This window comes from Apteryx rowi, unplaced genomic scaffold (assembly GCF_003343035.1).
Source record: "Apteryx rowi isolate R43461 unplaced genomic scaffold, aptRow1 scaffold_310, whole genome shotgun sequence".
NCBI lineage: Eukaryota > Metazoa > Chordata > Aves > Apterygiformes > Apterygidae > Apteryx > Apteryx rowi.
In genome coordinates this window covers 369,224-441,312 of record NW_020449531.1, presented here as the reverse complement: position 1 = coordinate 441,312, position 72,089 = coordinate 369,224, and positions in this window count along the sequence as shown.

Below are 72,089 nucleotides of genomic sequence, written 5' to 3'. Positions count from 1 at the left end.
TTAATTCATGCACTTTCTTTTCAACACAGTAATTTCTAGATTCTGCCTTTCTTGTGGCCTCAGATTTGAGGCAATTTGTTCTGTAAGTCTGTCAATGGTTTATTCTCTATACCCATGTTTGATTGTATTGTTATATAGTTACTGAGTAAGGGTTGCATTCAGCTACCTTGGCTTTAGCTTGAAAAACCTCTTGAAAGAGAAGTCTAGCCACATTATTCTATAATGCTGATCTGCAGCTGACCTGGCTTGCTGAAGATTTTGTAGGCTGCAAAGATCAATTAGTAACATATTGAATTTCCCAGCAGTGTTGCTCATTCATGGTTTTGTATGACAATGAGTGATGAGTCCTTTCTACTATGAAACTTTCTCTTATGTTGCAAGTACTTTAAAACCTACTAGAAAGAAAGCTCCAATATGGTGTGTATTTTTTTTCCCCAAAATATTAAAGATAGATGTCCCTGTGCCTGAGCCATAGGGGCAAAAGACTTGCCTAATGCTCTTTACATAGTGTAATAGCCCTGGTTCCTATTCCAATTAGCAGCATGTGTATACTTCAAAGTCTACCTTTAGATGATGTGGCAACTGCTTACCAGTAGTGGACCCCATTTACTCTTTGTTAATTACTTGAGCATTTACAACCCATTTAGTAGTACAGCTGAAAGACAGGGGAACCATACACAGACTTCTGCCTCTTTGCACCTCCGAGTGATTCTAAACTAATAAAAGGTTTCCACTTGCTTGAATTTCATAAAAGCCTTTGCACAGGAATCATTAGATTCCTCTTAGAAGATCCCAAAGAACAGCTCAAAAAATTTTTAATCTTGGTCAAGATATTTTCCTGGCTGACTTCTATGTTACTGTTAACCTTAGAGACATCACTATCTCAGTCAAAGAGCAGGAGTGAGTTTTCTTTTGTGGAAAAATTCTGAATAATTTGTTGTCTTTTTACTGCTTTCCTCAGCAGGGTATAGAACATCTTATTCCATCATCTTTGTTCACTTGGTGTGTATTCATGAGGAACCCCCTCAACTGGACTGTTGGCTTTCCAGATCCTTGTGTATTTTCATCTAATTCTCTTCTGTATCTTATGGAGTAATTGGAGTCATTGGTAAATGAGGTGTCATTTCCCTCTTATAAAGCAAACGTACGTGTCTCACCCAACCTAAAATCAGCAATGAGAATATATCTGGGAGTGACTCCGTATACAGTGTCAGAAATAATTCTGAGTGTCTGTTCTGTGGGAAATTCTGAAATACAGTTGTAAATATGTTAGAACAAACCTTCAAAACTTTTCTTGGACCGAACACTTTGTTCCATGTTTTCTCAAAACAAGATTGATGCTGGACCTCCAGTCAACTCAAGGATCCTAAGCCTTGATCCCAGGCAGTTAGCTGTTTTTTTTGCTATACAAACAGGAGACTGGATTGCAAGACTCCTGAGCCCCAGCATCTTGGTGAGCTGAGTGAAGAAGTCCTGAAAGCTTTGGCTCATGCTCCTTGGCTCCTGGCTCTGTAGTTGCTTGCAAGGTGGGCTGCTGGGCAAGCAGGCAAAGTGGCAGGGAACCAGGCAGTTGGCTTCCTTCTAAAGACTGACAAAGTTGAAAGGTACTGTGGGAACATGCTGATTTCATGGAATTGGCTTTTTTTTTTTTTTTTTAACAGAAAAGTTTAGGTTGGAAAATTTCTGTCAGTCTCTAATTGTAATGTTTCTCTCTAGACCACAGCTTTTGACTTTTCCTATGGGAAATGATGGAAGCTCCATCGTTGACAAAGGGGGTATTATTAAAATAGAAAGGGATAAAATCTTTGCATACATGTTGTATGCTACTTATCCACCCCCCACATTCCTAGTATATGATGAATAATTCTTACCCATTTAAATTGCTCAGAATTTATTGACATTAACAGTATTGAAGATTCTATGAGCATAAAATGCATTTCTCTCTCCATTTGCTATAGTGGCATTTTTTTGTTCAAGAGCCATTCTAATCCTAATAACCGCTTCCCACTCATCTCCCTCAGTACAATTGCTTAGCATCTCGGCTCCAGAAAGGACAATATAAACAGAGAACAAAGTATCTTGTAGATCTGCCAGGCTATTTTGAAATTTGGGTTGTGTGTGATGTAAGTAAAGAAAGGAAAATACAAATTCTCTTGACAGCTGTGTTCACTCGTCTTGCTTTCTCTTCATACAGATGGTTCACAAATGCTGCAAAAGGATTAGGAAGGGGTACAGCCTGACCTGTTCATTAGTCTGTGTTGATGAGTAGGGTGGAGTGTCATCTACTCCTACAATAAAGCAGACTTAGGACAATAGACTTAAGAAACTTTAGTGACATATGGAAACCAATATTTTCTCTTGGGGGAAGTTCAACTTAGATGAATCCCACTGCATGAAATGTTTTGGGGAAAAGAAAACTTAAATTGAGACATTCTGTTTTGAGACTTAAACCTAGTTTGCTAGGTCAATGTTTTTTGTTTAAAAATGTAATCCTACTGCAGAATGACATCGAAGGGAAAATATGGTTAAAAGGGTGGTGAACAATATGTATGTTTCTACTTACGTGAAAAATGTTTTCAGCTTTTTTTTTTCACTGTGAAATTCTGCCTTTCCTCCCTGAATAGAGAGGATAAAAACATCCAAAATTCTAATTCTATTAGTTGAGAAATTGTTTGTTTCTTTCCTTTGTCTGGTCTGGCTATACATTATTATTATCAGGAAAAGCTGTGCAACTCAGAAATAAATCTTCCTAATAAAACATTTTTGGGAGCAGGGTAACTTAAGCATACATCCTGAACAAGCAGTACTTAAAGATGCATTCTAGAGCAACTTCTTATCCAAATAGATGTTCCCTTCTTGTGTGCTTGCTTATGATATGAAAATGCAAAAATTTATGATAAACTATATAAGCAGAAATAATAAGTAAAAAGCAATCAGTGACTTTCTTTTTTTAACCTACTACCAAACAGTAACTGTTTTCTGTCCACTGCTTTCCTCTGTTTTTGTTTAGGAGATGTGTAGTCTACCTCTGGGAGAATGCTAATGTGCTTCAGAAATCAGAAGGTGCTCAAATTTGAAGGGAGGGAAAGATTTCTGTTTCTTCTTGGCTGACTGTCCTTCATCTGGCTTGAAAGTAAGCTGCAGATGCTGTTCTTCTCTGCACCTGAGCTCCAAACACAGCTGTGGGGAAGGCCAGAATCTGGAGAGACTGGCAAATTTCAGTCTCTGGTGGCTGTCCTCCATTGTTTGGAGTTGTTGTGTTGCAAAGAAAGTGATTGACTGTGAGGTGGCTGGGAAAGAAATCACTGGGGATGGGTGGAAGAGCTTGCAATCCAAAAAAGAATTAGGATGAGAATGAGTACTGTATAGTATACATGTTCAGAAGTTTAGAAAAATAGTGTAAAAAAGTGATTTAGACCAAAAAAAAAAAAAAAATCCATGGGCCATCTAGACTCACTTTACCCTAAGAAGTAAACAGTACCACATAAGACCAAAGAAGTGCAAAATTCATGCATGGATGATGTTAGAATGTAACAATATTGAATGGAGTGTATTCCTTGTTTTTTCTTAGCAGTATTGCCTATATGATCAGTCCCTGAATGTAAGAAGTAAACATAAACATGTGATCCTTGTTCTTCTCTTAGTACAAGAAGGCTATGTAAAACCACCTTGTAAAATGGAAGTGCTATATTATTGTAAGAGCTTAAAGAGATCCCATCTCTCTGTTCAAAGCATACATCAAAATAAACAACGTAAGCTGGAAGTCCTTTGTAGCCCTATGCCTGTAAGAGTGCGTTGGTACGCCCAGGAATTTTGCCAGGCTCTGAGGATAATTGTCATGGAAAAGTCCTTGAGCAAACTATTCCTCTTGGCTCTGGGGCAGGGTGGCTGCATGGGAATGGCCTATGGATATGGCCCCTGGGATGATCCCCCTCCTGAACTCTGCCTGGGAGACCTGTTTGAGAGCGGCATGGTTTTGACTGTATCTGTGCCAGATACTTTTCTAATGGTTTAACAGTACAGATAATGGAGTTCCAGTATCAGAGAATATTCTTTAACACTGTTTTATTTACTAGTCAGCTCTAAAATTTTCCAGTCTATCAACCCCCCCACCCCCACCAAGTGGAGGTAGGATCATTATGACACTAATGATCATAATTCTAAACCTTTACTGATTTTCATTGCTACCTGCTTTTCCTGAACAAGTGTATAACAAAAATGCATTTTTCTGCCCTGGAAAGCCTAATTAAGTGTTGAGGACAATTTTGATAAATATGATTAATGTAACATGATTATCTTTCCCTTTCTGTACAAGAAAAAAATGATCAAGCTGTTATTGATAGTAGTATCTAAACCTTGACTTGGCTAGACAGGATGTTCTCCTGATGTTTGATGTCCTTCCCTTTAATGAAGTTGCAGTAAGGATCTGGAACTTGTACTGTTCACCTTATAAATACAAAGTCACTAAAGTTTTGATGCTTTCTGCTCTTGCTTTAAATCTTGGTTTTTATACAGCAAATTAACTTCATATAGAAGTATTTTACACACTTAATTTTTATTGTTTTATACATAGTGTCGAGTTTTTCCTCACTGGTGCAAGAAGACTTGCACTGAGAATACATGTAAGTTTTCATCAAAGCCAGGGTGCGTGCATCACTGAGTCAAAGTGGGACATGAGCCCTGCCGTGTGATTTGATGCATGTTAGATAGACCTGTAGGATTGTGGGAACAACATGCAGCACTGGGAGCTTTGTGAATTTTCTGATTCTGCATTTGAGGTGAAAGAACCAGAGTACTGTGCTGACTTCCCAGAGCAGGAGCAGGAACTGGAAATTAAGGTGGAGACAAACTCCCTGGGTCCTTTTGGAAAATACTGCAGCAGTAACAGGACTACGTTTTCTGTCTGTGCTTACATAACCTCTAGTGTCCCTGTCTCGATTTTATCTGAACATTATTTTTTTTTCTTTTCCCCTGGCTACCTTCCTATTTAAAAACTGGAGAAAGGAGGCATCTTAAATACTTCCATTCTTCTATTACCAAGAACAGGAACAACTATAATATTCCCTATGACAGTTTCTGGGAACACTCTACTAATGCTTACAACTTTGAAGGTTGAAATTTCTTTCCCAGAAGCCAGTCTATGACTCAAATTTTTTTCTGGTAGCAGTTGCAAGCTACCTAGGTATACCCAGGAGATCTAAAAAAACTCCTAGTTTGCAAAGGGAGACTAGCAGAACAAGTTTTGTTTAAAAAATTTTCCAAAACGGTAATAAAACTTCAGTAAAGAAGCTCTGTTCGAATAATACTTGCTTTTTTTTTCTCTTGGAGGCAGCTAGCTTTAGAACAAATAAATATTTTTCCATGTGGTAACTCGCAGTTTTCATAAATATTGAAAGGTGTTGTCCTGAAAAAAAACACCAGGTATAAAGAGCTTTGCAATAATATGTAGACCCTGATGTGTGTTCACTCAGAGCTTTTGTTCATATTTTTATATATTGAAAGAAAACAAAGGCAGCTCTGTAATGTTGAATATCAGGTTGCCTATTTAACATGAGTCCTCTTTAAAGCACCTACACTCGTCTTTTTGTCGTCTTTCTGTATAGCAGCAATTCTTATTCCTTAAGAGGTTTAATTTCCTTTGACCCTCACATTATTGAGGGCAAGGGGAAGCTGGTCTACATCTGTTGGCTTATGTATATTAAATAAGTCTGGTGATGCAGTCCACTTCTAGCAGCCAGAATCCCCGATTTGAAGTACTGAAAGTGATATTTGAGCCTGAAGGGTGACTGTGGGGTTCCAACATGAGCTTAAGAAATGAAAACATTAAAAAGCATTATTAGACATTTCAGTCTTGGAAATCTGGGAAGATGTATCTGTTCCGTAACTGCTATATGTTCTAGGGACAGAGGAGGCCTATCAGTATAAATCTGTAGGAGTGTTTTTTTTTTTTTTTTTTAAAAACCCACCTCATAGCCTTTTAGCAGCAACTAAAAGGAGACAATGCTGGAGATGGGGTGGATTCCTTAAAGACCCTCTTTGTGGAATGATTCATTTAGTCCTTTCTGTTTCAGAAGGTCTGGCACTAACTGGGACTTCTGACATTATTTAAAATGTTTAAAAAGTCACTTTGTCTCTTTTGTGTCTATTTCTTGTGGCTACAGAATGACAAATACTTCATACCTGTTAATTCCCATTGGGAAAGTGTCTTTATGATTCTTCAGGGTGCTGAGTATGGGTATCTGTGCCAAGATGGAGATCAGCAACACCAGCAGCTTGCTAAAATGCAGAATAAAGAGTGATTTTCATATAGCAGGTCATATAGATTGAGCTCTCAACAGCTGCAGGTTTCCTGTCACTTCCCTTCCCAGTCCCCACCTGGTTGTCAACAGTGGCTGAAGCCTATTCGGAGGTTTGAATTTAAATTCTTGAACTTGACTGTGCAATCTATCTTCATGAGCAGATATTGCCTGTTCCATCTGTACAGCATGATCCCTGCAGATTCAAGCAATGATCTGCAAAGCTGGCAGTTGATCTAGTATGCTTTATATTAAAATTGAAAGATGCAAACTGTTCAGAGATGAAGTGCTCAGAGCAGCCCTGAAGAAACATTACGAGACTATGCAATGGCCCATATTGCTTAATGGAAGGGAAATGCTTTAGCTGTAGTGGGGTTTACTTCTTCTCAGAAAGAGTAGCAAGAAGTAAGAAAGTCATACAGAGGCTGTGTCCTTTTGGACCAAGCCTGATTCTTAAAGGATGTTGTGTGGATTACAATTTTGTGTTTAGTCTATTGTGCAGCCAATGCAAGCTCTATTAATCATGTGCTTTTCATGGTAAGTTGCTGAGCCAGAATATTGAAAGGTCTGAAATGTCCATCAGTGAATATATTCTGTAAAACAGTACTGCAAATATTTTCTTCAATTTGCTAGTATGAGGTGTCAGGTGTTGGGGCTGTGACTGGGACAGGGCTCAAGACTGTAGATGAGGAAGTGATCTTTGCTCTCCTGTCACCCCAGAGGTGCTGCTTTGTGAGGAAAGCCTCCTGGCAGTGTTTAGACCATCCTCCCTGCAATCTGTTGGAAATATCTGCAGTTTAGGGCAATGGAAGTTACAGCAGCCAGATGTGTGCAAAAGTGTTCCTTCCTTGCTGGGACTCTTCTGCTGGCTGTGTGGAAGGAGTGACACAGGTGAAATGACTGATCTCTTATCTGTAATATATTCCACAGTTCACCTGCTTCGATGATTTTGGCTGTGTAGGCAATGCATCTGCTGTCCTCTCATATAGCAACACCAAGGCAGTACTCTGTCTTTTTTATCACTTATTAAGTGATGAGGAATAAAATTTACTCTGTAAATGACTTTATCTAGTTAAAGTGCTAGGATAACTGCCCAGTTACCAGTTCTGTGTAAATCAAATAAGCCTCAAGTGACTCAGTTGTTTGCAGATGAAAATGTTTTTAATGGATTTCTGCAAAGTTATATTCAGGACTAATCATACTTGCCTTGGCTTTACTTTTGTGCGTATAAAACAGGGAACGGTAATATTTGTTCACCTTCCTCCCAACAGTAGTTTGTTGATTTCCTGTGGGGTAATCTTAAAAATAGAAGCATACTTTTAACAAAAAAATAGAAATTTTTTTTGAAGTCACTTCTAGGAGTGTCTAAGTCTGTTGCAAAAGATGTGCACAACCTGGGCCTCTGGTGTGCAAATGAGATCTTGAGTATCAGTTCTCCTTTATACTTTGCTCATTTTGCATCACTCGAGATGTAAATCCACCATAAGGTGTGCATAAATGTGATTACAAATGTTTTAAGGCTGCTTTATATTATAAAAGCGGTACTGATGCTTTCACTCGAAATGAGAATCTGGCCCAATATCTTAGCTTTTGTGATTTCATTTATTTCTAAGTTTGGGAGAGCTATTTTTCTTTCCAGTTGATGTAAGTAGCAAAGGATGGTCTGTAATAAAAACAGAGTGCAGCCTCAGGTTGATCAGATGAACCTCTTACGTAGATTGCTCTGGTGCCCACGTCTATCCTTCCTTCTTCTCTCTACTCGACTCTTCCTGTCCTATCTCCCTATTTCTCTCTCTCTTTTTTTTTTCCCTTCCCCCACCACATGCTCAGTTACAGTATGCCTGCATGCCATTTCCTGGTTATATAGATGTACCAAAGCTAGTTTTAAGCCAGCCACTTTGAGTAGGGTGAGCAGCTTAACCACAGTAGCATGGAGTTCAGTGTGACCTGTATAACTTGTCTGAGAAACTGGTTATCCCAGACAAATAAGCAGCAGTGCTCTGCTTTGGACCGCACTGTCAGTACTGCCCAGCAACCAGACTGAAGGCCATTTGGATATGTCTGTCTAAGCTGCAGAGCAGGTTTTCCTTGCACTGATATTGCTGCATACTTCTCTGCAGGGATGCTGGGTGGGATATAGATGGCGTGAGGCTCCTGAGTCAGCCTGGACTGGGTGTGAAGAGCCTTGGCTCTTGTGCTCATTAAATCTTTCTAATGGCAGAAGCTTTCTCCTGTTATGCTTGTCTTTTGTACTTCAGCAATTTCATGATTTTGGTACTGGACCTCAAACTGTGTTCTAGCTGGATTCTCCCAAAGCAGCTTAACTGTTCCAGTACAGTCTTAATTGCTTGGAATTAACAATGCTTCTAGCTGTCTACTGTAATTGTGATTAGAAAATTCCATACAAAGCATGTGCCAAACATATTTTTCCTGTTTTTACACAGCATACTTATTCTAAGTTGTCTTCATTGTTTTATTCTTTATTAATCTTTGTTTCAGTTCTCATAGATGAGAGGAAGACGAGGTTACTAGATTTGCTCTAAGCTATCTTAAAAAAGACTTTGCATGAATGTGTCCCATAGGGTGTGATAAATAAAATTCAGTACATCTATGCCAATATAAACTCTGTAACATTGAAACCTTTCATACTGTTGGAATCATCACTGGAGATGCCTTTCAAAAGTGCCAGGAAATAGTTTTATGTTTGTCTGATTAACCCTATCTGAGCAGCAAAAGCATTAGAAGCTGATCAGTTGCAATGATGCTCTACACTCTTTGACTTGAATTTGTTTTTGATCAGTTTTATAGCTGTATTATAATGCATTGAAGTTCCTTCCTGTAAGCATCAATGTTTCTGATTCAAGTGCAGAACCCAAATTTTTTAGATCCATCTTCTCTGTGAATAAGAAATGTCTTGCTATGTTTGCATTTACTCCACATTTGCAGCTATAGCTTTTGATTGCCTCCAGAATATCTTTGTGCCTGAACTAGTGAGAGGGGTATGTAGGAATGGAATATTGGCTTCTTTTAGGGAAGTGAGCTGTTGTGAAGTTTCAGTCCGGGTCCAGATTGGTGCTTTTCCAATATGTGGTGTGACAATGCGGGGATATTGACTCGAGCTTCTGTTCTAGTTTCTGTGTTCATTACTAAGTATCTCTTCAAAACAGAAAATATTGCATTCACCTTTAGTGGAAAATTATATATATTATAATGAAATTCAGGAATGCTAAATTTTTTTGTCTAATATCTGAAGTGCTGTGGAATCAGCTGTACATCTCAATGAGACCATGTTATACTAAACTTATTTTACTCCTTATGTTTAAAATAGTGATTCAGATTCTTTCCTGTGGTTATGCTAGTGAAGTAAATGATTGTTAACCAGGGATGAATTTAACCTATTCTTCACGTATCTGCCAAAGCTGTCATTTATTTGGCCTCTCCTTTTATCAGAGCTCTTAGTTTTTCTTTTTTTGAAGAATTAACCTTTTGGCATACCTGGCAATTCTTTACAGCCAGTCATTGTTACAGCTTAAATTACTCAGGAGGGGGAAAAAATGAAAAAGACTGTATAAACTAAGTTCATAACTGAATTCTATTGATGACTTCTCCCCCAAAAGGACAGATTCTATCATATTCTCTAGACTGTATGTTTTCATGTTCTAGGAACAGCGTTGCTTCTCCCATATTAATTTCAACACCAGCACAAGCCTTTTGTGTGTGTGTGTGTGTTTTTTTCAATAGTCTCAGAAGATTATTTCTTGCTGGATGAGCTGTAATTTTAGATGGATTGTGAATTTTTTAAATGCTAGAAAAATGTTATTCTGTTGTTGAAGGACAGATTAATTAAAATCCTTGTTCCAAATCCTTCATAGAGGAAAAAAGATCATTAGTGCCTTCTTTGAGTGGAGATGGGAATAGATATCAGAAGTTCTCACGCTTAGCTAATGTTACTGTATTTTTTTTTCTTTTTTTCTTTTTGAGTACTTCTCATTTGGAAGCATTTTGGCTAGTGAGCTAAAGCATTCTGCTTTCTTTGTGGCTGAGAATGGGAATGGAGGTTTTAATTTGGCAATCCCTTTCCTAAGGGCTTCTTACTGGTTTTTGAAGTTTTCTCTCACTTGGTAGTTTAGTGCCTGCACTGACATCACTGCTGGTTTATAGGCCTAAAGCACAAGACATCAATGAGAAAAATGAGCTATTTTAGCTTGAAAATTGCAATTTTCTCTCCTCCCTTGTAAATGGTGTTACAGTACTTGGTTATGATTAAAATACAGCCTGAGGTTTGACATCTGCATATAATAATATTCTGTAATATTCTGTATCTGACACTATATAAGGTACTGAGCATACAGACTGATAGCTTTAGTACTGCAAACTTTGAAACCAGGTTGAAACTCAAATGTGTAACTTCACTCCTAGAGAGTATCTCCAATTGTTACAGCAGTGGCCACCTGGAAACACTGCACATTTGCTATCAAATTGTTATTATGTGAATGGCTATCATGACAACACATTTAATTAAAAAAAAAAAAAAAAAAAAAGTGCAGCTCTATAACAAAACTCAAACCGCATCCTTCCAGTCCTGCGAATAACAATCAAACTGATTCTCCAGGACATTACAACTCTAACTGCATTTTTCCCCTTTTTGGCTTGGCAATTGAAGAATATATTGACAGTGTTTACTGAAAAGGTTCCTTCTTTTTCTATCAGTTGGTTGCCAATCCTTGTTTTTACTATTTTTGCTAACTGGTTGCTTTGCTTCTACAGAATTTCACTTTTTTGACTACAGAATAGACTTTTTTGAGGTAAATAGGAGAGTAATGCTAAGGAATCTAGAAAGGCAATTTTTGAGCTGTTAAGGGTGACAAAAGACTGGCCTACTGCAAACAAATGGCTTGTAAAATTTACAGATAAATATGAAAATAATCTGCTGATATTACTGAAGGATTGTGTTAAGATCATATTTGAAACAAAAAGACTGGGAGATTAGGTGCCAGCAAAGCACTGTTAGTGCATTTCTAACTTAAGAAAAAGAAAATGGCTGTGCCTTTACTAGTAAATAAGCTTGTCCGAGGCCTGTTGTCTGGCTCTGAGGCCAAGTTGCATGGCTTGGCATGTGTCCAACTTCAGTCCTCTCCAAAGCAGCGTGGCCTTGTGCTTATACCCACTGGGTGTACTTCTCTGGCCTTTGGTATCATCCTAACTGTGCTTGTATGTTGTCTGGGAGAGTGCTCATTTTCACAGTCATGTCAGTGTGCTAACGAGTGAATGGCATGGACACTGGGATGCCAGTGTTCAAGCCACTGCCCTGATCCTCTCAGTTCATGGACATTCATAACGATAAGATGATCATCTGTGCTGCCCTTTGCAGCAGCAGCCAAAGAAGAACAGTTTGCTGGACAAAAGTAAATTTTACCACTATTGCTGCCATTTCTATAAAATCTTGGGTTTCTGATGTCCCATAAGATACTGCTGGGACTTCATCGTCCTCAGCCCAGAAGAGATAGCCAAGTAACACTGCTATTTGCATCATCTCTGGCTAAATCAAAAAAACCCCATGTGGATAGTGAGCATGTAGTCCCTATGGCCTGCCATGTTTGTTCTTTCTTCCAAGCCTATACTTATCTCCTTTCTTCTCTCTGCTTTTTGCCTTCTACTGAAAAGGTTTCATTAATCCACCCAGAATGGTGCCACCAATGAAATTACACGAGCAGAAACTTGTAAGAGCAGTACTTTGAAGAGTGAAATGTCCCTACAAGTTTACCATGTCTTAAGATGGCTGATGAATGTATTATGGGATATGTTGTTTTCAAGATGTGTGCTTTGAAAACCAGTGCTAGCATCAGGTACTGCCTCTTATTTTTACTGCTCTTTTCCAACAAGAACAGCACTGACAACCACTTTAGCCTGCTGCAAAGAACCTTTTTACTCTTTCTCAGAATGGCTAGTCAATAAGAGGAAGTTGAACTTACTAGTTTGTTTCTGTGATGAAAAGGAGCAAGAATTGGGTGTGTCATTAAAATGAAAGCCATAAGTGCTTTACATCTCACCTGCTATAGCTGACTTGTTTCATGTGAATAAGATAGTAAAGACTTTATTTTTAAAGGCGGTTTTTGTAAAGGTAAAGAATCTAAGTCTTCATGTCTTGAATGACATTTAGTTTGGAGAGTCAAAGAGCTATTTAAGACCTTTCTGAGGACATTAATTTCCATCAGAATTCATGCCAGAGTTCCCAGCATGAAGAAGATAGTGCCATATGCAGGGGTTTTATAAGTACACTGTGAAGTGCTGATATAGGCAAGCAGTATTCCTGAGGGCCTGATACTGAATACACTTTTTGCAAAATATTTTCATTAAGTCTTTTAGTTCAGGATCCTCCTTCCACTCCAAACCAAATAACTCTCTCTCAGCTTTTCTTTCAGCAGTGACCCCTATTCACAGTTCTAATGTACCAAATCCAAGCTGCTGCATACTGTAAACTGCTAAATTTTCTGGCAAAGCCTAGCATTATCCTTACTCTTCACCCCTCCCCCCCCTTTTTTTTCCTCCCATGTTAACAGCAGCAACACTGTCTCCAGAAAGTAGAAAAGAACATCACAAATTCTGAGGGTCAAATTTTGCTTTGGATGGGAACATGTTGTTTCCATTGATGTCAAAGATAAGTCTGAGAAAAGAATTTGCTCCCTAAGCAGCAAGAGGTCACATAACCAAATTAATACCATCCTGTGGCAGAAATTTGATGTGGAATAGACTATTGCTAGAGAGCACAAAAATTTACCTCGTCTGGTGTATGGAGTAGGACATTTTCTTGTGTTTCCATTAGTAAGTTTCTGATATTAAAAGGAGCTAACATACCAAAATCTAAATCAGTAGAAGTTGTATACAGAGATCTGAATTTCTATCAGCACAGCTAGGATCCCTCAATTTAGCATATCTTACTTTAATGGTGACAATTTTGTAATTTTCAGCATTTATGTATTACTGAATTTGCTAGACCAACTGTACTTCTCACTTTAAAGTATTTTAAATTTGGAGTAATTGCACTGAGTTTGGAAGGCTGCCAGAGGCATTTACAAGTTAAATAGGGGGCCTGGCCTTGATTAGCTGTTCGCTGCTGTGTAATCTTCATTATGCACAAGATGTCGAAGTCAGTGTCTTGTCAGTTTTGAAGCATACTGAAAAAGGAAATAATTTTCCTGGAGACAAAAGAAGCAGCCCAGGCCATAATATTAATGTTCTCAAAGTTTTAAAAACTCTGTAGTTGAAAACTTAAGCAGCCCGTGTTGGAGTCACCAGAGCTGGGCACCAGCAACAGCTGTAGAAAGGGCTTTAGTGAAGGTGTGGAACCTTCCAGCAACATCCTGGAGACAATGAAAAGTATATTTATAGATGAAGATGATATTGGGAAAAACTAGAGGTAAAGAACATGTCAGGGACAAAGAAGAATAAAAATTTCTTGACTTGGAATCAATTTTCATCATCTTGCTTAAGGGAAGAATAATGATCTCTTAAAAAGACATAAGGTGTCTACTATCAAAGCAGGAGTATTGATTTCTAAAAGCACATGATTTAAGAGTCATGGAATGATCAGGAGCTAGAGAGCATCAGGAATAGTGGTAGAATTAGACAATCTGCGTACAAGTTTGGGCAAAATGAGTGAAGAGAAATAGGCTGGTGCTCTCTGTGCTGGAATGTAGTAGCTTGCCAGCTACTGAGCTAATTTCACTGTAGAAATGGATTATTTTGTTTATTCTTTTAAATGCTTAATTATGTTTTATGTATACTATCAATTTGAGGAGGTTATGGTGGCTTTTTTTGGGGGGGGGGAGGGGGCTGCCAATCAGTACTCTTGCTCTGTAGGGAAATCACTTTCCTTATGGAAAGTGAATTGTGGAGAGACCTTTCTTAATAAATCTCTCCATCTATAGGAATACTTAAAACCAAAATAATATTCTCAAGGCTACTTGAGATAGGCCTGGATACTTTTAAAAACAAGCAAAAACCAACAAAAAATCCACTGAGTTGCTACATTAATCTGACAAATACAGCTATGGGCACTGCACTCCTTCATGAACTGTTCTCAGTATCTCTGAAACTACCAGAACATGATTGATACTTACCCTCATAATCCTCCTCATGTCTAAAAGTTTCAGACTGAATCATTCACAGGTTTTTTTCTTCCTCCACCTGTATCCACAGCATCCTGTTTATAATAAGCTAAGATCCAAAATAGCTGACTGGCAACAGTCTCTTCCTTTCCTTTCAGCATTGTAAAAGTCTTTATAAGTTACTTGCACTTAACTTTTTCCCTATACTATAACATAAATTTTGACTATTTCAAATGGTGTAGCTGTATGTATTTTTATACTTAGCCTTTTTTCACTTTGCAATCATCTGTCTCTATTTTCAAACTTGCAAGAATATTTTTGGAAAATGCATGGACCACAGGGAAAAAATGCATTTACATTTATGTTGATGAACAGTCTTTTCATATTTGCAATAAATCTTCTGCCCTTGTACTGGCATGTCTCATTACCTGGTAACCCAAGTCATCCACAACACTCTGCGTTTCCTAAATCTGCATTATGTTTACAGTTTACTTAGTATGTCAAATATTGTTTCTCTGCAGAAAAGCTAAAGCTTTTTACTTTTTCTGTAGTACTTTCTTGCTAGGATGTGTGTTTACTTAAGACTAAACTACAGAATTTGGAAAGAAAAGGTTAGCGAAGAGCACTGGATTTGCTTTACTAAGCTTACATTCAGAGGTTCTTGTGACTGAGTTTCTTGTCTCTGGCCCCAGTTTAGACAAGCAGTTCTAATACAAAAAAACTCATGCACTTAATGCCACAGGTGAAGCTGAGCAAGTGTTGTGCAAAATTCTTTCTTAAAGAGGAATCTCTGAAAATGATGAATAGCAGATGCTTCAAAGGTTAATTTCTATCCCTGAAAAAAAGACAAAACCCAAACAAACAAGACCCCCCTGCCTTCCCCCCCAAAAACAAGCTCCTCCCATATCCTCCAACTAACAAGTAATTTTGTAATTTGTGCAGAAGAAATTCCCTCTCCACTGTAGACAGTTAATGAGTAATATATGCATAGTGCTTGAGGCTTTATACCACTTTATTAATATAGTAAAAGTCCTGTCTTGGGTAAGTGTAGATGACTCTTCTTATTACCCATCCTTTTTGAATATCTTTAATTGCAGGAATATCTTGTAATGATGAATTTCATGATGCATTGTTTAAAGTATTTCTTACGATCAGTTTGAAACAACAGTGTTTTATTACAGTGGGTAATGCCTTGCTGTGCTCTGTATAATAAGTTTCACATAGGTTGTTACTGTTTGGATGCTTAAACTCCTGGCTTTTTGGAATAGGATTTGTAGTATCCAAAACATAAAACCTTGATTAATATTTGTCACCTGCATTTCGGAATATAAATCCTTTCACTTGTCAGAACACTCTGGCACCTTCTAGTCCAAAATCAACAGGCTGCTTGGCCCTTCATGCATAATTTGAAAGCCAATGCTATAAGTTTGTTAAAATCTGGTGAGCTGTAGTGAGTCACAAGAATAAACAGTACTTGGAATTTGTTAAAYATTCATTAAAAGTTAATTCATATGAACATTAATATTTTCTTTCAGTTATTCAATATTTAGACTTGAATTCATGACAACGTCAACTGAGAAATAAATGCAGCACTGAGTACTATTTTTCTTCCAATAATGAAAAATCTTCTTGTAAGGCATGCATAGGAACCAGAGGTTTTGAGTTGAGATACTGTAAAAAGAAAAGTTAAATGATTTACTTTTGTTGGTCTTCCTTCTGAGCCACCCTATCTCTCCACTGAACGCGGTGTCAGTAGGCCAGGTGTATTCTCTTCTAAACCAACCTAACAAATTGCTGAAGTGTCAGATGGCTGGGTTTTTTTCCCTTTGAAAAGAAAATTCTTCAAAGTAGAATTTGCAGTAAAAAAAAATGGTAGATACCTTGACTGAAAAGAATGTGGGAAAACATTTTCAAATGTTAAACCACTTAGTGCGATGTTTTCAAAATAACCTGCTGTTTTTTCAGAGGTACCACAAGGCATTCTTTTCTATCTCTCTCTCTCTCTCTTTTTTTTTTTGTGAGAGAAAACCTTCCCCTTTTTATTTTTTAAAGGGGCGTCTTTAATGTAATGATTGACTAGCATTGTATCCAAAGGGGGAAATAAAGAAAACGCAGAAATGGTTGAACACCCTGGGAAATAAAACCTTTCATATTTGGTCAAATTAAATATATCAAATTGACTTTAAAATGAAACTTTGATCTCCCAWACCAAAAAAATCAGTCATTTGCCCACTTCCACATGTAAGCTGAGGTTTTTAGTTGCTTGCACTTCTCTTTGGAAGAGGGTCTGATGGTGACAAAACTCAATGAACTTGGGAAGTTACAAATGGACTTTTAGTGGATACAATTGAGTTGAACCACCACAATGATGGTTGATGCTGCATAAAAAAGTTTTCATATAACACATCTTGCCAGATTATGAATAAAAGTGACTGTGGTAGGTAACTGCAGAGTAATTCCATCTTAATTGAGTAAATGGATTCAGAAATGAAAGAAAAGATGGTGGGGGGGAATGATTACAAGATAACTTATATTTTCATTTAGGTAGACCAATTTACTTCTAATGTGACCTTTTCAGTGATGAATACTGCTTCCTGCACTTTCCCTTCCATGTCACAGTGTCCATCTGCATTGCGTTAGAAAGAACAGCGTACAGTTTTGGCAGTTTGCTTAGAAACTTTTTCAGCTAAAAGTGGAGAATTCAACAGCACATCATAAACAAAGATAATCCTTTTCCCTGTGCGCGTTCTGTCTCCAATATAAAAGTGACACTTTACCTGTTTTTATGTATGGGAGTAGAAGACTTATGAATTAAAGTGGAATGTGCAACTTTAATAAAATGGTTCATATTTTGAAGATGATGCTATTAGTGTTTCATTTTGGGTTGTGAAGATGTAATTTTTTCATGTTTGCAGAGCGCTTTAAGACTCTTGAAAAAAGCAATGATAGAAATGCAGAAAATCAAAGCCTATGTGTTTTAAGCCAAGGTGAAAAAGTATTGCAGAGATGACTTAAAGAGCCTTTTTGTTTAATGGATTGATATCTACTGACATTGAATCATTCTAATTACTTTGCATGTCAGTCTTTGGAATAGGATGGTGGGATAGAATATCCCTAGGTTCAGTTTTCACTATCACAGCATAAAATACAGTTTAGGAAACTCCTGGGACTGAGATATTTATCTCTAAAGTAGATAAACTTGCCAGAGTACTTCTGAGTTTGTACTGGCTTTCCAGCGTGGGAAACAAATATGGATTGAAATGAACAGAGACAGATGTTACTCAAATGGAGGAAGAGACTGCAAGAGTTGACTGGCTATCAGTATGCCATGGGCCAAAAATCTGTTGATGACTGAAATGACTTCCTGAAAATTTGAGGTTTGTGAATGTTGGGCTTGCTTATGTTTTCATGTGTTCCTGTCTTGCCTTAAATCCTATCATTTTGGAAATGAAATACTGGAGTGCTTCTGAATAAACTGTTCTGAGGATAATCCTGATCTTAGTGGGCATCATGGGGGCTGGTAAACTGGGACAGAAAAATAATTTTGGGAGGTCATCTGCCCAGTTTATAGAGATACAAGGCATAGGTTCAGATCTAGGCAAGATGTCTGTCAAAGTCTCATCACTGAAAGATATTTGGGCTCATTCCAAAAGTTGAGGGCAGGCTGATGGCTTCTTGGACCTTTGGCCCATCCAGTTAAGATAACATCTTGAATCACATTCCAAATGAAGGGTTTCAGCATCACTTAATCCTGTGTGCTCTCTTTTGGCTTTATATATTACAGTAGTGGTAGTTTTCCCTTTGTGCATGTGTATGAGATCTACTGCACAATTTGGGACTGTATGTTGGGGAGCGGTCAGGAAAACTTAAATTGAATAGATCTTATTTTGCTCAGCTGAACAGGCCTTAAATAAATACCTCCTGGGACCCAGTGTCTTCACTGTGGAGGAGGCCCCTACTGTTGGTGTTATGGTGTGTTCTCCATCCTTCCCTCTGAGGTAGCCTGGGCTCAATACCTGAGTCTTAAGCATGGCATTGATGGACTTTTTTTTTTTTTTTTCCTTATGTTGTTGGAGACTTGTAGTTTGGTGACAAATACTCACCCCTCTGTTTTTCAGGGTTTGAAAGGCTAGTGGATATGATAGCATAGAGAAAATCCATGCTATGAGGCAATGCGGGTGGAAGCTGGGCTAAGGCTCAGCAAGAGTATAGAATCTCTCATTTTACTGCAAATTTCAGAAAAGAGTGTTTGTTTTTTAGTTTGAGTTGGGGAAAAACAATACTGTGGCTGGGGCTAGAAAATAATACAAGTAGCATAAATGGTATACTACAATAATAGTTCTGAAAAAATACTCAAAGATGGAAACTGGTAACATTTTAGGTGCAGTAAAATAAGTTATATTAATGTTGGTTAAGACTTCTTTCTCCTTCTCCGTAACTATTAGTTTTAACAGAAAATCAGAGAAGTCTTTTAAATAAAACATTTTCCTGTTTCCTCTTCTGTACTTTTTTAATACTATTATAGAATTATATTTTAGGGGCTTTACTCCTGACTTATATTAGTGTAAGCAACAGAATAATGAAGTCAAGATTTTAGTAAAAGAAATGAAATGTAAATTGCTGCCAGTTTTCTACTAAGATAAGCCCAAGAGATCTGGAGGTTATCAAAGAAATGACTCGACTGAGAAGACAAGGTTGCAGAAATTAGGTTTGACCTGGGCCCTACCTAGAACTTGTTGATCTTGCTCTCTCTGACAGACCCACTGGCAACAGTTTTGGAAAGGGATGGGGGAGAACAGGCATTTAAAATGAGCAGGGACAACTGCTTCTGAACTGCTTCCCCTCAAGTAGGGGAATGGGAATGCTTGTGTTTTCTTCAAATGCTTGTGCAAAATTTCTTCCTCCTCTTGCTAATATCCCAATAGTCCAGAAGAAAGCTCACTGTCTTGGCTGCTTGAATGTGACTAAGCCATGGCAGGGTAGGGGGAGAACTCTTGAAGAAAATGCCTTCAGGAGTTAGGAGTAAAAGTGCTTTGCCCCACTTCTAACTAGTAGCTTTTTAAAAAATTTATTTATTTTAAATTAAGACTATTTTCCTTATTTCTTCTTTCGTAATGGTTTGTTCCCTCCTTTGAGATGGACAGGACCTTGTGGTCCTGTTCACCTTTGAGAAACTACTTTCTGCAGATTGACAAGTTTTGAAGTGAGAGTTAATACATACAGTATAAAAGGTATCAAAGTCAAGTTAGACAAAGTTGGTGCTAAATCAATATTTTTTTCTGTCAGATGCCTGCGGCCTAAATAGCCCTGTATTTACCTGATAGTGTTTTTCACTATGTACATTGTTTCAGTTTATCATGAAAAAAGAAATCTGATTATGATCTACAACCCTCATTTTATACTAAGAGGAAAAGAAAGTTCAGTTCTGTTCTATCTTACTAATGGAGAAAACCAGGATGTTTGGCCAAGAGAAAATCTTTAAGAGCAAGATATGTAGTAGACTTTAATGTTGTTGAAGCTTCACAGATGTTCAAATGCTGTTCACTGCAGTGAATCCGAAGCCTGAATCTGAGTCACCAAATGAAAGTGCAAAATCTTTAGGATCTAAAGAAAGTTTCTTGGCATACAACCAGCTGGAATTTCTTCTGTGCTTCTGGAGTTATAAAAGTGAAAGAATTATTTTAAAAGCTTAAAATTATTTTCTTGAAGTTATCATCTCTAAAGCATAATTATCTAGTCTGTGTTGATTATTAAAGTGTGTGAAAAATGGCAACCTGTCTTAAAATACACAAAGTATCAATTAAAACTTTTACCATCAATTTATTCATATGCAACTTGCATGTTTTGTCTCTTTCTGAAGGTCCAGAAGTAGAAGGAACAAGTATTTAATTCTCTTCAGACAGACTTACCTGTTTTAAAATTCAGAATTAATCTATTTGTATAACTTGTGCATCAGTGACAGGAATGACATGTCTGTACTTCGCAATGTAACCCTTTTGACATCTTGCAATTTTGATTCTGTAACAAGGTGTGTGTTACAAGGATGAAAAGCAGAAGTGTGCTATAAGGAGTGAGAAAGATCTGCTGGCCCAGAACCAGTCAAATCTGCAGAAGCATTTAGACTGAGAACTGCATAAGTCAGGGGTACTACTTAACAAAGCATAAATTAAAACTCAGGAGAGATCAATTTATTAAACGGCAAGGCCTGTGTAGAGCATCTGTGATTACTAGTTTAAAAAGCACTTTGACATTCATAAAAATGAGGCATGACTTGAAAGCAAGATCTAATGGCTTTTGAAAATTCATAAATTTCAGTAATGGCACACCTTTGTGTAACTGCAACATATGCTGTACAAGTATAGTATAAGCAATTCTATTAAAATTAGTGCCTACTTAGATAGCGAAACAACAAATTTTTACAGGTCATAATTTGAAAGTGTGTATCAGTTTCCTTCATGATAATGACAATTCACTTTTATTAACTATTTATTATTTATGGAAATACAGACGGTTACATTTGTCATAATCTGGAGCATAGAGTTTGAACCTATGATAGTTCATGAGTTATGGGGCAAAGATTTTATTCGGGGATGCATCATCTTGGGGCTATCATCTTGGGTTTTGCAGAGGAGGTCAGAACTTGGTTTGCTTATTAGCAGTAGTAGTATCACTGACTCTTATCTTAGCTGGAAAGACACATTTTTCTCTCCAGTAGTATGTAGGTGCAACAAAGACTTCTGAAGACTTCTGCATCACTCTAATAAGGGTTGCTAGTGGGCTATATTGTCACAGTAGCTTGCAGGTAAAAATATAATCACTCTAAAAATCTGAATATCATATTTAGAGATCATTCTAAAAATAATCGGTACAACTAATGGGCTGTACTTTGCTTTGATCCTATGAAATCTGCATGATCTGTTCGTTTGTTTTTTTTTTTCCTCATCAGTTGTGGTGATCTGAAGTAACAACATTGATGGGTTTTGGGTTGTATTGGTATAAAATTGGCTAAGTGAGAAAGGAAAAAATTAGGACTTGTATGTTACCATTTAGCAGTTTATGTTGTAATTAATATGGTTGGAAAGGACAAAGTTTGATCTGAATCTAAGACATTTGAGCTATTGGCCCTGCAGCAATGCCTTCTGGGCAGTCTTCTTTATAGAAGGTAATTGAAAAAATACCTGTTGTATAGGGGAGTGGGAGAAAGATTTTTTCACTCTGTTTATATAGTTATAAATGTGTACATACTTATATGTGACTAAACAAACATATATGTAAAACACTTCACTACAGAGGGATAGGAAGTCAATGAGACATATGTAATATATACATAATATATATTTTATATATATAATATATATTTGAGCAAAGCCAGAGGTCTGTAAGGATTTTACCTAATGTACCTGAAGACAGATAGCAGTCATGCCCTCTTTTGATATTTTAGGAAAGGATTATTTTTGATAGAACTGGGGGTGTGGAGGGACACATATTTTTCTTTAAACAACCATTGCTGTCTATCTGCTTATTTTATTTACAATAAAGCCACTGAAACAGTAATGAAAGCACCTGGGCTAAAAATTTAACTAATTTAAACCAAAATAAAATCTGTTTTTCATTAACTGATATGCAGCTTGCTTTGTTAAATGTATAAGCTTTATAGCCTATCTCAGTAATGCAGACATTAACGTGGGTATGAATTTCTGTTCTTCTGCAGTCATTGGGTTTACCTTTACTAACTTGCCTGCTGCCTTGTAAGAGAAAATGATTTTACTGCATTGTTCTCGCTGTTCAAGATTTCTGTTTCTCTCTAGGAAGAAGGCAGAATGCTTTTAAGTCCTGCAAAAATTGCTCCTAGTATTTAAAGGGGAAATGGCAAGTTTTGAAGAAAGACTGCAAAGGGCAGAGCTGTAGCGAGGCTGTTTTGTGACTGGGGGAATGTCTGTCTAGCTTCCTTCCCCTTTCCTCCTCACACAAGCTTGGATGGAATAGGGGTCTCTGGGGTACTCTGCCTTATATACCAGAGCAAGGATGGCTGCTCTTCAGTACGCTGTTTGTTTGCAGTCCTGTTGCTTGGCTGATGTTGACGGCAGTGAAGTTTTCAGCCATTCCAGGTTTTAATCCAGTTGCACTATCTGGATTCTGGTGTCTTACAGCCCCATTCATCTCCAAACATTTGGTGCCTCCTTGTAGAATGGTACCTAGAGTAGGTACCTCTGCCACCTCAGCCTTGCCCTGGTGCTCATCCAAAAATAAAATGGTAGTTGACAAGCTCAGCCCTTCCAGGATGGGGGAGTGAACACAATCTGCAACTACTGATTGCAGATTGTTTCACTGAACAGGGAGTTGCTAATTGTCTCTAAAGAGCTGCCCTGCTCTTGCCAGTAGAAAGAGGGAGCTGCTTATGGAGCCAAGTTGCTGTTGACTCTGAGACTGCTGGAAAAATAGACTAGTTAAAGAAGAAGGGAGGAAGAGTCGGGGAAAATTATTCTTGTCTGCATTCAGAGCTAAACAATGGCCAGTACCATTGGTTGTCACTCACTGTTGGCTACTAATCCATTTCATACTGGAACAGCATTGGATTCTGCTGGATCTTTTGTAACACTTCAGGGATTAAGTGCCCTAGAAAAAAGCAGTCAAGTAGAGTTTGGGTCTCTTGCATCAAATTTAGGAAGGATTTTGAAAAACTCTATTCCTAGAACTTTATAAGTCATCTTCTGGAATGTATTGTGGATTCCTCTGGATGTTAGGAGTAAGCCCTCTCTAGGCTATATCTTCTATTTAGGATTAGTTAGTCTGTAATGTAATTTGTAATGTATTTATAAAGGCTGTTTGTGTGCAGCTGATTGTTTCAGAAGGAACATGTTGAGTATGCCACAATTAATTCAACTGTAGTGATCCAGGCCAGCTGGGGGGTCACATTCTCTGGCTGCACGAATCCATTAAAACTGGAATGCTTTGGAAAAGAGGAAGGTGAGCCTTCCCTTTGCCCAGCTGCACAAAGGATAACAACTTCACAGGGATGTAGTGAGAGTTAAGTCATTACATTTCCAAAACGTTCCAAAATTTTTGGATGAGAGTTGCTGTGGGAGTGAAAACGAAATCAATGTCACCCTAACAAGTCCAGGTTCTCCAGCTCAGAAAGAAGTGGGATGAAAAGAGTCTTTAGAGTTGTTCATTATAGGAATCTCCTGGACCTGGGAGATCCTGTTCCTAGTGCTTAACATTAATGTGTTTACTTTATAGTAGTTTATATCTTTAGTACCAATGAAAAATTAGCAAAGAGAGGAAAAGCAATCTGTGTGTACCTTCTCTAGTATGTACACACATAATTAATCATTTTATGCAAACTGAGGAAATCACACAGAGAAGGTGCAGTTACAGAAACAGGAAATGGGCCATTTTAAGAGGTCTTTGTTGTGCTTTTCCAGTGTGTGGAGTGACTTTAAATGGGGAAGGCTTATTAAATTAATAACTCAGGAAACAGTAAATAAATAAAATGTGAGACAGTTAATCTAAATTTAAGTGCCAGGGCTTGGATCCAACTTTGGAGGATAACACAGGAAACTTGAAAACATGGAGAGCTTTTTGCAAAGAAAGTTTATCTCAGTATTGCTGTCTGGCAGTGAAGGGTGGGAGGCCCAGAGGCTAATAGTTTAAGCTGTCAGGGTAGTGCAGATGGAAGAGCTCCTCAGCTGAGGTAGATCTCTGCAGTTCCACTCACCAAGGCTAACAGCAATATGCTATGCAGGCTGGGGAGATGACCTAAAAGTGTAAGGGTTTTGTAAAGCTCTCCAGGCTGATTGTCATTTACAAGATATTATACTTACCAATGGGGAAAAACTAAAGGAAAGAGAAATCTGCTTGAGTTGAGATGTGATCTTTGCTTTTTCTGGATGTGCCTTAGGCTTTCTTCTATTGAGCACTATTGCAGGCAAGGGGGTTTGACCAATTAATTGGTCAAAATGACTATCAGATATTTTGTTAAGGTCAGCAGTAACAACATGTACTAACAATTGATTTTGTATGTGTGCTAAGGACATGAATGATGAATATTTAATGTAATAGTTCAGAAATATACATTTATCACCTACAAACACATTGGCTTTAATGAGACCTTTAGTTATGCATAACAAAGCAAAAGATGAAACTTGCTAGAAAAGACCCATATGTAATGTCCAGCAAGAATGATATGTTAGCTAGAGCCAGTCACTTCTGAAAGCTACTTGCAAGTATAATTAAACTCTTTAAAGTAATGACTCACAAAGGAATAACCTCCTTTAAAGAGAAAAGTGATTTTACACTCCTTCCTCCTATTTAAGAAGTCTCAAGTGTATTTGTATACTTTTTTCAGGCTGTTCTTTGCCTGCTGATCATATGTAATCCAGTACTCTTCAGCTGATCTAAGTCTTTACACTGAAATGTCTGTGTAAAATTGTTTGTAGACCATGAAGTGATCTGTAGTTATTGACTGAGTGAAGTGGTTCAGATATTTTATTATTTTTGGGATAGCCAGCTGACATGACCTGAATATTGGTGTAATAATGGGGTTCCTGAAAATGATAGGAATAGTGTAGTAAATATGAATGGTGATAAAAGACCACTAGAGGCCAATATGGTTCCCTTAATAAAAGCAGATGATACAGATTTTGTAAAATATTTAGTATTTTGTAAGGAATTTCATTAAAATAAATATGTTTAAATGAGGAAGAATGTAGTAGAGTTCAAAGACTTAGCTTTTAATCCACAATTTCTGTAGTTTCTTTTTTTTTTTTCCCCCCAAACTGTGGTTTTCTCAACTCATTTAAGTTCGTCTTTCTGCCCTCAATTTTTTTTGAATCAATTTTCCTTATTCCCAGCTTGGGGATTTCTTGGTTGGTGTTTTTTCACAGAGAACAAAATTCAAGTTCACTTTTTCTTCTCCGAAAATCTCAGATTCTTTTTGGCTTTGCTTCATGCAAAGTCTGCAAGGTGCTGTATAATGAGGAATGGAATGTGGGTCAGTAGACTTTCTAAAGAAGGATTTTCAAGATCTAGCCATAAAGGTCCCACACCCATTTATGTCCTTTTTCCTGTTTTTTTGATACTATTTCTAGCTGTTAGGGAGATGACCTTGGTCTTCCCTATATGCCCCCCATATTTGTGTCTGTGTATGTTTATAAGTTTATATACACATTCACAAACACTTATGTTTATGCATTCATACCTACACACTGTAAATATATATAGCATAGATATCATAAAAGGTACCAGTTGTACCACGGCATATATATTGTCTGTAACTGTGGTTCAGCTTTATTTTTTTTTTTGGCCATCTTGCATGTTCTACCTGCCTTATACAGACATTCTTTCACTATTGTTTTTGAAGCTGCAGTTGCTATTGGATAATATGATTCATCCCCTTCTATCTCAAGACTGAAAGCTTCTTGATCTTTTGGAGATTATATTCTCAAGCCACAGTAGTCCCTGAGAGAAAAATGTGCTGTTTTGCTTTACAGATTTGGAACTTATTTTCATGTAATATCTGCCAACACGTAATTAAAAAATACTTCAAACATCATAGATTGAATTTCTGGGACTTTTCCAGCTGATGTGAATGCTTTTTCAGATGCATTGCTTCCAATTTTGGAAATATATTATTTCACTGGCTATTTTATAAGTAAAATTAATCAGAGTTGTAACCATAAGTGAGAATTATATATCTTTCTGACATCTCTTGTTGATAGCAGGTCTGTAATATTAGAACAGACTTTTCTGTTATGACTCCCTTCCCCCTTTTCTCCATATGATTTCTGAGTCTTGAGTCACCAAGCTTCGATTCACCCACCAAAAAAATTAGATATATTTTAATGCTAGTCTCTCACTGCCTGGTCTCCAGTATTACTGCATCAAATACATTTCAGAGGAATGGAAGCCATTAAATGTGTTTTGTGCTTGTGTTAGGCAGACAAATGTTTTTGATTTCCTTTCCTGTTATGTGATATAGGCCCAAAATAAATTAAAGGGAAAGACTCAGCTTATTAGACTCATTTCATTATTTTCTTAAACTATAAAAGAACTTAACAGGGCTACCTAATATTGAGTTCAGTTTTCTGCAATTTTTCTGACTCTGTCTTCTGCTCTTAGGGACTTAACCTTATTCTTCCTCCCATTGTCCAGCTAAAAATAAGGTTGTAATGCACAAGCATGACCCTTCATTTCAGGAGCTYCTTCAGTTCTTGAATTTGCAAACTCTCCAAGTGTACTGCCATAGTTTGATATTAGCCATATTGTTCATTATGTGCCCAACAGGGCTGTTCAGAAATAAAATGAGGACTGAGACTACATGCTGAATGACAGCTTTTTTTTGAAATGGCACCAGGCCTTTCCATATGCACCAGGACTTTTCCTCATTTTTTTCTAAAGCAAAGTAAAATGAAGCAAAACAATTTCCCTTGGAAGAGAGAACTTAATCCCCACCCTCAGGATGTCAATATCTTTGCAAGACCTGTGACTTTATCACACAAAGTGCTGATCATGCTTCATTCCTGTTCAGTTATTGGATCTGTCTACAATAAAACTTTTCCATGTGTAACTATATAAGCTCATAATTTAGACAATTATGCATAATTATTTAGCTCAAACAAAACTATAGGATTAATTTATGTAGGCTTTGCTCTGCTAAATACTGAGAATGGCTAAAGTAGGTTTTTATTTGTAGTACAAAATTATTATTTATGTAGAATACTATAAGTCAGCAAACAAACTGTTAGCAAACTGCTTACGTGCACCGTGGTAATTTTTAAAGTAACAATTTGATAGTGCAGTGTTTTTGTTTAATGGGTAAATAGTGGTTTTATATAACACTAAAGTTTTAGAGATTCTACAAGTAGTCCCTTGTTAAATAACTGTTTTTCATAGCTAATCACAAGGACTGCACTGAAGCAGAAGAAAGTTGCCACTTTTCTGTTACTACTGTTGTTATTCCCATTGCACTGAATGACATGACGAAGATCACACAGTGAGTCAGTAGTAGAGTCGGGGAAAAGATTTTGGGTTTCCAGATTCTCAATGTCCGTTTCTAGATATTTTTCAAATTATTCCCAGACAAAGTAAATAAACATGTTAACCAAACCAGGAGAACAATTACAAGAAGAGTAAAATGGGAAATATGGCTAAAAGCGTATGTAATTAACATAAAGGCTAACAGCAGTTATGGCATATTGTAGCTTCCCCCTTAACCCAAGCTTTACAATTCAGGCAAAATGGACCTGAAGAGAACTGAAATGGTCTTTCAGTACAAGCTTACTAACTTATGTACAGGCAAGTTTAAGACAATCTTGACCTTCTGTTTAATGATACCACGAGAGAAATTAAAGGGGAGAATATCCTTTTTTTGGTTGAGTGTTGGGGGGGGGAACTCATCTGGTAGCACAAACTTGTATTGTGGCAAGAGCTTTGTAACCTGAGTTTTGTACTTATGTTATAAGTTTGTTCTATGATTTTAATGGCAGTGTAGCTGCATGTCAGGGCTGTGCTTGCATGGATATCCAATGCACTTGAGTCATTAATTCCCTGGGTGGTCCAGGAACTCCCCAGCTAACCATCTGCGTAGAGGAAATAACTGATGGTTTGAAACGGTGGACTGACTTGACATGAAGTGCCTTACTGAGCTCATAGCCACCTTCCAAATACAGCATCTGACTAACTGGTGCAGGAGATTTCCAGATGGGAATGCTGGACTGTCCTGAAGGTTCCCCCAGGTAGCTCCTGCTGTGCCTAGACCAATTAGTATACTTAAATATGTCAATTAATGTTCTAGGTGGACAATCCACCCTAGAGACTCCCCAGGTAGTTTCTGCTGCAGAACTGATCAAATCATGCATAGATACTTCTAAAAGGTCAGTAGAAACTGTTTCAGCAGGTACAGAAGTGGTCACACAGGATAATCTTTTGTATGTGGTTAGGGTACTTGGGGATGCTTTGTATGTAGTTTAAGAAAAATCAATAGTGATGGATCATGCATATACTGTAGCAGTCACATAGGACCACTGGCCAGCTGGATTTTAATATTCTCACTTGATCAAGCTGAAGGTGCTGTTACAAGGACCCTTGAAAATGGAGATTCCCATTGTCTTCCCAACAAATCATTGTTTCAAAGATTTGATTTGCCATGTGAGCATTATCCTATGCCAAGATCCCAATAACTTAGGTTGTTTTGTTTGTTTAAAAAAAAAAAGTCACTGTTTGAGTGTCTATGCAACAGTGTAAATCATTCTGTAGCCTTAGTGAGTACATTGTTATAAGGCAGACTTAAGGTCATTGTGCTCAAGGGACAAATATGTAAATGATGCAAATCTTTATGCTAAGATTTATTTTCCTCTTTAAATATCCTTCAACCAGTTGGGGTTGCAGAAGTAGCAGCTGAATAAAAGACTGTGAACTGTTTAGCCAAAGCTGTACTGCTTCCTGGTGGTCATGCAAAATAGATACTAATTAATGAAAGACACTTCATAAAACATATACTTTGCACAATACCTGGATAGGCAGATTTTCTTTAGAGGACAGGTAGGTATGGGGAGAGAGAATTCATATATTCTCCTGATGGGGAGAGATGTGTCCCACATTACTTTGCAACTGCACTGGATATTAGATTTGTATAAGTCTGGCTCCTGTCACTTCTGACATGACCATAAGGGATTATGTTTCTACTGACTTTTTCGGAGCTGATGCTGAGTTGCCTTTTTTAAGTGGAGATAGCTGTTTTGTTGATACCACTCTTTCAAAGATGGATCACGGCTGATATTTATGAATTTGTCCTAGTTCCCTTTTAATACTTTTATTTCACAGTCTGGGAAGAAATGCAATTACATAATGCAGAAACAGATATATGTTTCTTCTTGCAAGTATATACTTTGTCTATGCTACTTCTAAAAATGAGGTGCCTCTTTCCACAATCAATGCCAAGTGAATTTTGGATCTGCTTTGAACAAGTTACTAAAGAGTAGATTCACAGAAGCATGAAGAAATGTCCATTTGGTTTCAGTTCAGAATAGAGTCTTCTAAATGTATGTTCTTATGAATCCAGACTAGTGTCTTCACTCCTGTGTATCAGGGCAAAATTTGCTTCTGAAACCTGGTCTTTTATTTATTAATTCAAAATTATAGTTATTCACTCAAACCATATCCCCTCAGAGAGCAGAGTGCTTTGTGGCTCTCCTTAACAATCTTTTGGTTAGTCTGAAAAAATGGGGATGGTGGGACTTTGAACAAATCTGTATTTTTTTGCTGACTGAGAGGAAAATGAGGGAAGATGCTCAGGGCTTCTGCATGAATGAAGAAGGTCTTATTGTTCTCTTATGCTTCATAATGACAGCTAATTCTTCTTGCTGTATGTCATGTTAGATTTTATAAATGAAATCATAATCTGCAGAAATTTTGCGTACATAGATCTCTAATGTGAAGGGAGGTAAATAAATGAGGTACTTGCAAATGTAGCCAAGGGAAGAGGGTCTCTTTCAGTGAAGTAAAATTATTTTAATCTCTGGTGTTTCCAAAAAGTGCTGCCTATATATTGGCTCTTTCAAAATCTTCATTGTCAGATTTTCATGGGATTTATGGGTTTTTATACCTTAGCTCAGAATTTGGTTGCAGCTCTTTGATGCAGATGGAATTTTTGTGTTCTGCCAATGGCATCCTATGTCCTAGCTGTAGACAACATAGAAGAAGGAGCCAATTTCCATATATTCACCAATGTAAATATAGTCTATTCTAACAATGAGAAAATTCTCTCTGTAACACAAAAACTATCAGTAGTCTTGTGTTGTGAATCCAAAAATTTGTTACCAAAGCCTTTAAAGAAGACAAATGTACATCTCCCTTATACTTGATTACAATTTTATGTCTCTGTTACATTTAAATTATCTTACATTTCAGTCAGCCACTGAATAAATACTTTGTAAAACTCTTGTCCAGGTATGTTTCATTTGTTCTCCACATAAATGATCATATTGTTAACACAGGGTTGTCAGAAACTGAGAATTGCCAGACATGGTATGTATGTGGTTAAAACTTGTGCTGTGTTGTGCATCTAGATTTCTTGCTTTTGTTGTAATGGGGATTTTAACATCTGTCTTGAGTTAAAAAAAAAAAGTCAAGTTTGCTCAGGAACTTTTAATTAGAAATGGATGTATTCGGTTTGTCTAGTTTCTAACCCACCTGAGCATAAGGAGTTTGAAAGTTCAGTTAGAATATGAATGTTCTAGGACTTATGTTTTTCATAGGAGCAAATAAGTAAAAGAAAAAAAAGTTATATGGACCATCCAATAGGCAAATAAAAAAAGTGGATTAGAAAGGTGACTGAGGGGGGAAAATGAAAATTGTTGATTCTCTCCTCCCCCATAAAAAATAGTAGAAAGAAAAAAGATAAATTCATGTCAAAATAGATGCATGTAGCATTCACTTTTACTGTAGCTTAGCCATTTTAAAGGAGTATGTACTGGATTATCTACATTATTTATGTATTTAAGCTTTTTCTTAGTTTGAAAATGTCTGTTTTTAAATTAGATTGCTCCTGGGAAAGAAAAAGGGTTTAAATTAAAGGAATGAAATTTTATAGACTCATACTGCTTTGCAAACCCAAATAGTTTTCTAATAGGATTGCAAGCCCTGGACTTCGTCGTGTTCACCCACTCTGACTGTTAGTGATTATCCTAAGCCCTGCGGAATTCAGGGATGATCAGAAATACTCAAGAAATTAGAGTTTTAGCAGTACAGCTGCTAGAAAAATAGACAATGGTAACATGAATGTGCTTTATTTGTTCTGAAAATATTTGGTCATATTTTTCCTTGTCAGTTGACTCATCATTGTTGGTGTCTGAGTGATATTTCAATATTCTGCTGAATGTACCTCATCTGTTATGGCATGCTCAGCAGCAAATTTTAAGGCTAAATGTACACACCTTATGGTCGTGGACACAATGTTGCACAGAATGAGACTACAGTGTCTTCTCTTCCTATTCCTCTTGTTCCCCTGAAGAGACAGATGTCACAGTACTCTTGAGTTGCAGTAATACATTCGTCAAATGCAGCTAAATAGGATAGAAACTGTGCCTAACTTCAACCCACTGCCCCCATCCTATAAACAGGATTAAATAGAACTTTTATTACCTTCCCTACATGGAATGAAAGGGCGCAGGGGGCTGTGCTTATTGTATTGGAAAGTTACTTCTGCAGGGATGGGAGAGGAGCTGTGCAGGCTGCACACCTGTTCTCCCTGTTCTCCCTGGGGAAGCTCAGGCCTTTACTGGCCAACACCAATGTCTCCTGTGTGGGTGGTGTGCGCCTACTGGGGTGAGGCTGAAGAGCCATGGCTGTAGCCTTAGTCAGCTAAGACAGCAAGAGCTTTATTTTCTGTATGCAATATTTCATTGAGATTTTGAGGAACTGGAGGCATTAGTTGTGCTAGAAGATCCAAAAGAGAATCTCTCATTGAGACTGTAGGAGTAATTTATCTGGTCAGAGATGGAAACTATCCTATGTTCAGTTTGTATTCTGGCCTTAGACACCTGCTGTGCAAACTTTTCATGCTAAATTTGATTCTTTTAACTGTCTTTCCTTCCAGCAGAACTAGCTAAGTGAGCAATAACTTCTGCATGTAGCTCATAATTATAACTTAGCTATGAAAGGATATGTCCAAGAGCATTATAAAATGCCTGTGAAAAAAGAAAAGTTCACTTATCCACATGTAAACATGCTCCAAATTTAACAATATTACAAACCAGCTTCACTGAGAAAATATGTTTCTATACAATATGTTATGGTTCATTTAGTAGTTCTCATCACTTTTTGGATGATGACCACTCTTTCTCGACTGTCAAATATAGCCAGAAGTTCTTTCTGAGCTGTTTAAGAGGGGAAGTGGAGTGTGGCCACTATCATCTATGTTAGCTAGGTTTAAAATGACAGCTAGAAAGTCACTGCAATGTGGAACAGTCACGTTTTCTTTCCAGAAGCTCTGTTGCATATCTCACGTACAGAGCTGGGAATGTTCAGCCAGGCATTGAGTTCAGTTGCCCATTCATTACTGGTCCAAAATATTTTTTGGAATTTGCAGTACATTTGTTCTTGGCCATGGAATGCATTTCAGAGGAGCAGTACTTACTAATTTTCATCCCACAGTCCTATCTGTCTCTGCTCAGCAACCATGTGGTTTCCCTTTCGAAGTGAACTGCTTAATTGGTTTTGAAACGGTCCATTTGGTGTACTGAATACCAGAGCAGAAGAGCTACCACTATGACACAGCTTTTGCCGAAACTGAATGCCTAGCTGCAAGTGATTCTGAGCCATGGAAAACAATGGGATTTTAAATTGGTAGTTCATGGGTAAATGGTTGTTTACTGTGCTCTTTGTGTTATCATACAACTGAAAAACTCAATATCCCCCTACCCCGAGACTACTTGTCATCTTTGTTCATAGGAGACAAACTTGGCACACAACTGGTAGTAGGTAAAAAGGCAAGGTGACCAAACTGCAGGAGCCTTGGGAGCTCCTTGGAGGGCAGAGAGGGCATGTCCGCAACTCTGTCAGCTGTGACACCTAATGCAGCTGAATTATGGATGTGTCCCCCTCTACTTCTATTAATGCCAATGAAAAAGACTTTTGCTTTTCCTAATATAGAATTAAAACCTAAATGCAGATCCAGCCCATCCCTCTGCTTTTTTTGGTTTTGGAGGAGAACAGGTGATGAAGACAGATCAGAAATGGAGAAAGGGAGGGAGACATTTCCCAAGGATTTACTTCATTCTCTCTGTCTGTATTTCAGCTGAATTTCTGATACTGTTGCTGATTTAACCACATTTTCCTGCTGCAGAACTCTCACTGAAATCAAATTTGGCAAGATAGATCAACATCATACATATCTCTGGTACATATCTCTACATAAATATCTTATTGCCAACCACAAAAGATAGTTAAAGTATTGAATAAATAAAATGAAGTTACCAAGTGAACAGCAAAGAACACTTTCTTATGAGTAATTTTTGTTACAAACAGGAGAAGACAGGCTCAGAATCAAGCCACCACATACCTGAGGAAAATGCTTGCAAGGTTCAAATAAAAAGTCAGCAGGTCTTCAAGAAAATGTGCAACTCTTAGATTTATATTGTCAATGAAGTCTGTAACAACACCCTAAAAACAAATACAAAATTTTCTATGGCTATTCCTGTGTTTTTCTTCAAGATTCTTTGTTCCATAATTGTTCCATTCAAATGTTAAACTTGGTCAAAAAGCCTAATAGTTTTGTAAATTCAAAATGTTTTAATTAGTTGACCATTTTTGATAAATATCTATAGTTTCAGGTTTTCATTTTTCCATAAGAAATTCATGGAAGTTTAAAGGCACTTAGTGATTAGTGAGACTCTTTGAAATGTGAGTGAGTGAACACAATGCGGTTCCTACAATAGCAGTAAAGCCATATAATTCCTGCAGCATGAACTAGATGCTGTGGTCTGTCTAAAGCTTAAGCATGTTGTAGGATATTTAAAGAAGAATTCATTTTGTTTCATGGAATGTGAGAGTTATTAATTAAAAAACCTTTCTAAATTGCATTTCCAAACCACACAGATTACTGATATATTTGAGGTATCGGTTCATCATAGTATGACTGGTTTTTCCAGTTTGTAGTTAGTAATTTCAGAAGAATCCTTCCAATGGTGGATTTTCATAAAGGCAAAAGAAAACAACATTTAGACCGTGAAAGTTCTAAACATGATTGCAAACCTTTCCCCTGCTTTTTAAAAGATGTTGGTAGGCTTACTACTTACTAAGAGATGTACTGTGGTTTGTGGCTTGGATTTCCATATGTTTTTGTGCTGCTTTTTCTTTCTTAATGGCTCTTCATGATTTCAGAAAATTATATATGGATCTTTAATTCTGGTGTAGGGCACAGGAGTAAGGATGGGTGAAGAAGTCCATTGCATCAGAAGGTAAATGAGTGAGATTGTTTCTCATTATGGAGTTCCACCAGGTACAACAGATATGCATATATGTTTTAACAAGAATTGAAAGGAAATATTTTGTCTATGGGAACATGATGTTTCTCTAGCAAACAAGAGAGACACATGTGCTTTGGTTTGGATTGATTGATTGCATCTGCAGTTATGTGCCCTTGCATTTTAAAGTTACAAGAAAATGTTATACCTACCCAGGATTTTATTCACTTAGTCTTTATCATGAAGATTTTTTTCTTTCTAGGAGTTATTCTGAGTTTGGGAGGAGTTGTAAGGAAAATTGCATTCATGAAGGCGGTGTGAGACTGGAGATTCAAAAGCAGAATCTAATATTCAGGTTTCAGATAAGATCTATATATCTTTATTTTTTCTTTGTTGTAATATTTACATAAGCCATGGCTTCACTTTCCAGTTTTTCATTACAAACACTCCTTTGGTATTTTCCAAATTTGCTGTCCTTACTTAAAGTGGAATACTGAAATTTATTTCCTGCTGGATTAAATTGTATTTGGCATTTGCAGAAGGGTTGATAAGAAAACTGCTCCCCATTTTTAATGAAAATGTGTAAATACCTGAAAAATAACTTTCTTCATCAAATTAAAAAAAAAAAATTGTTTTTCCTCTTTCATGGATAATGATGGTTCTTCCATTTAAGAATAGTTGATACAGAAAAGGTGCAGGGTATATTCAAGAATTTGAGAGACTTTGCTTGTAATGTTAGGAGAAAGAAAAATGAAACTTTCATTTTAAGCTAAAAAGTGTTAAAATTGGCTACAGTGAATTATAACCATTTTTGGCTGAGTCCTCTTTTATGACCCTTTACTTTGGTAACACAGAAGGCTTTAGAGTGGATTTAAATTACATAGGATAAATTCAGCTAGTCTGTGACTTTTTTTTTTTTCCCCTCCTCCAGAAATGTCTGGGCTTTTTTTATCCCTTAGAAGCCTTTGTCATCAGAAATACTGAGTTCCAAATTCTGTGGCATGCTCTTGCAGAATAGAGAGAAATGCTAACATGATAACATGAAGGAATATACTTAACTGTTGAGAGAAATACAGCAGTACAACTTGAAGACTGTTGCTATGACTGCTGTAAAGTTGTGGTTACTATAAAATAGTTAAATCCTAGTATGTAACAGTTTTTCATGCATTGAGTATGTAGCAATAAGTCAACTGCTGTAGTGGGTCTGTTTATAACATGCAAATATAGTTATCTTGATCAGTCATACTTGTAATCTCACTTGAAAAAAAAAAGATTTATCTGGTAAGACTTGTTTCTCAAAATCAAGCTGATTGGCATTAATTATTACTTCTGCTTTCTACATGACTGCCTCTCATATCAGCCTTTCCAATATTTTGTTTAAATCAAAATTGTGCTAACTGGGCTATAATTTTCCATGGTATGTTGCATATGCTTATTAAATTCTGAAACTATTCCTTTTTTTTCTAAACCTTTGAAATTTCATCAGTGTTCAGAACTTTGTTAAAAGTCATTGTCTACTGCATAAATAACTCGGTTATTCTGTTAATGATAATATTATTAATGTTCTAAAAATGTGCAACAATTGCTTCTTAACAGCCTCCATGGTTGACGATAGAATAGAAAATAGTATTCTGCTATCATTAGATAATATGAAATCTATCCCCCTGAACTGTGATGGACAAGAAATCGTCCTTATTTGGGACTGGATGTAGTCATGAAGTAAGATTTTTATTTAAAGAATCCCTAACTTAACCCTATTGGCTATCTGCTTCTTATTCATCTATTTCTTAGTTTTTCCTGTCAAACACCTCTACTACCTGGCACTTCTTTGTAGCCATTGCTACCAGCACCTCTATTTGTTAAAACTGCTTGTTTTAATTTCTTCTTGGTTACTCACTGAGGTAGATATTACTGGGAGAAGTCTTGTGAGTGTGGAACTCTTGAAGAATTCCCAGTTACCATTTGCATTTTACTGGTCTTTCTCCCATGCTGCTGACCATCATCTGGGTGCCTGCTCTGAGGCCGTGTGCACCCCTGGACTGGGGTTCCCTGGCAGAGCCAGGCAAGGAGGCCAGTGACACAGACATCAGCTGTGTCAAAAGCTGAAGAGAGGCCAAGGAATATACTGAGGTCACTTAACAGTCCTACAAAGCGCTTCAAGCACTTTGAAGACTGGAGTTTTTGGTGCATCTTTCCATGTATGGTACTTCATTTTAAACTTGACAACATAGATGGATGATAAGGTTTTTACAGTGATGACTACTAAACCAACTTTAAAGTCAGTCCTGACTTCTGCAGCTAAAAACAGCACATTGCACTTTTTTTTTCATTAGCATGAGGCTTACCATAAACAAGATTTGTCAATCAGAATGGAATATCCTCCTCTGTGGCTGTTATGTAAAAAGTATTTCATAGAGTTAAAAACATAGATATGCTAAGTCACCTTGACTTTCTGGAGTTTGCAAATGCTTCAAACTCTGATTATCTAAAAGGTCTTCCCCAACATAGCGGGTTTTTCTTTTAAGTTTCATAAAAATTCATTTGTTTTAATAGAACATATTACTGTATTTCTTTCCTTTGTTCAGTGTCCAACCCTTTACAATAATTTTGCAGCTTAGTCGTGGCTGGGTGAACTAAGACATTTGGGGCTGTATTTAGAACAATTTGGACTCAGCTGAAAAACATGCTGATAACAACTTAGTCCTGTATGTTATTGGAGCTGCAAATGATTTGAAAACCCAATAAAATGAAGGAATCTTCTCTGCTTTTCTATTTTTATTATGTCATGATGCTATAATAACTCAGCACATGCCAGATGCCAGGCAGCTGGTAGCAAAACTTTGTACCAACTGCTGTGGTGTGATCAGTAACTTGATTAGGTTTTTTACACTGTGAAAGTTGCGTGCTCTCTCTCTTTTATTTTTATTTTTTTTTACCCCCAGAAAATTTTTTATCAAAACCACTGAGCTGCTTAAGATTTTCACATGAAAACAAAATGTAGCGTATTGCTGGGAACAGAGCTCCCCAGAGGTGAAAGCTGCTCTGTTTCAATCTCCTCTGAGGGTAGAGGCAAATTCGTCCATGTTTCTTCACTTTAGTCATATCTTCCTGTAAAAGTTGATTCTGCTAATTAACAGCGTGTCAGCTTTGACTATATATATAAGATGTGAGGTTTTAAAATGAAATACTGTGGCATATACTTCATGAAATTTATCTACTTTTTCCAGGTCTCTGGCACTATTGATATAGATTCAAGACAGGGTGGAAGGCCTAGTGGTTTGAAAACAGAGATGTAGAAAAATGAGGAACAAAAAACATCTGTGATGATACCTGATGATTTCTTCCATGGAAATGCAACATCATTGTGGGATCAGTTAGTAGTCATATTGATTAGATCTAAACATTAGCTGTTTTATCAATACAAATTGTCAGCCCACTTGAGAGCCAGCAGGGCTCAAGCAACGGGGGGGGGGGGGAAGCACCTGTGTTTGTCACATTGGTAATCAGTGCATTTTTGCATTTTGACCTAGGAAGAAGTGTATCATAGGTTATGAGGCAGTAGTACTAATTGCAATTTTTGTAGGTATCTCTCCTTGCTTATATATATATTACCAGCTTCTTAAAAATCCTCAGTAATTCAAAATCACACCTGAGTTATATCTTCATTTTTTTTCCTTTTCTCTCTCTCTAAAGAGTTTTGCATTTCCCTCTGTGGTAGGTAGTGTAATAGATTGTTTTCTGTTAATATATTCCTCCTAAATTAAAAGGGGGGGGGAAGCACCCACAGGATAGAGATAATTTTATGCCATATGTTATATGAAGAACCCTTTGTTAGGAGTGTGGTTCTTAGCACAAACTGGGTGCATGACTTTACCAATGAATTGCAGAAGTCCCTTAATGAGCAGCCACAGTAGGATGGCTGTGCTGGACAAGCGCACATAGCTGTTAATTATTCCCAAATTATTCAGCAAGAGAGACATGATGGAGCAAAGACCATTGTGGAAGTAAGTTTCTGTCTTTCTCTGTTTCTCTCTTTGTTGTTTTTGGGTTAGCTATCCTTTCTGGGGATATCCATCTTGTGCTTTCTGAACGTGGCTTCCTCTGAGTGAGCCCCTAACCCAGACAGAGGAGTGGAAGCAAGTACAGCACACAGATCACAGCTCTCCCCACTCTTGCCCAGCTTTCTTGCTTAATTTGCATGTGTTTAATCTGAATAGTTTGTGAGGTGCTCTTTGTCAAGGCATTCCCTCACACAGAAATGGAGCACCATTTAAACAGAAAAGGGAAGAGAAAGAAAAGGCAGTGATTTGAATACTGTGGGTGCTAGCCAAACTAGTTAGCCTTCTGTAATGTACTGAAGTTGTACTCTGCTAGAAGCAGAACTGGAAGCTCAGCGTGCAGTTTGCGCTGATTGGAATGAGCAAATTCTATTGTGCTCATTGAAGAAGAAGAAGAAAAAAAAAGTACCATTTAAGATTTCAGAACAATTATGAACCCAGATTATGATGCCACTCTTGTGAAGAAAATGCAGTGTAGAGTGAAAAAATTATAGCAGAAGATAAACAAGGGCTTCAAGATTTGCTCAGAAATTTAGCAGTATAAAGACAGCTCAGTGTAGTAATATAGAAAAGGAAAAACCTTTCAAGTCAGAAACAAATAAGATCTTTAACAGCGTTGCACCTCTTCTAACTTCAGTTTTGAAAATCACAGAGTTACCAGAGGTGACTGCATTTCTAACATGGTTTTATTTAAAAGGTTTTAAACAATGTTGTGGAAACCACCCCCCTGCTACTCGGCTTGACCTTAGCTCGGTGTGTTAGCAGTACACATGGTAGGAGGCCTTCTTGGTAACAAGAAGCAGCTGTTACTGCCCTCAGCACATAGTCTACAAAGCTATTCAGTGGAAGTGAATAAATATTTATTATCCCTTTTCTTGCAAAACTTTTAGGACTAAACAGTAGGTTCATAAGCATGCCAGAAATAGCACCTCATTTTCCATTGAACAAGGTCAAAACAAGCCATTGAAAACTGATGATCGCCTACTTTAGGAAACAAGAAATCCATAAAATATCTGATGCAAAGCAACCACACATAGGCATCTAGCTGTCGTGCATTGCAAAGTGGGTAGCTGCTTGCACCTAATTGACAATTGCTGTTTGGATTTTTTCCTAAATGACATCGCTATTCAAGTTACCATTTGGTAAATGATAATCTCCCAATCTCAAAGGAAATTTTCAAAAGAAATGGGAAAAAATCCCCATGAGAATAGATCAAAGACAAAACTCTCTCTCAGAATGTACTTTGTTTACCCTTTTTCTTGATAATGTAACTGAGAGTTGAAAATCAGGCAGATACTAAAAATTAGGCTGGTGTTTTGTCCACCAAAGCCTAAACTATATTTTGCCTTTTGTAGTCTGTGTGAAAATCTGATGGGCATGTTAAACTTTCCCCTTAACAGGTTGTAGCTCTTTTTTCAGAATAATCTGAAGCAATAGTTTGCCTTGTTCTGACAGACCAGAACAAGACCAGGCTTCCTAAACCCAGGTGTAAAAATGATGAAGGCTGGTAAAATAACTGCTGATATCATTGCATGAAGATTAGACTGACCTGAATTGCAGATATTAAATGGTACAGCTCAGCATAATGATGAACTACAATCGGGTCCAAGTTTCTTAGCACTGCAAATTAAAAAGTCAGGGATCTGTGTACGTAAGAGAGCAATGAGGCTTATATTGTTCAGTTGCTGTTGCTGAGTATTAAATCCTAAAAAATATACAAACATAGTTTTCAACATCATTTCACAAATTTTTTCTGATTTAATGGCTACATTTGAAAAAGTGAGACAGGAAAGACCCTTAATGTGACCAGTTATCTCTGCTCTATTGTCATTGGTATTTCTGGTATCCATCAGAGTCCAGTCTATAGAGCTATATCAGCTGTAAATCTATTGTCCAATACTGACTGCTTTGAAAGTAAAGATAGGGACAGTGTGACTTTTTGAGCAGGTGAGCAGACAAAAGAGCTAGCTGGGAAACTAAGTAAGAGATGTGGGTTTTTATCTTCTCCTGAAAATGAAGCCATCAGTTATAAGGCTTAAAATATTAGAGATGTTGGATAAAATCATAATGATTATACATTGTCATATGTGATTTTTATTTGTTCCAACAAAGAAAAGAACAAATGCAGAGGACATAGATTCCTCAAAGCAATTCTGTTTTTTCTAAAATAAAGGAGAATAGATTTGTGAATCCATTGATATAAGTACATTTCTGTACCTAACACAAGCAAACTCAGGAATGTCTGCCTTGCATAGCAAGGCTTGAATATCCATTGTGAGTAGTAGGGACAAAGTCTTAAATACAAAAGAATCTTGTAAGTCATGTGTGTCATAATAAGGGAATTAAAAAAGGTAACCTGCTCTGTGGGACTCCTTATTTGTCTTTCTTTTGCTTTCTAGATTACTGTTGACTTAGTTGGCCATCCTGAATCTGAAATAAATATTTAAATAATGTATTTAAATAGGGTTTTTTTGGTGTGTGTTTTACTATGGATTATAATTAACATAAGATTATGGCACAATGAGTTTTTGTTTCCACAATAGTTACCACAGAAACATGACCCAGCTCTAACCTTAAATACCGTAGAATAAATATGAAAATGTTTAAAGACAGAGCAGTATTTTCCATTTAATAGTTCTGAGAAAATTGGAAGCATATGTTTAAGCTGTGCCTTTTTTTTTTCTTCTTGTTTATCTGATAAAATTCAAATGAGAACAGGTTCAGGCCTTATTAGGTCTTGCAACAATTAAAGGATTCCTATTTATACCCATATGCTTTTGTTTTCTTATTTCCACAGTTGCCTGGTTATGTAATAAAAAGAAATCCCTCAGTTATCATGTGACTGGTTGGTATCTCCACTGACACCACTGAAGTTCTACTGATTTCAGCAGAGCTACTCTAGATTTACCTCAGTGTAAATGGGAGGAGAAATGGGCCCAAATGCTTCAGAAAACACCAGGGTGTCCCTGGAGCTGCACTAGCTGCAGCTCCCTGCACCTCTCACAGGTAAGTCTCCAGCCACTTTCCATACAGAGCTGATGCATACCGTGACCCCGCTGGGCAATGCCATGCTGTTACTGTCAAAACTGTAATGGGCATAAGCTTCTTTTTCAGTTATTATAGCTTTATTATAGTTACCTTCTTTATTAGGTCCAGTTCTGCTGGTATTTCATTATTAATGAAATAAGGTTTTATTCTGAACTTTTGGGGTTTTTAATTATAGGCTTTCTGGGGTATGGACAGGCAGTATAGCTCCTCAGGGGCTCCTGGGTCTAGCTAAGCTCTCAAAGGAGTATTAGTTACTGGTGCAGTAGAAGTAACAACAATTGTGAAGTTGTTTAAGGGAAACACCCATCATGTTGTAGAAAGCACAAGAGAGTAGGAAGTGTTCTCACTGGTGAGAGAGTGGGGTAGGGCTGTTGCCTTCGCTATGTCATGGCTGCTTCAGATGGTGCTAATGGGAAAACACTGTCCCTTTACTTGATCTCAATCCAAGTCATTAATATAGAGAAAAACACACCTGGGCTGTGAGATATGACTGTATTGTTATTAGAGATGTGTAGAGAAAGGGGCTGTTTCTAATGAGTACTCACCAATTATCTTGACAGAAGTACAAGAAGGAACAAAGCCACATACATAAATATTAGGCATGGGCTGATATTTTAACTGTCATTCTCAAGCTGTATGTCAAGCTGTCAGAAAGGATTCATTCAGCTATTGCAACTGCAGTGCACTGACTGAGGGCTTGTTTAAGCAAAGACAACAGCTTGCCCCTCTCTGGGAACTCACAGAGTCCCTCCGTTGGCTCCAGGGAGAGGGGCTTGTGCCTCTAGTGCTGGAAGTTCATTATGCACACCCACACACGCACACAAATTAATAAGTGTGTGAAATGTAAAACTGATGTTAGCTCCTATGGAGTTGTTCGCATCTACTGATTGTTTCAAAGTTTTCCTTGTTCCTAAATGTATTTATTTTTATCATTTTTTCCCGGGCTGGTTTAGAGAATATAACGCTAAGGCTACCAACTTCAGACTTGTTTTGTGTATTTCTAGGATGGCACACTGACTTAACAGGTTAATAGATTACGTTTTTTGAGATGTATCTGTTTTTAGAACACAACATTTCTTTTTTTAGTACTGGAGGGAACAGGGTTTTGGAAATAGAGACCTGAGTTCTGAGCATGATGTTGCATTCAAGATTTTTGACTATGAGGACCCTGGTACCTGCTATTTGTGTGTGAATTTGTTAATGTGAGACAGAGGAGTGAATTGATTAATCTGTCCATCGGTAGAAGGCAGTTGAAGTGCCTGATCTTGCAAATCCTCAGTAGTCTGACTAATATTGTTAATGTTTTCTGTGGAGGTGTAGTGTGGATCCATTTTTGTAGATTCTCTTTTAGTTGTTTTTGCACTGCTGAACAAAGCACAGAGTCTCTACAGTGGGCTGGAAGAGGTATGCTGCATGGGGCGACATGGCATGTGCATTCTGGTTTCAAAAGATTGTCCAAGTAACTATACTAGTGCTCTACAGCTCTGTCTAGCATTTGTGTGCTTTTTGTTAGTTCTTTGGTTGTTTTTTTTTATTTCCAAGCTCTTAACTTTATATAGGAAATTTGACTGGCAGAACAGGTCAGTGAGCTGAGTCACAAATCCCTCACACTGATGTCTCCTTTTCAGGTATCAAACACACACATGTTTAATGAACAGAGCCCTTCAGGCTAGAAAAATAAACATGCAGATGAGACCCTTTTCCCACTGCTACCACAACCCTAACTCACAGACAAATGAAAACCTGATGAAGGATATATGACAGGACCTATTCCACTCCCCCTCAATGACCTCAATCTGTCATGAATGCAACTGGCCTGTATCGTGGCAAGCAACCCAGCCAACTGTCAGTGTTGTCAATAAATCATTATAGTCCTAAAGTTATGAACTCCCCACAAATGTTGCTATAATTCTTGATGTTCAAGTAGTCACATGCCTTAGGGTTGCAAAAGTTTTGAACAAGGTTCGCTCATGTTGGTGTTATGCTCCTTAGATCAAAAAGAAATGTGCTCCCCTCCAGAGGAAGAAACAGGAGCAAGTTTATTATTGCTTCACTCTCAGGGCAAAATGTCTCCTTTGTTCTCATCTGTAATAAGCTGAGGCACCCACCATCATGAGGAGCATATGACAGATACCTTTTGTTCGCAGAAGAACAGAAGGTTTTCTGAAAAAAGTGGGACTTCTGGTTCCTCTGAAGTAGTTGTCATGTAAATAGTGACTGTTAGGTACTACTGTGCTAAAGACAGCTTACAGTCTGTTTTGCACAAGTGGTAATGTGTGTGGGCATTTGGCTTAGTATTATTCCTTTTGGTTTTTCTATCCCATCTCTGTCTCTTTCATGTTATCTGCCATGAAACAAAGGCAATTTGCAGTAATGGAGAGACTTTCTTTCTGCACTTTAGTTACTGATTCACTATGTTCTGTGTAGAGAGGTTGCATGTACCAATATAGTAGTTTCATTCTCACTCAGATTTCTCCAGTGTAAATATGATTGCAGTCTGGTCCAACACAGTTATGTTTCAACACACTTGAGCCCAGAAAGTGTTCTGTGCAGTAACATAGCCAGAGTTCCTGGTGGCTGACGCTGCAGTAAGTCTTTGCCTGATGGTACAGTGCCGTGCAGACTTGCTTTGAGCAATATAATGCCAGGAACAATGTACTTGCTGCTTAGTTCATTCCTAACAGGAGTTTGTCGTTGCATCACAGATTTTTTAATCTTCTGCAGTAGAATATAGCCATTACTGTTCTATGCTGAGAACAGAGTTACCTGTGACTGATAATGCAGTTTAATCATTTTTTTTCTTCCACTTTTATATTTCAGTAGCATTATGCTCAAAGAAGACAGCAACTCTTTTGATATCCCTGCCCTATGTGCTGGCTGTCAATTCTGTCTTTATGCTTCCTTCAAAATGACAGATACAGTTCCTATAAGAAAGCAAAGGCAATCAGTCAAATGCAATTCTGCTTAGACTGAGTAAAGTATACATTTATTGGCACATAGCAGAATAAAAAGGCAAGTGAAAATAAAACCAAGTTTTTTAAGTGGGACTTTTCAGATCCACAGAGGACAGGTTAAACATCCATGTTCTGTTGGAATCAGGAGCTTATCTGCATTTTAAAAATGTGCTTTGAAATACATTAGGAATAGTGTTGTTGTGGATTAAAAATGAGACAAAATTGGTAGGGAGGAGCCTTTGTTAAACAAACTGGTATAGTATTTAAAAACAAACAAACAATCTTTGGGGCACAAAAAAGTCATCTTCGTTTCTGGTCTGAAACTCAAGTACCAAATACCAAACTAAGGAAAGAAGATTTGCTCTGAGCCTGACTTGATTATAGTAATCAATTTATCAATTTGTGAGAGGAGAGTTGCAACGTCAGAGAATTGAGGTAGCAGAAAATCTAGTCGAATGTTCCTTCTGTGATCACGGGGTGAAATCGTTACCCACAGAAATTAGCTGGGAAGTCTCTTGTTTTAAAATATTTAGTAAAAGAATCAAATAAGAAAAAAAGTCACCTTGCTCGGTCTACTTAAAAAGAAGAAAAAGCTCTTCTCATGTCCCATTTTGGAACAAAGATATACCAGGGAGGCTAAAAAAACGCCGCAAAATCAAAGACAGAGATATCAAAATGTGATCCACTCTGCTACAAGACTCAGACTTCCCCTTCTTCATTTTATTTTGTCTTTTCCTCTCACTCTGGCATTTGATTAATCATAATAACTCTCCAAATATCTTGTCTTTAATCTCCTAGAAGGCCCATACGGATGTACACATTTAACTAGAGCCCCTGAGTGTCCATGAGTGTCTACCCAGATGCTTTAAAGTTAAACGTGTGTAAAAGGTACAGATCGGGGCACACACTGACAGCTTTGGCTGAAATCTCAAATTGCCTTGCCAAAACACCTAGTCACTACTTTTGCATATAGAGGTGTTTTACCTTGCCAGCAATGGAGCCCTAGCAGAGATGTGACTCTGCCCAGCAGAGATGTTTTAATACTCTGTTAGTTTTGGGGTGGAGCTAGACAACGGATGCAAAGACTGATAGATTCACATGATGTTATCGATGCAAACGCGCCAGCCACTGGTGGAGCTGTGCCAGTGGGAAAATATTGCCCCAGAAACTTGTAGCAGAAAAGGCCTTTGTGTAGGTCAAAGAAGCCATTTCCCCCACCCCCTCTCTTGTCCTGCTACAGCTGGATAAACAGTTAATTTTAGTATGTCTTGTTACTCAGATCCCGTTCCATATGTCCTAATTAACCCTGTCTTATTCTGGCTAAAGGTTTCTGTTAACACCTTCTTTTCAGCATTTCTTGCATGCTGAATAAACAGTCTCATGCACAAAGCTCCATTAACATGCAAATGCCTAAGTTACGCTTTGTGTTGAACTTCATTAGTATGGAAAGATGCATTTCCCAATGGGAGGTCAGTTGGACAAGACTTAGTATAGTTGTACGATTTCAGTGACAGCTTAATATCAGGTGGGTGAATACTGCAACACTTTCTCTGGCACATTTTAGAGGAAAGTGAATTTTCTTTGAGCATATATTGCACTCATTTGTGCAACTTTTCTTTTGAATAAATACTTTGGCATGTAACCTTGCCAAAACAGTAAATTTGAAATCAGTTGATGAGAGCATTCATGTGAATTAACATTTGAATGTATAAATAAGAATATTCTAGAGCCAAATTTCTAGGATATACTTTTTACATAATGTTTCACTGGTAAACTCGTGTAATATCAGGTGATATGCATGTCCGGTAAAATGATTTTGACTCAGATTTTGGTACTCATTTTCCTAATTGTCAAACATATTGCAAACAATTTTCAATTCAACATAAAAAAGAGCAATTCATTGCGTACTTGTATATTTTAAAATCTGAATGGTTTCTAATTCATAAACACAAAATGAGGATAAATTGATTAATGTAACAATTTTGTTACTCAAATTATTTTCTGTGTATAACACTTCTTATAAATTGTTCACTTGTTTGTGTTAAATATAAAGCATCAATATGTATTACCTTCAATTCTAATCCAGCAGGTAGATGTTTACCATATTCATTTTAATGTGTAATAAATATAAAATATTTTGTCTGGAAAATTATAATGAAACAGACTTGGATTCAGCTGTGTTCTTAACAATCCGTCTAACAATGACTACGTATATTCTTCATGTGAAGATATGAAATTAGTTGTGTGCTAAATTAAGAGTGTGGTAAAAATGGTTCTGTTTCAAAGCCATGATTTTTAGCTTCACAAATAAAGAGGTAGACAGTAAAGTAAAAATACTTAAGTTTTAATTATAAACAAGTAATACTTATTTGAAAGGAGAGGTAGGACTGAATGGCAGTTGTGCTTCTGCGCTGTGTATATTGAGTTGTGTTAACCATGGAAGCAGAGCTCCTTATGTTTCCTGTCCTTGTCTTTAGTGTACTGTGGACTGAGCTGAAGAATGATGCTCCCACAATTTTCTCTAAAGCTGCCTAAGAAGGTGGAGAACCTTTAAAAGTTTGTGTTTTCAGAAGTATTTCTCTCAAATCAGGAGGAATAAAAATAATAGTGAAAAATGTATAAAAGGTTTAAATCTTTGTGAGGAAGGATTTCTGAGGTAAAAATGGGGTGCCAGCATGGAGAGCCGCTTGCCTTTCACCTGCTCAATGGACTGGTCATTGGGGCAAGTTGCTTGGAATGGCTTCCAGTCTTCCCAGAAGAAAGGGGACGCAGGGCCAGATTGTGATTTGAGTTGTTCTGACTTGCTAACAGGATTAAAAACTTTGACAATTATCTTTTATGTTATACAGACAGTAGGCTGCAGGTTATCACTAGCACTCTCACTGATAAGGCAGTGCCTGAAAGTTGCAGAAACCTATTTAAGTGGGGACACCCCTTCCCAGACTGGCCTCAAACCATACCAGCTGCTAATTTTTATTTAAAAGTAATAATACTGTGAAAGCTCTAAGAAGTCAAGTTAGTAGCCTTGTAGGAGTAACATCATCAGTTCATCTGTGTCATAAATCATGATGTCAGTGTGATCAGTGGCAGCTTATACATAGTGGCTGGTTCTCCTCTTGTCACTGAAAGTGACCACTGTAGGTTGATTCAAAAGAATGCTGAGAAAGTGCAATAATGGTATTTCTTCTTCAAGTAACCCAAACAGCTAATGATGGTTTATAACATCTTGGACACAGGGATTTAGAATTCTTAAACTATATATATATTTTTTTACATCACCAGAGATCCTTATATTATCATCCTATAATGATGGTGATGATGATAATGATCCTATAATCTAATCCTATAATCTTATATCAGTCCTAGGCATTTTTGATCCTACAGTATGTTTTGGGCTGCAGTGATAGTTCGTAACAAGTTTCACAGCTTTATTACTGTTTTGCATAAAATAATATTTTTCAGCCTTTATTAGCTGCTATTCAGTTGTTGAATAGCCTCTTGTTTTTATATGGGGAAAGCAAAAAGTGACTTTCTCAGTCACTGTGTTTTTGGAAAATGTCTATCATTTCTTCTGAGTATCCTCTGTAAACTAATTATGCCAAATATTTCCAGTTTCTTTGCTTATGGAAGYCTTCTCATGTTGTTACACCATTCTTTTGAGACCCTTCTATTGTTACTGCATCTCTTTTGCAATAGCCAGAATTGCAGAAGAGAGTAACCACTGATTTATTGAGTGACTCTATAATCCTTTTGCTATTATTCCAAACACATATGCTTTGTATATACTTAAAACCCACATCTCTCCCTGACCAGTACAAAAAGGATATCTGCACAGACTTCTCCATAATGTCAACAGAAATTTTTATGAATGGTTTGGTTATTGTAGAAGAAATTATTTCTTGCAATATACATGGTTTTTCATGTCTTTCATCTGCCAGGTTGATGTATAACTGTCCAACTTTTTCAGGTCTTCTGAAATTCTTCATGCTATTCTCACATCTCAACTAATTGAAATAATTCTGCCTTTATTTATCACTGTTTTTTCTCTCTTCCTGACCCTTTATGGCATTCTTGAATTCCTGCTTTAGAGATGCTCTTGAAAAGCTCTTTACTGCCAAATATAATGGATTTGCAGCACGGCATCTATTTCTCTTACAGTTATTCCTGGATCTTTCTTGGTGTTCATATGAAGAATTATCTGTACTTTTTGAAAGATTTAATATACATTACATGGAAAAATTAGACAATAATTCTGCTCTAAGTAGTTGTTTCTTTGTTTTGTACCATCCATATTAGGATTCATCAGAACAGTGTGCGGTATATGCAACATAATGATTGTTTTCAAAAGGTGAGAAAAGGAGAGGTTGCTTTTCAAATAAAATATTAATGTTCTATGTAGTTTGAAGATAGATACAGTTGTTATATATAGACTTAACTCGAAGCTCTGCATGAGGATGAGAAACCATCATATCTGAAATGGGATCAGTGTATGGATTTTGTAATATGTTGATGTGATGGCTCATAGGAAGGCTGGTTACAAACCCCCTGCGCATCAGGGCCAGAAGACTTTTGCTAGTGGGCAGAATGTATGGACTACTAGCATAAAATAGAGATTTTCCTCAAATGAGCATGGAGATCTGTGCTGAATGAGGAAGCATGGGAAAGATTGCAAGAATTCCCAAATTAAATATGTTTGAGTGGAAAATGAAGGAAAAACTGTAGAATGTTCCAGATTAAATTATGTGTGAGTGTGGGCATGTGAAATAAATGACTTGTTTGCTATGGAATTTCATTTTAAGAAAGATCTTGAGGGATCTACAGTGTTTGCAACTTACTCATGTGCTGTGTAAATACTCGGTTTAGTTTAGAAAAGAACCAGTGGCAGAACAATAATGTCTTTAAAGTTTTTGGTTCTGTCCTCTTCACTGAGTCAAAACTGCCTCAGGATTGAGTTGCATTTGTTATATCTTTTGATACATTATAGAAGTCCCCAAACTCCTGGACTGTCTTGCTATGTCTTTAGACTGGAAGTGTGTCTCAGATAACGACAATGAAATTTGTCATTATTTGGAATAATCAATCAAAATTTGGAGACAGAGAGAGAGAAAAGAGAGACAAAGAGAGAGAGGGGCATATCTAAGTTCTCTCTTTATTTAGAAGTTTTTGACTTAAACTTCTCAGTTCTTTTAGAGCACTTCAGAATGAGAAATCTGAGTTAAACTCTAAATCAGAGTTTAAATTTTTTCTTGAAGATGTGAGATTTTCACACTAAATGGTAATTTTAATGAATTCAAGACCAGAATCATAATTATTGTTCATGAAAGAGATATTAAAACTTAAAGTGTATTATGGTGATCTAAGAGTAAGTTGTTGACATTCAATGTACAGCTTTCTATGGATTTCAGTAGGACCAAGATTTCATCACTACTTCTTAGGTTTCCTTCCTTTCTTTTTCTAAAATGGCCTCTAACAATATCGTCCCTGTCAAACAGCCAATATAGGTATTGGAGGTTTTCTCACTTGGAGGTATTTGTTGCGTGGAATGCTGGTATTTCCTTCTCTTTTTCCCTTGACAGATTAAAAACTCAAATCTGTGGACAAATAGCTGCAAAAAGGCTTGGGAGAAACCAGCCTCTGAGCCTCTTCCCTCTCGCAGCAATATCCCCAAGGGGAGTCGGCAGCAGCATCGTGCCTCTTCCCTGCTCCCTAATCAAAGGCAGGAGCTGATCTAAACAGGCTGGATTTGCAAGTGCCTCCTCCCTGGTAATACCATTTTCTTCTTTAAAAACCATTCAAAAAACAATTTTTTGATGACATGGTGATCTGATGCCTGGATAAAGGTAGTATAGAGACAGACCAGCATTATGAAGTCAGCTTTAAATATATCTTTATTTAGAAATAAAAAAGCTTGTGTTCTCCTGTCCATATTGCTCAGCATCGTTTTGTTCACATCAGGATGGTAAGATTTAGGAAGCAAAGTTCAGGTGTTTATATATTATTTAGAATCCCTTTGTGAGGGAACTGTTGTGGTTTTTGGTGGTAGTGGGGGAAGGACCCCCAAACCTTTCCAAGTTACAGTAGCCACTCATTTCTAACATTTAACATCATAATAATTGCATAATATATTTGTTTACTGTATGTAAATTGCATTTTGAAGTAAATGAAATTACATGTTCTGTTCTTTAAAGTCATTTGACTATCAGTACAGTGTATGTAATACCTCATAACAGACTGCAGACAGGATAGTATTTCTGCTATTTGAATTACCTTTCCATTTTATACCATTTTTAAAATGCTACTTTGCCAGGCAGGGTTTTTTTCCCTCATTAAATATTATGTAAAGATTTTATTCCTTGAAAAGTTACTAAGGGTGCATTAAAAAGCTTTACCTTTTAATAGATTTATTTCAACTGTATGATATGGGAATTTGTATGAATTTCATGCAGTTTAAACAGAAAGAACAACAAACCTGTTAGAACATTATATGACATTTAATACTAAATTCAGTTTGAGAGTCTGACTTCTGCGCTATGGCAACACCCTGTGCTGCAGTCCTGCTACAATTTGGGCACATCATGTTCTGACTTCAGCAGTCTAAAAGTGTGTAAACAGCCGAAATGAGAACTTGGACTGTGTACTGAGCCTCTGGCTGAATCTGGCCTTTCCTGTTGTCCGTATTTCTCTGTTACTGTGGGCTTGGAAGAGTACAACCAAATGGTGTCCACTTTTGTGATTCAGCATTTGCTGTGCTACACTGTCATCCTTCTAAGGATTTGAAGGGGATCAGCTAGAGGCATCTTATAATTCTGTGTGTGCCCTGCAGTCTCAATGAGAAACACAGCTATGAGATGGAAAAATTAGCTGGGGCTGGGTTCTGCTGTGAAGAACTGTGAGAATGGTCGATTTGCATTTCTGTAGCTAGACTGAGAAGTTGCTGCCCAAATCTTTTTTCAGGCTGAGTTGACCTGAAAATATTTGAATATTTCAAGTGAAATGAAAAATCTGATTTTGTTTCAGCTCAAAGAAAGTTGTATTTGTATTTAATGTAAAAGAACAAAACAAAAAAACCCAAAATAAGCAACCAAGAGAAAATTTTTGTTTGAAAGTGAAATATGCAATTGTTCTGCTAGGTATTCAAAGAATTCAAATGAAAATGTGACTTTTTTTTCTTTGTTTTTCTTGGTGAAAAGCATAAAACAATCAGCAGTTAACCATGTTGTTTAGCCTAATCCTGTATTTTCCAGTGGGTATTATGACACAAGTTTGGGCCCACAGATGCACAACTAGTAGAGTAGGAGGGAGGGAGGGACTTGGACCATGTTTTGAGTACGACTGGCAGGAAGTCCTGTTTTAAAGACAGAGAATTGATCCAGAGGGACCCTTTGTAGCACAGAAATGATGGAAACAACTTCAGCGATTTGAACAAAATAAGATAGCTAACAATAATTAATCTTATGGCCTTATGTACCTTTTGACTGGAGAAAGGTTTTGAACCTTTGGACCTGAGTAATGCTTAGAAAGACAGATGTCAAGTCACTCTTTTAAAAATAATTTTAAACCCTATTAAATAATTGAATGTAACCCTTTGTGTTCATGGGTTTTCATTTAATGTATCTGATTTCCACAGATGTATTCTTTCTTTATGCATTGTGGCCACACTGGTGGCACAATGGACACAGGTTATAGGGGAAATATCACTGTTGCTGTGGATATCAAATGTCTTTAGTAGTTTACCTCACTCAGGGCATTTAGCTCCTTAACTGGCTTATTAAAACCTTTAAATTTAGCTCTTCCTGTTTAAGTTATTGCATTAAAAAAATCTTATGCTGTATGGTCAAAGCAAGTGAGAAAACATAGCATATAGAAATATTTTATTCTGAGCTTGTTACTCTAGTGTATCTTAAAAACACAGGTTTGTTGTTTGGTTGGATTAGGGAGTAATGAAGAGTTATAAGTTTTTGCTTTATTGTGCTTTGTGGGCCTTTATTCAAAGTTACAGCCTATGTGCTTTCTCACAGGCTTTCTTCCAAGCATCTGTCTAGGGACAATTAGGCAAGTATTCCTTTTCAGTATACATTATGAGGCAATTAAATAAGAGTAGCTCTCCTCAGAGAGGAGATGGAGTGAGATCTGGGACATTAATTACCAAGATGTCATGAGAAACTATAGTGAAGTAAGTGATCTGGTTCCAGCTTGAATTTGCAGCCAAACTGCAAATTCACTGCAACTTGATATTACAACACGGATTCAGTGATAGCCCCTTGCTCAGCTCTGTCTGCGTGTGCTTGTTAGAAAAGGGAGGGAGAAGGGAATAAGAAAAAGAAACTACTCTTATTAACAATTTTGAGACATGGGAGCTATTCATAAGCGAATAAAGCAGTATTCGTTAATCCCCTGAAAAGAAAATGAGGGGGCTACTGAAACTTCCCATTATTTTTAATTTTGGTGCTAGTTACTGAAAGGGTCTAGTTAACTATTTGACCTAAAAAGTCTCCAAATCCTGCAGTTTAACAAGTTTCTAGTGGGTCAGAACGGCTGCTTTGTTATATGCGCACACTGGTGTTATGGTTAATAATATAAAATAATCTATTTGCTTCCTAAATAATCAGAATTTTAGTTTTAAATAACAAAATCTAGAACTGTTTACTAAGAATTCCTCCATCTGACACACTGTAGTGAAAGAGTCTTAATTCTCCATGGTTGTGAGGTCTGAAGCAATGAGAAAGCAGCTGTAAAACTGATGATTAATTTCATGCTTTCTAAGCCAGTCTTACAATTCATTTTATTTTTTTATTTTTAATTTTTTTACTAGTGAGAGGGATGGGACTGACTCGTGATCTCAAAGGCTTCTGACCAAGAACAGTGTGATAAGATGGCAGGCATGATAGCCACATGAAGGCGTTCATGTTTGAGTGGAGGAGGAGGATGTAAAGGATGATGCTGCAGTTGGAGCATTATGTCAGAAGGATGATCAAAAACAGTATGTTGAATGGAGGTAGGGAGTGTGAATTGCAACAATGTAACTGCTGTCAAGTACAGAGAAAAGGTTATTACAGGGGTCTGGGCAGGAGTGAAGATATCTTCCTCAAGCCTCTCAGGAGGCCCTGTTTGATTGGGCGCAGCATCTCTTTAATGCAATTACATGTCTTTCAGGCTTCAGCTGGCTTGTGTCCACCTGCCTTGGAGATTTAACACTTGCCTGTCAGTATTCCTCTGTGTAGACAGTCCCTGAGATGATATAGGCTTAAATAAGACCTGGACAGGAAAGGTAAATTTTTGAAAAGTTCTGAAACTGGAGGTAACAGGAGAAGGGCATGGTCTGGAGAGATGGACTGAAGATAATGCTTAGATTATGGGCCTGAGCAATTGTCTGGAAAGGTGGGGGAATTATCCACAATGACAGAGGAAATTTAGCTGATGGGAAGGTTGGAGAGGAAAGATCAAAATACACTTGTGTTGGGTTTAAGTTGTCGTCTGGATTGGCACTAAGAGATGCTGTCAGAGAGGTAAGAGAGCTGTGAAAGAGCAGAGCCACAACAGGCAGTGGGTAACAGGACTTTAGGAAGTGGGGGGTAGCACTGTTGTCAAAGATGGCCTTGTCGTCTAACCTCCTCTTCTGAACAAATAAGGAGGAGCTGGTTCTTGAGTGAGAAGAGAGGGAAGCCAGACCAGAAGGATGATGATGAAGAAATCTGCTCGATTTCCATGTATTTTTTTTATGATCATTAAATTATTTTTACCCAAGTAACTTTCCATGTGTATCAGGTGTGTACAGAAAGGGAGGATGCATCTGAGAAACTTGCTGGGCCTGCATCCTCCCTTTTTCCTGATTTGAGTTCCATTCGGTGCCATGCAGTTAAATCTTTGTTAGCAGACAAATACTGCAAGAAAGCTGACTGTGGCCCAAATCTGAGTGTGAATGTATGATTAGCTGACATTGCTATCAGAGCCAAAAAGTGGTAAAGGGAAGAATCTAAATGCACTTTATTTAATGTCTGGAAGCTGTTTTCTATTAAAAACCAGCAAAGCATCAGGAGAGCAGATGCGTTTAACAGGCCCTGTAAGACACTGCTTTCCCTTGTGGAGAAGAGATTGTGCATGTTACAACTGGAGGTTGTTTCTAATTGGTGGGTCAGAAGTGTGATCTGTTACTTGTGTTTGGTCTGGTTGCAGCAAGGGGAGCTCTGGCAGCAAAGGAGCCTGCAGATTTGGAGTGCAGCCTTCCTGATTTAGACTCCTTGCTCCCCCTGTGCAACCCCAACATAGTCTTTGGCCAGCTCTTGAGCCCAGCTCGTGTAAAGATGACTGTGGGCACAGATGAACTGTGGACACTCGCTTTTCTTCTCATTATGTTGGGACAGGGTGAGGGAGACATAAGCTCTTTTATGGTGATTCCTAGAGACAAAAGTATTTGCCATTAGAAGGAATATTCTCATTCTGCTGGAACAACCACTTTGGTGGCTGAGGAATGTGAAGGGACGTGGTAGAAAAAGCAATGGGCTGAAGGGAAATGAACTGGGGTTTAGGGGACTTGGGTGCTGTGGAATTCTGCTACCTAATTCTGCAGTAAGGAGTAATTTTTTTGAATTACTCAACCAGATCTGGTTTTCAGAAATATTAGCTGTGGGTAGCTGCTTACAGATGAGTCCTTAAATTTAACTGGGGGGAAAAAAAGGAAAAAAAAAATCTTGCAACCTCATTGCTCAGCTTTTTCTCCTGTTAGATTTGGGGTAAAAAGCAAAGAATCTTGAAAGCCCACAAATATTTGTATTTAGCAATTCAGTGGTTTTATCTCTGCATGAGACCAGGCAGGGATAGGGAATGCCTTGGAAACACAGAATAAAACAGCTCTTTAAATAGTGACTCCCAACCCCCTTCCTGAAAAATTCTCATGGCGATTTAATTAGAATCAGAGAAGGAGTCTGACTAACACCTCTGAAACTCACGGACATTGCTACCTAGATCTGATCTTCATTTATGCAATGTGGCTGAGTACACAGATTCTGAGCAAAATTTTAGCCTGTCACTGTGTCAAACTAATTAAAAATGTATTTTTCTATTTTTGAATTCTCCATCTAGGAAAGACAGTGGGATATATTGTAAAACATATTTGTTTAAAGGAGTCCAGAAAGTCCAGTCAGTGAACAAGCGGTGTTCAAACCAAGCCTAAAACTGGTCTGCATTGTGATGAGTCTTCACATTAATTGCACTCTCCCTTTGCTAGCAAATAAGTTTTTTAAGGCATCCTTTGCTGCTTACTGAGTAATTTTCTGAAGTCTGTTAGTGTGTTACTGCAGAATATTGTGACTTTCAGAGCAAACCACTGCAAAACGTAATCCGTGTTTGTCCAGATTTCCACTAACAAACAGCAGAAAAAAACCCAACTTTAGCCAGCATTGGCTGTACCAGGTTTAATGGTATGAATTCTCTAGTTATGAACTCTCTGCTGTAGAGCAAGATCAATTAGCAGCTAATATATTCCAGGTAGTGGCCAGTGGTGGCAGGAAGAGAATATGGAGGAGATAGGCAAGGACGTACTAAGACAGGTTATCTAATTAGGAACCCACACTGGCAAATAAATTTGTCGTTTCTTTGTGTACAATTAGAATTCAGGGCAGGTACCTCCATCCACTGCTATCTTAGGGAGGTTGTTTCTGGGGGTGAGGATGATCATGAGGACAAGTACTCCTCCCTGTGCTCTTAGGTATGTGCACTGGTTCATCATCTTTACCTATGCTTTGTGTACACCAGGGATATAGTGTGGGAAGAAGTCTTCTTGTCTGGCTGCAGCGCATGAGAGCTGGGTGTCCTGCCTTTGCTGCTCCTCTACGCTCCCTTCACAGCTGGTGAAGAGAAACAGGCGCCTCCAGGAGGTGATTCATCACCACCGTCCTAGAGCTCTATCTTAATATAGTATGAATCAGTCTTGAGAAGCGGATGTCTTTTCCCTGTGGTTGCAGAGGGAGCAGAGGCTGCTAACTTAGACAGGCTTGTGACTTCTCAGTGGCTTGGACTGGATGGGGTTGAAACTTGCTCTCAGAGCCTAAACCCATGGAGACATGCAGCTTAGTATGACAGCTGACATAGCAAATGGAAAAGTGACAGCAGTATCAGGAATCCAGGTAATCACAAGTGTAATCAGAATTTCTTTTAAAGCTTACTAATTCCTGAAGCAGTTACTGTTTTAAGAACTACTCACTTGTAATTCATCTTGTTCTCCCATAGCATTCATGTGAGTCACTGTGACCAATTCTCTGCAACTTGGGCACAACTAGCACTGACTCAAAAAGTGTTTCTAGAGGCTGTCCGATTTCAGTGGGCATCTGCTGATGGTGTCTCAGAGCTAACTTCATCCTACCCCCTGCAGTTGCCAGCACCTCATTTAGTTGCAATAGCAGTGCACCAGGACCTCAGATAAGCAAAACACTTGACCTAACTGGACACTTAGGCTGAATGAATAGTAAAACTGAAAAGCTACATTGTCTCCTATAACCATAATATGTAAAAGCTTTAGGTGGGTTTGCATGAAAATCCATAACCCAGTGCCACTTTTCTTTGCCCACCACCAACCTATTTTATTTTTCTGAAATGAGAGTACTAGTTTTTTGATTTAAGGATCCTTAACTAGTTACATCTGAAGAAGATGGGTTTTGGTTAGCCAGAGTAATGCAGCACTTTCTCATGTTTTAATGTGTCTGAATTTGTGTGTAAAATGTCACAACCTTTTTGACCAGATGCTTTAATTCTGAATTACTTTTTTTCTCAGAGTATTGCCCTGTGTTGTGTTTTTTTTTTTTTTTAAGCCTAAGGTTCTTTTAAATGTGGAAACCACCAATCTAGAAATAATGAGACAAATAGTTCATTTGATGATATACCTTGATATAAGGAGGAGTTTTCTAATAATGTTCCATAAATGGAGCCCACTGTGGTGTCATGGTGCTAAAGGTCATAATTCAGTGGCAATTATAACTTGATGATTACCATGAGTAAGGTATATATCAACTGGAGACAAGAGAGGAGGTGTAAAACTCGGGACTTTTTAATCCAGTACGGAAAGCAATAAGACATTGAACATGTGAAACATGAACATGTGAAAACCAAATCTGCCACCAGACAGACCCAGGAACTGGTAATAAATGCCAGTGGCATAGCCTCAGCCTTGACTAATTTTGTTTAAAGGGTCTAAGACTGAGTTACAAAGGAAAAAAAAAATCTAATGAAAGTGTGCAAGGATTTTAAAACCCAGAAAAAGACTGCTGATGCAAGGGAAAATGTGAAATTATTTCAACATAGGTCTATAAGGACATACATACAAAGGAACTGAACAATAGCAGATGCACTTACGTATCCAGTGTGAAGAACAACTAACAATCTTAGACAAAAAATGAAAGCTGAAAAGACTTAGAAATAAGCAGCAGCATGAAACATCTTATTGTTTCAAATCCAAACCTCGTTCATTAATAGCCAAAATACATCATCATATAATACTTTGCTGACATAAAAGGAAATTTTGACTACACTGAATGCTCTGGTGCCTGCACGGGAGGCAGAGAAAGAAACACACACAGGCTTGAACCCACAACATCCATTTCTGTCTTCTGTATTGTTACTGGATTGTTATTATAATCTAACAGGAACTAAAAAAACCCCCAAAAAACCAGAACTGTGAATATGCTGATAGAAAAGCTTTAATGAAAGTGATTAGATTTTATTTCAAAAACACTTAAAATCCCTACTTTTTCTCATTGAGAATAAGACCCACCCTCCTGCCTCCAAATGTTGATGTTTACCATGGAACGGGAATGTCAAGTATTAACCATCTTTAGTGAACTATATTGGCAGTGTGAACAATGAGACTGGCTTCTCCTCTGTTCTACTAAAGAAGCCAGGACTTAGTCAAACCTTTATAAATACATAGAATTTTATCCAAGTGCAACTGATGTCATAATTTCTCTTCTTCAGGAAAAAATGATTGAAGATAACATTTTGCTTAATCTCTTGAGTCAAAAGAAGATAGTATTATCTTTGCTCTTATCCCCATTATTGACTTATTTCTGGTTATAGGAAAGTGAAAATACCAAAGATACAGTAAGTGTGTATCTGTATTAGTTTCAGTATAATTACAACTATTTTATTGTTTTTATTTATGTAATAGTAGTGGCCAGAAGTCTTACTCATAAGCTAGAACAGTTTCATGTGGGATGCTTTCCAAACACAGAATAAAAAGATGATCCCTCCCTCCAAAAGCTTGCAGCAAGGAAACAATAAGGCTGTATTACTTGGCAGCAATCACTGTAATCACAGCACTTCAGCAACTGCATTATTATCAAGTGACTTTTATGTCATTTCCTTAGGAGGACAGAGTGTCTGTGAGGTATTAGCAATCTATCTGTCTCCGTTTGCACTTTTTCTGTCTTGGCCAAACCCATTACACTCAGTCAACTTCATGGTAACTCGCTTGCATTAACTATGACAACACTGAGGCATGCACTGTTCTGGCTCATTTTGAAAGCTCAGAATAAGACATTTGTAATTCTGAAATTAAAAAAAAAATCATAGGTGATATGAAATTCCTATCTCAAGAAAAATATTACTTTGTGAGCTGAATTGGCTCCTCCTTATAATATTAAACACTGATCTCCAACCTGTTCTCATTTTTAATTTTTGCCAGTATTATCTGGAGAGGAAGTCAAGCTCCTGTCTGCATAGAAAAGATACATATGTTTTATGTGCTCAAACACACATGCACGTTCTCTCTCTCTTACTCTCTTCTGATTTACAACAGCAGATTACCCATTAAAAAAGCATTAAACATATCACTGCCAGTGGAAAGCAGCTGTAGTGGTTAAAGGTAACTGTGTACATCAGAAAGGTCTGTTGAAGAGCAAATCTGATTAATGATATGGCAAATAACCCATGGATCTAAAAAGATAGAGCACATATTTCACTATTCCAAAGAAGCTTTAATAATTCCAAAATCTACTGCGTAAATATATATGCACATTATTGCAAAATACAGAAAACCCTATTGCTTATCTCACCCAAAGTAATGTCTGAGAGAACAGGGGGAAAATGCCACTGTAAGCAGCTCCTTCTGTATGGTGCAGTCAAGAGAATGAGTATGCCATTAATAGAACATTTTTAGGCTATAAACCTCTGCCAGTAGCCTGCAATACCGATATTCGCATATGTATGTGAAAGGTCAGCTTTAGCCAGTTAAATGATTACTCAGTGGAGACACAAGCTGGGCTGTCCACATTGACAAGTGATATAAGCCTTTGTTTGTTCAGCTCAAAGGGATAATCAGTAACTGTACAAACTTAAAAAGTGAAATCTGGAATGCTTTCCCTGTCCTACACAAAACTGGAATAATGCAGGTTGCTCTTGGTACAGTAAGTCAAACCTTTGACTATTGTATTTCAATAAGTTTTCCCCTTTGGTACCAATAACTCTTTGGGATGCAGATGCAGGGAGTATTTCCACATCAGTCTTCAGCTGACTGAGTATGCAATATTCCCTTGAGTGAGGATTGTTCTTTGCCCAAGCTAGAGAGACTAAAACAATTAAAGATAAGCAATAGCTTTTGTTCTCAGTTGCAAAAATGTCGTTAAATTACCAAACTTCCTACTGAGCCTACATGGGTAGATATGTAACATGCATCTTTCTTCCCTGTACTTATTATCCTAAAGCTCTAACATGTTTGAGGATCCATCTGCATGAGAAATTGTCTTTCTTGCAATTTAGATCTGAAGCTTTGAGTTTGAGCTCTGTGTTGGGGTAAGCAAAAAAGAGTTTTCAGCCTTGGAACTCCCTCTCCTCATCCAGAAATAGCTTGACTCAAGTGAGACCTTGTGGACTTGCTTGAAAACTCCCCTGTTTTTCTGGGACATAAATTGTGAATGGGACCTTATGGGAGAAAATTGTAACTGAAGCAGCACAGAGCTATTGGAAATGGCTGCCCTTGTATTTCAAGCTAAGTAGAAGGTACTATGAGTGTGTATAGATGGGTACTGCTTTTGAACAGTTCTAGAAATCAAACAGGGAATTAAATCTATAGGCATTTAACCATAAACCTGTAGAAAAGCAGCTAATCTCTTGTCCTTCAACAACTGTGTTTACCTGGGCATCTACTTGTCTGTTTTTTATTACAAAGCTGAAGTTCTGTCAAACAAGAAACAAACCTACACAGTTCTCAAATATGCTTACAATTTGGCTGAATGTTATCAATAAGCCAACAGTTCAGACTGATTTAAGCCCTTATTTTAACCAAGTTATCTAAAATGGTCAATTAAACAACTATAAGCTAAAAAAAATTGAGAGATGGCCTCCTACAGGTATTTTAATTCTCCTGAATGGATACATTTAGAAATAATTTATGAAAATGTAATACAATTGAAAAAATATTCACCTTATTCTATTCTCAACTACACCATTTTACACTCTGCAGCAAATGGGTATTACTCTTCTCTGTTTCTCTAAAATGCTCAATGAGTTCAAATGACTCTCAAATCTACTGAGACAGTTGAATTATTGCAAAAATCTGTCTAGGGCTGTAAACGTGTTCTTTTGACTCCCCCTCCATCCTACTGAAAAATAAACTACTGTTCTGCATGGCTTATTTTGTCTCTGTCAAGGAAACTTTCTGCTCTCATCTCAGGAGAATTGTACTAGAGCAATCTGATCCTGACCTTTCTACCTCTTCCTCGAATAACAGAGGAAAATTGGACAGTGAAAAGTGGTGTATGCTCCATAATTGTATCCCAGACACAATCTAATGACACTTTTCTTCTAGTAAAAACAACAGTTGCAGCAAAGGTTAAGGTAAACAGGTTAGCTAATTACCTCTTAATCAAATCCAGTTATAATTTACTGCTCTCCTCTGAAACTCTGTGCCTACTAAACCACTGACATTGGTTGGATTAGCTTATCGCTGATAAATGCAGTGTGATTAATTTCTCCCACAGTACAGCAGCATGTAAACATCAAACAGAAATAAAATATGACCAAATAAACTCAAGTCACACACTATCACAGCAGAACTCTCCAAGGCCCTCACGTACCAGGCACTGAAACTGAATCCTTTTTTACAGGAGGTGGTGGTGGGGAAGCAATAATTTTTCTTATTTTTGTCACAAAGACAAAGAAGAAAACATCAAAAGTGAAATACACTGCTATTTTCATGCTGAGGCAAGTCATACTGCATACATATAACATGCACATTTGTGCATGCAAATCCTTGATATAGACATGTAAATCAGGTGCATGCATATGAACACAATCATGCATTTGTCATACTAAGCTTTGAAAATGTGGCTCTGAACATGCAAAGTGACTCATTTTTAAGTTGTCTTTTTAGAATATGGAATAATCTGTTTTTCAAGTAAGTGAGAGGAAATAAACAGCGCTCAATTAAAACCCCCTTTGAAATGTTTATATGAAATCTGAAACTACATTCACTTCTTGAGTTTATACTTTGGTTTCAAGTTCAAACTGGCTTAATCAAAACATTTGCTAAATTTTGAGCAAACTTGAGACTAGTTTTTAAAGAAGCTGGTTTGAGGTATGGTTCTGTATCAAAATAATAAGGAAGTCATAGTTCCCTAGAGCTTTCTTATGAGCCATATGAAATGCAATAGTTCAGTTCAGAAGCCATCAAAATCTTCTATTGGATAGATTAGCAGTTGCTACTACCCTTTGATTTGCTCCCTTTTGCATCTCTTTTTGTTAGCTCTTCCATTGTGTATCTTGTGGAAAACAGACCTTAAGTCCAGGACTCTACGCAGGGGTTGGGTTTTTCTCAAGCCATTGGAGTCCCAGCCGATAAGTAAGAGTCCTGGACTACAGACCAAAGTAATTCCATCATCACCAGAGGAAGACAAAGTGCCTAAGACAAACTGAGAAGCCAAGGGAATCTGCAGCTGAGAATCAAACTGGGACCAGTCAGGAATTCAGTAGCATTAAGGGCAAATTAAAGGACATTTTTAAAGCTTGGAGTGCACTCCACTGTTTGCAAGGAATTGTTCATGCTTTTTACAACTCTTCCTCAGATCTGTTGTTCACTGATGCATTCAGTATGAAGCAATAAGGATGATTCTGATATGTGAATTCTCCTCCTTTGAATTCATTTTACATAGGTGATAATTTTATCAATGTAATTGCTATATGAAGTGACATTGTTAGAAAATATTTTTATACCATACACCAGTACAGGAAAGCATTGCCTGGTCAGAACAGAGGTCAGGGTTTGGTCTGTTAAGCTTTTGGTAGCTGCAAAATGCTGCATGAGGCTTTTTAAATTGCCCACCTGCCAATATAGACCTGGTTGCTGCTTCTATTTCCTTATACAGCAATGGACAAAGTAAGAAATTCCTGCGCACACTCAAGGAGCCACTTTTTTCCCTGCAGGGCTGACGTCTGTCTGGCTGAATGATGAAAACTGTTGGATGGTTAGACAGGAGAACTGTATCTTCTCCATAGCCAGTATGCCTCTGACCAGCACTGTTATTTAAGACTCACTTCCATTCAGTGGCAGATCCAGGAAAACAGGCAAGAACATAAGCTAGCTTTTGGGTGAGAACAGCTGCGGGCCTTCAGTGCAATTGTAATTTGGCACCTTAAATTCATGACCCTTTAAATTCAGTGTCATGTGAATCCTGATTATTCATCCCCTGAGGGAAAGGGAGCCTGTTTGAGAATCTCTCACACTTTCAAACTGCCCCACATCTTTGTGGCTTTAAGCCACTTTAAAGTAAAAATCCTTCCATCAGCTATTGTTCAGTGGCTGTTGAAAACTACTTGAAATAGAACTTACTCAGCAGCTTTGTATACAGCTCAATCTCTTGTTTTTACAGTGTTGTGGATTGAAACATGAATGCAATTATTCTGGCTGAAACCTATGCCTCTCCACAATTCTGTTTAATATCAAATCTAAAGCTCTTTGCTTGTCTGTTGTGGATTGTCATCTGGCTCTATTCTGCCAGGATTGGGTACTGGAATACTGTTCATATTTCAAAAAAAAATTATTGTATAGTCTCTTGCCCAAACTGCCTAATACAACCAGGCTAGCTGGGATATGCAAAACCCTGAGTATTCTAGTCATGCCTTTGGAGTCCTCCTTTTTCTCATGGAAACCCACTTATTTAATGGCTTATTTATTTCCATTTATTTTAGCTCCTTTCTAAAGGTCTTTACACAACAGTTAGGTCAGAATTTAGTTAGGCTCACCTAGCTTTAGAAACTTCACCAAGGGCTGGCATTTGAACTTTGTCTGCTTGCCGTTAGCTTCCCCTTTAGTCAATGTATAGAGCAAGTTGTATGTAAAGGATTATTCAGCACATCCGAGATCTGTATTACCATATAGATGTAGAGTTAACTATCCTGGAAGACTCCAGGGCACAGGACACTATCTAACTTTCCATGTCTACTGTATGGATTTCTGTGCGTAAACTAGTCATCTTAGACATCCTCTAGAATGAATGGAGAGGGGAAAAAAAAGGGTACTTTCAGGTTGTCATTCATCTCATGACCAAAGCTGGTGAGATAAATCCCCCTCTTTTGTGTTCCCAAGAGACAGTGCAATGCACACCTGCAAGGGGATAGAGGTCTGTGGTGGTTAGATGAATCCCATCCTGGAGTGACTGTGTTTTAGACTTAAGAGCCTCCATTAAAATTCTAAGTTACTTAGGATGAACCAAGGCAAAATAATCCTGGACTTTTAAAATTGCTCCTCTGCAGCAGAATCAATTCCATTAAACAATATTGAGTTTATTTAAATCAGATAATCCATGGAGGATATTAAGAAAGCAAGTGTTGCAAGCTATTTGCATGGAATTGTTGAATCTTATTGTGCTATGTAATTTTCATCTGTTTTTTCATTAGTGTGTAGAAAGAAACTCTTTCTGTGCAGCAGATCTAGTTTTATCTTAGAGTTTTTGAAATGTAATTTATAAGATTTGAAAAGATTGTTAGCTGACTGAGACTTTGGTGAATTAGGAAGCATTAATAAATGTGAAGTGCATGGTGAGGACTGCATCATCTTGGAACTATGTATTGAGAATTCCTAATGCACAGCAAGTTCGAAAGCCTACTGGCAGTGACACTAGCTCTGAAGAGTCTTACACATTTGAAAGAGAGCACAATCTGCTTCTAGTATCTCCTGTGAAAAGCACCCATTAAAATATAGAACTAACAGCAGCTGTTTTTATAGGAAGGAATTTTACTTGTAGCTTTTATGAACAATGAGAGAAAATGACTTAGTCCTAGCTGTGCGATAATGGTCTCAGTCACTCACTTGTCAACAGATCAAAACCGCTGCCTTAGTGGTATATAATGGTCGACGCAACTGAGAGAATAATATGGGCATTTTTACTGTTCTTCCAAGTTCCCACCCTAGCACTGCAAAGGGATAATACTCTGAACACTTCTTATCTCAAGCTGATACTCAAGTTTCCCCTTATGATGTGAGATGCTCACTAGCTATACTAGAGGATAATGAAAAGTAAAAAGGTTATGTAAACTGTCGGTCTTGTCTGGACCAATGAAAGTTTTGTATTCATTCAGAATGGAAGTGTCAGCAGGACAGACTGAAGGCTCCCAGCCTTCTTGGAGCATGCTCACTGCATTGGGCCTCAAGGGTGAGCAGGAAGGAAGACCCCTGTATAAAATGAAGTGGTGTCAAAGGGATGCCTCACTGCTGGGTACTGATGCACCCATAGGGAACCTTGGAGCCAGTAACATAGGCACATTCAGGTTCAGGGAGCAGCTTTGGGGACCATGGTTTTTGGATTCGTGTACCACTTGCAGCAGTTATCTGTCCTGTTCATGTTCCTGTGCAGGTCTGGTGCCAAGTCCTGAGAATGTCAGGGCTTAAACTTTTGTCCTCTCCCCAGTATTTTCCTAGGTCGGGAGGCTCTTATCTCAGCATGTTGGCATTCATGGATCCCATTCTCGCTTAGACAACTCTCCTCCTATACTGCATGAGGTGCCTGGACATGAAATCTAAAGCTGGTAGACGCCTAGGAGTGCTGAGACTAAATCCACTTTGTGAATCCAGTCCCTTTGTGAATGCCAGCTGTACTTGAACATTTGACTTAGGATCTTAAAATTCCTTTGTAGATCTAGCCCTTAGGCACCTTTGAAAATCCCACCGTAGGAAATGAGGGTTTTTTTTCACCATAAGTGTGAAATAGGGTGTAACTCTTACTGGTTTTAGTGCAACTAAGATCATGTAGCACTTTTTATAGACTGCCAAAGGGTTGAAATATGGTCAGTAAACCAGAAAGTGTTTTAAGGGGAGTAGACATTAAGGGGTTACATCTGCATGGGCTCATTGACATCTGTATTTAAAGCACAGGGGGGACTCTGATGCCTTTTGGGAAGAATGCAGCTACTTGCACTTTATTTTATTTTTGTAATTTGAGTGATGGGTCCCTGGAGCTGAGGAGAGATGATCCTTTTTCTTTTTTTTTTTCTTTTTTTTTACCCTGAACATTCAGGTAAATACATAATGAAACTTTGTACAGTGATCCACTGCACAGAAAATTAATTCATTGAATAGCATGGTCTTTCAATGATTATTTGTATTTTCAATTCATTATTTTAAGCAGGCTGGATTTTCAGCACTTAGCTTCCTCTGGAAAAAAACGCTTTAGTATATTAAGGTTTGCACATGAGTTTTCAGGTAAAATTAACTGTGAATCATTGAATGCCGTGGGCTGAAAAAGAAAAAAACAACTTTGTAGTTGTGTGGATACGTGTTTTCATGTATTGAAGGGCTCTTACAACCAGTTTACTGTCATGGACCTTTTGGTGCCTGAGATGAATGTTGTGGGTCCTGTGGAGACAATAATTGCATTTGTTTTGTGAAGGGAAAATATATAATAATTTATTTGTTTTAGGAAAAAGTACCCTGTGAGGTGGACTCCAAGGGAAAAGAAATTTTACCATACAGATTCCAGTCTGCAACTCTTAGAAGTTTGGGATGGTTTGTAGTCTACAAATGCACTGACAAACGTGTGATTTAATGTGGAGAAAAACTAGCACAATGATCCTTTCATAGACCTCTTAAACATTGCTTCCTGTCTACTAGAGGTCACTCCTGGCAATCTGAATGTAATGCTGAACCCTCCAATGGTTTTAATGTGATCTTCACATAACTGCTTCCTTTAGGAGGAAGATGCACAGGTGTTAATCTACTTATATATTTCAGTTGTGTTATTGTGTTAAAGCAGGCTGTGAGAAAATGTTCTCTGTAGTTTGAATTCACTGGCTTTCTTTCCCTTTGTTACAAGCACGTTATGTGAATATATCTAAAGAGCTTTCTCTTGTAAGCTCTAAGGAATTATTTCATGTGTTTTATTCTGGACAGCTTGGTTGTGGGAGAGCAGGATCAAAAACATAAGCTGCAAGTTTTGCCTTGAAGTAAACTGATGTCTTCTGGAAGAGACTTCCAGATACTGGAGCTAAGAATATAGCAAAATTTCATCTTGTACTCACACAAAATCTCATTCTTGAGACTCAGTTGCATTAAGCAGAAAAAGATGTACTTGCAATCCGTGGTTACTCAGTTCCCTAGATGAGACAGTCCGTGAAGGTCTACTTAAAGCAGCTACTTTCACCACCATCTACTTAAATCAACTAAAGAGCTGCCCTTGTGGTTTTTACTTCAAATTTTAGTTTCAGCAGGCAGGTGCTTTGCAACCTTAGGGTGGTATGTTGCATATTTTCTTTTCACTTTTTTATGTTGCTTAATAATGTTTTAGTCATTTAAGGGAGAGATGGTGTTATTAACCGCTGAAAATATGGGAGGTGTAAAGTTCTCGAAGCAAATCAACTTCATTCAGCATAACAAAACTAACAAAACACATATTACTGCACTTTGTAGCTGGTAGAGCTATCATCGTAATTTCCAGTGCAGCACAAGGACTATTTGTCCTTCCTTTCAACAAAACAATTTCTTTTAAAGCAAGCTTCTTGATCAGCTTTGTGGTTCTGTACCAAGCCTCCTCAATCAGAGCTGTTTCAGAGAGGTGTCAGTGCACAGGAATTGCTGACTACAGGAGTTAGCATACATCAGGTTGCATCAAGCATACACTTAAGTGGCATAAAGAGATGTCCATGGGCTGAACAGCTCAGATAAATGACACCATTGAGCACATATCCATTTATTGCAGTTTTATAGACCTTTCAAAGTAGGCTATGGCTGAGTGGGATTGCTGATAGGCAAAGGCAGATGGTAGTAAGGGACTGATAAAGCGCAACAGTGTGTATGGCACCTCTACAGCTGGACATCCAAATTACATTTTCCGTGAGGGTGCTTAAACTCCTGTAATACCTGATGTGCAAGGTGTTTTCAGGTGCCAGAGCAGTTTCTGTTTGATTTGCTTGCTTGCATATTGTGCTTTTTGTCTACCAGCTTGCCTCCTCAGAGATTTTTCAACCCATTGTCCACCATCTGCAATTCTGTAGCCTCTTCCTTTCTAACATCTGCTTGATTTGCCAGGAACTGGTTAGATAAATGAGGTGTGATTGCTGCTGAGCACTTTGGAGCAAAGAAGCTTGTCAATGAGGTCATGCTGTGGTTTTAAGATCCTGACAGTCCAGGCCATTGTTATCAAGATCTGGACTTTCTAGGTTTGTGATTTCATTGTAGCATATCATATTGACACTAATATTTCCTTAATTTGTCTCTGTAGATCACACTTCGACATGTCTATTGCTTTTCTGTGAGATACAAATGTTACTGCTAACTTTAAGGGCAGAGGAGAATTAAGCAGAAAAAGATGTACTATTCTCTAGGTGTTTTGATGTAAGCTTTCTACTTTTGCGGTTTCTGCTGATTCAAAGAGTCAGTCAAAAAGAAACATTCCTTTAAAATATTTAAATAATGTGCCCCCCTGCCCAACTCTGACTGTCCTGTCAGGAAAACACAGTGGAGCCTGACATAGAGTTCATCAATAAGTAATTGTGACTTTGAAGTTGTGTTTGTTGAAAACCCAGGAAACCTCCATTTGAATTGCTTTAATAAGTGTTTACCTTTAGCTTTTAAATTAAAGAAGGAGATAGGAGGGTAGAAAGATCAGAACAAGTGTTTTGCAAATGTAGAAGTCAGTGTATTTGTGAGTGGCAGCTGAAGAGACTTCCTTTTCTATACACAATCTGTGTGCAGTCAAGTTAATTAAATGTGGGTGTTAAGGCATTAACAGCTTGTAGTGTCGTACGACAGTTCTAGATATGAGAGAAATAGGAATGGGTAGGGACTGCAGCTTTGCATGAACTTCCAGCATTAGCTTTTGCTGTAATCCTACATGCAGTAGCTGATGTAACTTGATGMTGCTGCTGGAAGAGGCAGTCCTGTCCCCTCCCTGCTCCTGGCAGCTTTTTCTCACTCGTTACCAGCAAAAGTGTTCAGCTGGCCATGAAGTAGGAGAGGGCCTGCATTTTAAAGGAACCATAATTTTGTTTTCAGTCCAATTCTCCTCTGGCTCCTCTCATCAGTCTGACTTCATGCGCATTAGGGCCAGTGGTGTGGGGACACGATGACAAGCTGAGCTATGACTGACTGAGGGGAGCGCAGGACTGCCCCTGTCTGCAGCTGTGCCAGCGTGTGCCAACTGAAATCCTTCATGCCGTTAGCAACCTTTCTGTGTTAGACAATTGAGGGGAACCATGTTCTGAGACATAAGAAATTTGAAAGCCATCCTGCTAGTGGTTCACTGCTGCTATTATTTCTGGTTGGCCTTATCATGATCGTGGGAAGGCTTAATCAAGGACCAGAAACACATTGCACTAGATGTTGTACAGCCACAAAAAGGGAAAACAGTCTCTGTCCAAAACCAGTGTAAAATTTTGACTCTTACTACAAAAGACCACAAGTGAAAGAGAATTAGGAGTCATGCAGGATGTGAAAGCAAAGGAGTGCAGAAATGATTTTTCTGTGTCAGCATTCAGGTATCTTACAGGGAGGCAAGAATGCAGGCAGAGTAAAATTACATTGCAATAACGAAGACTGTAATGAAGAAAATTTAGGTAAATGGAGAGGAAAAACTCTGTCGTAGAAATGTTATGCTGGACATAACAAGGATCTGCAACAGAGGTCATAGATGTCTGATTCAAAGATCCTGATCATGAGCCTGAAAGACAGGCCAGCATGACTGGGAGATCAGATAGTTGGGGTGGGCTGGGGAAAAGATTCAGTTTTGTTGTAGCTATGTTGAAGTTGACAAGAAGGTATCAAAGAGGTTGCCTTAGATTAAAAAAAAAATTAATTTGTCGAATTAGACAAAAGGAGGCAGATCAGAGCAGAGAAGATCTATGAGGAATCTGCATAGAAATGGCGGTGGGATTTGTGTGATGGATGTTCAAGGGGGAAATGCAGGTTCTTGCATACCAAATGAAGATTTTTAATGTGGGAAATATATATATATATATATATATATAAATTGTATAAAATTCTCACTGCGAAACTCCTCTCTTTTCCCAAACTGCATAAAAAATGAGTGGTGTGACACTATAGTTGCCATGGTGGAGATCTGTTCAAGGAGAAATGGAGTTTTGTAGTCAGCTATGCTAAATTTTCTTTTTTTAGCATGTCTGCATTTAAATAAATGAACAAACAGTATCATGCATCTGTTATAGTTCATGGTTTATTGAATGGGGACTCTATACATGTAGTTTCACTGTAGCTAGGCACAGGAGAAATAGCATAACTATCTTCTGTCAGATGAGATACCACAATCTTTGTATTCTTACAAATAGTTCTCAATTACAACTGTGAAACCTAGGAGGTAGTTAATTTTTTGTCATATCCTACGGAAATAGAGACAAAGTCAAAATATATTTCTAGTATTGAATTATTTCTCCATTTATCGCAAATTAAAGATGCTAATTACTATCTGTATTTTTACAGCCTCCTCTGATTACATTAACCTAACAAAAGGGCAGCCAAAATTCACGATTAAATTTCAAGATAATGCTATTAAACTGCAAAGACTAACTCCATCTCTTTTCCCATCTCTTCTGCCTTTTGGCTGATTTTCATAAACTCCTTTATAAGGTTCATATTAGTCCATTAATTATTCCAGCACAGTATCCAACCTGTATTTGGAAATTTTAGTTTGAAATCATCTTCTTGTTTTAAAAATCTGACTTCAGAGCTGCATATTGCCCAGGGAAGGCAGAAGAATGCAAATAATGAACTGAAATTCAAGAAAAGAAATAGAGAAATAAAAGAGTCTGCTGTGAAAATGTCTTCTGGAAAGGAGAAGTAGAAGGATAGTTTCAAGGAATCACAATTTTGGGGGTTGTAGCTACACCCAAGAAACATTCTGGCAGATAGAACCTGTCAGCAACATACTCAAATTTTCCAAAGGATGTCTCAGAACAGTGGCTTGTGATACTCTCTGTGCATGTGGGATATATGGACTACTATAAAAAGGCAGAGAGTGACTGTAGTATTGTCACTGTTTTCAAAATTCTTATCAGTTTGAGGATTAAGGACTCAGCCTGGAGTGGAATGATATGATCAGGTCAGAAACTCAGCTTACATTAAAACTAGACCAAGTTCCTAGCCTTCTTGGTTGTAGAAAAAAAGTAAAAGTATTTATGTCAAGGCTAGGAGAATAAGAAAATGATATTTTTAAAAGTGTCATGGAGCTTCAGCCAATATCTTATGTTTTGGGATCCCAAAGTCATGTTTTTTAAATACCTAGGATTGGTACTGGGGATTTTACTTTTTTTTTTTTTTTTAAATGAAGTTCTGCTTAACTGTGACTGTGGAAGGAAGCAGCATCACTTGCCAAATGCATTTCAGTCCTTCTCTCCTGGCCGTTTGTGCATAGTTATCCTGGTACAACATCCTGCAAGATGACCGATGTAAAAAGTGACCCGTAGTGCCTCTATTTGAGTGTGAGGCAATTTATGTTGCTACAGGTCAAAGTTTTAGATTGATCTGAGGGTGTACAGTGTGCCTAGTGTCAGGACAGTTGTAAGACCTGGGAAAAGTGTAGAGCTCAGCTGTGCCTCTGAGGGCCAGCCCTCCCTGTAGTATAGTGAGAAGCTCCTCATGCCTGGAAAGGGTAGCAAGCGGCCCACAGCCAGAGCATGCAGCTGCTGCACTTCTCCTGGGATACTCCTGAGAGGGGGCCTGCCTCTTGCTGTAAGGCAGGGACTGCTAAGCCCCTTTTTGTGACATGGTGACCCCAGTACTTCAGCAGCTCTCTCTTCTGCAGGAAAGGTGGTATTTCAGCCAGAAGCATGGACAGACAAGCTTTTTGTGCCATCCCCTCCACTCTGTATCCAAAACAAGGGATAGACACAAGTTATTCCCCAGAGGAGAATATGATGCAGGATTAGTTTGTGTCTTTCATACAAAAGGGAGTTTGAAACTGATGAAATAGGTCTACTTGGAAAGGGTTGAGCTGGAGTATCTTCTCCCAGGTATTTATTTGCTTTGCCACTTGGAACACTCTAGCCCACTCCAAAAGTCAAGGAACAAGCAAGGAACAAATGAAAGAAAAAAAACTGAAGGTATTGATGAGTCCAAAGGCTCATAATTAAACAGGAGTTGGTCCTTCAAAAACAGAAATTATACTTTCCTTGGAGGTGGACCTCTTTTGACCTGGAGGTGAGGCTCGTGATCAACTCTCTCCATTGTGTCACTAAC